Raw genomic sequence first — 72,089 nt, forward strand, 5'->3', positions numbered from 1 at the left:
CAACAAAACCACTAGTATTTAGAAATTACATTGTCTGGAATCACACACTAAAGTAGAACCAAACAACTACCTCATGCTTTAGTGTGAAATGCAAATCAAATCACTATTTGCTTTTGTGATGCATATTAGACATTTCTTTTCAAGAACATGTTGTTGCTCTAACCTAAGCAAACATTCAAGAAAAAAAGCAGAATGAAATTGTATTGAATTCTTCCTGTTCTGTGGTGGACTGGGATTTATAAAGCCAAACAGAAATGGAAACATATGTGCCTTTTGCAGTTTATTTGTAATATGCCCACAATATGAAATCTGCATGGCTTAATTTCTGAGACAAGTATATTCTACTTTCAGATTTAGCCACAGATTCTCTTTCTATTAATAGTTAGCAGTGGCTTTTGGAACTACATTTGTAGCAAAAACTGCAGGAATTATATATGTGAAATTCTGAACATTTAGGAAAATTGTTAATTATAAATCTTAAGTGCAGGAATAAATAACACAATTGAACAATATTGGAACAGATCCTCTCACATTTTGTAGCTTTCTGACACAGGCATCAGAAGTGGAGAGAAACTTGGATTTGGCCATGCCATTGGGTAGGGCAGAGTCAACACTGTTGTCCTATTGACCTTAGGGATACAGGGATACATGGAACTCTTTTAGGGTTGGCCAATCTTTGACTTTTGTTATGTTTTTAAGAGGAAATCTTTGGAATTCTGCCAGCCAGGTGCCTGAAGCAGATTTTTTTTTTTAAATGATGTATAAAAAATGAGCACCAGTATATATCAGCTTAGTTGCCACAAGATGTCACCCTACCTTTACAGAATTTGGTATTTCACCAACACACTGTTGTGCAATGGGAAACTACTGGTAGCATGTTATCTAGATTATTGAATGGATATCTCTTATTTGAAATTATCAGAATTGAGTGAGCTTGGCACAGAATAGAGCCGGGAAGGGGGAGCAGGAGGAATTCAAACCACTGAAAAATCTTGCAGATGTTTCTCCCAAGAACTATTTTGAGGCAATAGGAAAGGCAGGCTGGTGCACATATTTTTACTTGGCAGGATGAAGACGTGATCACGAAAGCAAGAGATTGTTCTTTGAAAAAATGAGGCATCTCTAATCTATTAACAGTAACAAACAACTGCTACTTGTGAGAAATAGAGATGTTGACGGAAAAATGCAAGTATCACAGCCTTTTGGATATTTACCTTGAATGTTGGAAGTAGGCTCTACTAACTGAGGGTATACCAAAGCTGTGGATTTTGCTTGAGATTGATTGTACAACTACCTATTTAGCAGAATCTATCTCCTACAATGTGGGAAAATAGTGTCTTGTTTCTTTTGTTTTCATTACTCATTTCCGCTAATGAATATCAAATACAAATTCATATACAGGATGTTCCTAATTTTCACCATTTTAATCTGTCTTTTAATTGAATGATCATTTCATCTATCATAACATCAAAGAATGCAATGCAAATTTTGTCACATATGGGCTCAGATGCTGCCTTATCCGAGAAAGGGTATACTTTTTTCTCTGAGAAATTTTCACATGAGGAGAGTCCACAAATGTCTTGGGAATGCTTTCAGCAGCTTGAAAATTAGAATCTCTTGATCTCTGCACTGTCTCACATCTTCCAAGATACTGCTTTTCAGTAGTTCTTGTGCAATTTTCAATTTCCTAACTATGATTTGCATGACCTACCTATCCTTCCTTCCTTCCTTCCTTCCTTCCTTCCTTCCTCCCTGACACCATGTCACACTAGACTGCTGTGCTAAAAAACCACATGAATGGCTGAAACTTGGACACAAGAGTATAAGCCCTGTTACAAGTTCATTGTTGAGGTTAGGAATAGTCAACAGTTCTGTAACAGTTTAAACTTTTATTTGTGCAGAGAAAGACCGAGTCAAAACTGTTTTAAAGTTAAACTTTATTTTTTAATTCTTTATAGGAATATCAATAAAAGACCTCAAATGTATCTCTATCTGTACATATACAAGAACCTGTTCAAAAATATTCACAGAACAAAAATAAATCTTCTTTAGAACAAACCCAGACAATGAAATGCAGAAGTAGATTCTGGGGACCTGAGGAATCCAACACTATGGTCAGAAAAATACAGAACTGTGGTTTGGGGGGTGGGTGGGGGGTGGAGTCATAAAATTAAGATCCAGATAGAAATAAATTATTGAAAGCTAACACTGAAAATAAATGTCTGGTAAGATAATTTTCATTAAGGCCGTGAAGAAAGTGTATTGTTGTACTTACAAAATTCATAAAAGCTCTCACCAAGGTACCCTTCTTGCCCCATCTCTATAAATATCATTTTACCAACACCAAACTAAATGAGAAGGAGGCATTACAATCACAACCCAGATTATTACAAAGCTGCCCACAAGCTTGCATTTCTGAAATGGCAACATTTTCATGACTAGGAGACAGCCAAGTGGAACTCATTTCCCTAACCCAACTCTTTCTCATTTCAATGGCATAGACCTCTTCCCTTCGACCATCAATTATTCCAGAATAATTCGACTTCTTTCATAGGACTATGAAATTCAGCCATCCTGAGATTTGGTGTTTCTTTCAGTCTATCACCACCATGCACTGAATAGACCTGCTCGGGCTTCCCTGAAAAATATAGCTGGTTTTCCACATGAAGAGCAGAATCTCCAGATGTCAGTTTGGAGGAGGATGAACCAGTTCCAGGCATGTCTGGAGAGGAGTTGATCAGTGGCTATAAGTAGCCGTCTGAGAGGAATTTGGCTGAAGCACAGCTGCAGAAGGACAGCCCTGAGGCTTCAGGTGGGGATAGCACGCAGCTACAGCCAGTCAGTGATGAGGAAGAGGAACTGCCTTCTACACCTCATCCAAGAACACGTAGGGCAGAGAAAAGGCAGGAGCAGAGGTCAGCCAGATTACTTGTGAGGAGACAACCTTGCTCTGTTTGATAGGCTGCACCAGAAGCTGTCTGTTTAACACAGCAGACAGATGGAGGCAATGCTGGGAACAATGTGTTCATTTTCTAGCTTTGTGTTTTCTGGACTTTGTGATTCCTGCCTTGCTTTGGACTGACACTGCCTTGACTTGGATTGTGCCTTGTGACCTCTGGACTTTTCTTGCCTGGTGAACCCTCTTGTATTGTGCATTTAAATTCAGCTGGAATGAAATGAAAAAGTGTGTTTGCATAGTCTTTTGGCAGTGCCAAAACATTACAGTGAGAAAGGAATTAGAACTTCCAATTTTGCCCTGCGGGAGAAGAAAAGAACCCTGACTGAAAAAGAGAGTTAATTGCGTCCCCATGTAAGAAGGATGTCTACCATACCAAATAGGTACCCAGGTTAATATGGGAATGAAGAACCAAGAGGAAAGTATGGGCTGTGAGAAGGAATGGATAGGGCTCACTCTCCACAGCAAGATTTTAACAGGTGTCAGCACAATTACAAATGCAGGAGATGAAGAAAACAATACAATATAAGAAATGTGTACAGGTAATCCCCAAGTTATGAGCATTCGTTAGGGAATGTTTGAAGTTATGCGATAACCATCCCCTAGTGTTTATGAAAAAGTCCTGAAATTATGAATGTTGCCGCACCACGGCAGTCGTTCGCCCTTACAACTAATCACAGTGGCACTGCAACATTCACTTTGGCTATTCTCTCCTTCCCCCTTCCCGGGTCTCCCTAGGCACTAGGCCTATGGATACTCACCTTGCAAAGATCCTTCGCTATCTTGGCTGTTTCTCTGCTTCCTTCATTGCATTCGCAGAGAATGGAGGCCTAAAGTAATGCAAGATCACCCGGGATGAGTGGCGCAAGATCTCATGCTACTGATCTTGCATGATCTCATGGTAGTAGTTTAGGCCTCTGTTCTTTGCAACAGAGAACAGAACAGAAACCGGGGGAGAACGGACCTCTGGAGGCATGCAAAAGCCTCCCCTGATCTCTGTTCTGGGCCTTGGAGGCGGCCTCCAAGGCCCAGAATGGACCTCTGGAAGCACATGGCCGCCACTCACAGCCTCCACTTTGGGCCTCAAAAGCCTGGAAGAGGCCTCCAAGGACCAGAATGAGCCTCCAGAGCCCTGCTGAAGCATCCCCTGTCTTCCTTTCCAGGCGGTAGTAGCCCAGAAAAGCCTCTGACGCCCAGATCAGGCCTTTGGAGCCCTGCTGAATCATCCCCCAGCGTCATTTCCAGGTGTTGGAGACCTTTTCTGGGCTGCTGCCACCCGGAAATGATATGGGAGGCCGCTTCAGCAGGGCTCCCAAAGCCAAATCTAGATGTCAGAGGCCTTTTTGGGGCTGCTGCTGCCTGGAAAGGACACCGGGGGATGCTTCAGCGGGCCTCCGAAGGCCCATTCTTGGCCTAGGAGGCTCCTCCAGGCCTCAGAGGCCCAGAGCAGAGGAAGAAACAGAAGCTGGTGAGGAGACAGATCTTCACAAGGTAAGTGACTCGGCATGGCAGGATGGGGGGGAGCAATTGTGGGCCTCCAGGGGAGGGAACATGAGTTATTTCAGTGGGTCGGGGGAGGCCTTGGGTGGTCGGAAGCACCTCGTGTTCACTTAACAAGCCACGCATTTACCCACACATTAAATTAGTGAATGCATAGGCAAAACCTGGGAATGAATCACGTTCAAGGTAGGAGATTCACTCTTACGAATCCTCAAGTTACGAATGGAATGGGCAGACTTCATTACATTCATAACTCGAGGACTACCTGTATATAGTCATTCCTGACAGCTAGGAAATGCTAGGGAGATAATGGATGAGTTGCATGTTGCAGTTGTCTTGTCCCACCGGAATGAAATGTTTACGGTAAAGACTCTTGAATAGTATTCCTGTCTCACCTGCTATCAAACGTCAGTTTCATTGCTGAAATGGAAAGTAGGGGGACGTAATGCATTTCAGATGAAACTCCTTGCTCTTGGTCTGTGTAAACAGCTGACTAAAATTAATAACATCTAAATTTAAAAACAGTCTAAATTGCCCAAAAAAAAACCTTTACAGAAGGAATTAGGAAACAAACAAAAAATAAAACCTAAATAGCAGTGAACGGGTCAACAACATGTCTATCATTCCCCCAAATAACATATTTAACAAAGTGTTCAAAACTTAAGTTTAACATATTTTTAACCTTTTAAATATTTTTGTTACATTTTACACATTTGTTTTTTAAACTTTTGATTTTCAAACAATATCTGTTTTTCAGTTTTTTAACTTTTTTGATCCCTGATTATATTAAGCAGTCTTTTCTATGTTCATCTAGTCAGGCAACTATTGATGCCCTGTTCTGCCTTATGTACCCTGAAGCACATGAATGTTGCTGCCATGATTGAGATTTAGTTTAGAGAGGCAAGTTGAAAAACTAGCAAATTGAAATGTGGAAATGTGATTACCAGCTGCAATGTTGAAAGGAAGCCCAAGCAGGTCGTTAGTGCAGGTCATTATATGGTGGTGGCAAGCAGTCCAGTTTTCCCTGATTTTTTCTGCTTTTAAGCAGATAATTTTGGAGAACACCAAGGGTCAACCAGGCTTGGAGTGGGCAAGGGAAATTAAAGATGGCAATTCGTTTGATGGGACAACTTGAAGTTAGCAGCTGCTGTTCCTAAATTCTCCACTTTCTGTGATAGAAAGTCTGGGCGGATTAGTAGGAGAGACACTGCTCCGGGCCTGCATGTCATAGTGTTCCTTCACTTGAGTTAGGGCACTCATCAATCTTGTATTGGCTGAATCCAGGGAGAGGATCCTTTTCTCCTGCAGGAGCAACAGAAAACAAAACCAAAAGAGATCACATTTGTCTATGTTCACAGCAAGCAACAGAGTTTCACTGGATTTGAAACAGTGAAGGTAATATCCAATGTCTCATTACTTCTTCTAAGAGTTTCTCCTAGCCTATCAGCCAAATGCAACAGACTTGCCTCTTTCAGCTCTCCAGAATCTGTTCTATGGGAGTTGCCAATTGTACATTTACACATGGATCACACAAATACTGAGGCAGAACCCAGAAGACAACAGAAGTTTAGGATTGGCTCTTACACAAAGGAAAACAGGAAACAATAGTGAAAGGGCAGATTATTCCAGAGTCGGTGTATATACAACTGGGATCTCCAAAGACACTGACCTGAAGTCCGCTTGAGATAACTACACTGACAAATATGGCAATCAGATTCCAACAGTGTGAGGATGCAGAAGGAATATTAGCTCATTCCTTCAGGACAAACTGCTTCAGCTCAGTAATATTTGAGAAATTTTCAATATGACCTATTCTTTATTTCAGATCCTGTCATAACCATTCCCTGGGATTTTGCAGTACCTTAACGTTTTAATATCAGTAGGATCTACATGATGCTCAGACAGCAATAGCAAAGACATAGGAAATTTCAAAAATCTGAAAGGGAGCAAATACTTTTTGACAGAATATCAAAAGTTGTACATGGGAAGAATGTGAAGAAGAAGAACAAACAACAAAAAAGTATGAAAAACATGCAGAAATAATGAACAAATCACTTCTTGAAAGGGAAGATTTTAATCTCATTAGATCTACTGATAAAATTTAATACAAGGTCTCTGGGACTTAAGAGAGACACTACTGAGGGCAGTTTTTGTTCAGTTACAAAAAACACAGAAATCATAGGAAAGGTCTAATAACATAGTAACTATATACTATATATTTTTACCATATGATAAATCATGGAGCAATTTCTCCTAAGTAGGGCTGTCATTCAAAATCTGAGAGCTAAATTTTTGAGAAATGCTGCATGCTGCGTTTTAGTTTTACCCTGAGTTGTAAGTGGAAACTAGAGAAGTTTCATGCATAAAGTTATGACCAACGAAGGCATCCCAGACAAGTTTTGGATGGCCTACCATTATTAATAATCATGTGGCAGGTTTAACATCTGGCAAAATATAAGCAACCTATTATCTATTCCATATTGGGCTCATATGTATCACTACTTAGTTTATTTACAAGTCCAATATTCACATGATACCCCGAACAACAATCCAACCCTATTTAGCTGAGCATTCATGCACACCCAGAATGGAATAATCTATAACTTAGACTAAGAATAAGCATATATGGCCATTATATCTTGGCACAGTTCGAGAATATTCAATAATCTCAGTACTGGTTTGTCATAAAACCAGTGTCCTGTGAAGGAGTAAAGTGCTTGTTACCCATTTTCCCACTGTGGATATAGTCAGAAACAATGTGAAAAGTGGTTGTCAGTACTCGGGTTTGAAAAGGCTAACATCTAACAGGTGTAAATATATGGAATGTGTTTGTGAAAAGAGGCAACTATACAGTCATGAGAGCAAAGTGATACTATAATTAAAATTGCCTACAGTCAATTCATTTTTTATGAAGTCCAGTGCTTTGTCTGATTGGATCTCACTCCCCATCTCCCTAAAGCAATCAGTTCCTTCTCAGAAATAATTTTCCTATAATGTCATAAAATTGCCTCCAGAAGCTGTGAATGCTCCAACACTGGAAGTTTTTAAGAAGAGACTGGACAACCATTTGTCTGAAATGGTATAGGGTTTCCTGCCTGAGCAGAGGGTTGGACTAGATGACCTCCAAGTTCATTTCCATTATTATTATTATTAAAGTTGCAAAACATAAATTTATTAAGTTCTTTAGAATGAAATCCTTATGGATTATGAAATTCATAAACAAATTCAGAAGCAGCAGAAACTGGAATGCATAAGGGTAAGATTGGGGAAATATTAAGTGCACTAGGGCAGGCCAGAACAGTACTCTGCTAGAGATCTGATTAGACATACTTGCCCATTTGAATTATCTCATCCCCCTTTTAAGAAGTGTAATTTAACACAGAGATGATGTCAATTGCCATTACAAACGGATATAGCTCTCACAATACAGGTCTGTTAATTAAGGGGGGGGGGGGAAGGAGGAAGCAGTAGTGATATACAGGCTACCATACCTTCAACTGGCAAAAACAGACTGACAGAAAAAAAAGGATTTGCTGATGAGTGGATGGAAAAAGGGCATTCTAAGCACAGGGCGGGAAATCAGTCTCTGCAGTTCCTGATTCCACAAAGCTTCTCTGTGGGATAAAGCAAGGGCAGCAGAATTCTCACACAGCCAGTGTTTGAAGTTTTTGTTTTTTCTTCTCTTGTTGGAATAATCTATCACAAAGCCCTGAGCCAGATTCCATGCTGCTCTGAATGAATCAAACAGCTTGAAGATAACCCAGGTGGGCTTAGTTCTCAGCAACCATATAGAATATCATTCATAAATAACTAAAGAACAGAAATTGTGTTTCTATCAATTCAGTGAGCTGGGGAAATTTGCTTTCCATTTAGCCACTATCTTTATTCAATCTCCAGAAGTCCATATTGTAAATCCTGTGGCATTATTCCATACTTAAAATCAGCTTTTCAAACAAAATCTTCAGAAAATATTTCTTCTCTTGATAAAATTGGGCTAAAGATGAAAAAACCCTGCTTCTGAATAATTCACCAGGAGAACATTTATATTCATCATAGGACCCTAAGCAAACACTTACTTATAAACATGAGTTATAACCAAAGTAATATCAGTACATTTAAATGGATCGAATGCCATGGAGTGAGACAGTTTGGTATGGTAATTAAGGCATCAGACTAGAAACTGGGAGTCTATGAGTTCTAGTCCCACTTTAGGCACAAAGCTGGGTGACTTGGGACAGTCACTCTCTCTCATCCCTAAGAAGCAGGCAATGGCAAACTACTTCTGAAATTTTGCCAAGAATACTGCAGGGAGTTGTTCAGATAATCTTCAGGAGTCAACATTGACTTGAAGGAACAGTAATAACAACAACAAAGTCATGGAAAATTTACAAAAGCAGCTTAGAGCATTTTCTAGCTCTTTCATCTTGGTATATTTAAGAAAATGTGGCTAATGCTGACCCTAACATTGATCAGTGTTAAAGTACAAGATGATTCTATAGGCAAAGGATATTTTTCATGTATAGGTCTCATAATTATAGCATAAAGAAGAGATTAAAATTATTTTGTGTTTTAAGTCCTATTTTGTCCTGTTTTATTTTACAATAAGTGCAACTAAAAGCTATAATTCAAAGCATTGTGTATTGAACAGAATTCTGCAACCATGGCTTTGAGCACATGAAGCTTTTGAGTATTTGGATGAGACACTTCGATCTATTATGTTCTGAGCTAAGAAAAAAGTCATCCCTTTTCTCTTTCCTCTTGAACAACAAAAATGCTGCCTCTGAAAACAGGACTCGGAGCCTTGATTTCAGAATAAGGAACAATGAAAAGATAAGGAATGGCAAAGGAGTAGTAATTATATAGATAAGTAAAAAGATTGGTCCTTACCTGTGCCTCAATTATTTTCTGCTTAGCATCAATGGTTGCTTGCATTTCTGCATGGTCTTTCTTTAGTTCCTCTTCCACAGCCATTAATCTAAAAGAAAGGCAAGAGTTTGGATATCTGGAGCATCACAAAAGAAAACAAGACAAAACATTGGCTTAGTGAAGATGCTAAAGATGAAAAGATTGCCATCTTCTGTTTTATTCCTTGAACAGGCATTTCAATGAATAAGCTCCAAATTGTTTTGAGTGGGTGCTACAAGGAAATCGAGATGCCTATACCAGCCCAAATATCATCTTCTCCATGAATTGGGATTTCAGTTTTCAGAATTCACAGTTTGTATGTCTAAAACCTCTTGGCCTAAATTGCATCGCAGTGAAACTGAATATAAACTATATAGCCTTTGAACTCAGGTTGCCTATTCACATAATGCAGTCTAACAACATCAAATAATAGTATGAATTTGGACTATGAGCAACCTATGCTATATGCAAGGTAAAGATTTCCATTTAGCAAGCAACGGTCACATTTCACAAAGGATGCCACTGTCGGAAGTAGAGAGAACTTTCTCCCTTCAGCTCTTCCCTCCCTAACCTGCTGATGATGCTCTTCATCTGGCTATCCTTCTCCTCCTGCTGCTTTCGCAGCCGCTCCTTGCTGTCTTCCATCATTGATCTGTGCTCTAAAATGAGTTTCTGCATTTGTTGTTCCTGCACTAGGAGACGCTGCTCATACTCCTCCAACCGGCGACTTGATGCCTTCAGACGATCCTTGAGCTTGACAATCTCTTGCTGATACTGAAGACGGGAGGAAGGGGGGGTAAAAGTTTTCATTATTTAGTAATTCCTAAGCCAGTTTCCAGAGCTCAAGGCAGCATAAGAGAAATAATAAAAAGTCATTACTAGAAGCATCAACAAAAATAAACAAGTGAAGCCAGTAACATGAGAACAAAACAACCGAAAGCCCTAAATAAATTATTTAAAAATATTTTCATTTTAGAAGCATGTAACTTTTTTCATATATGGAACTGGTATTGCAAACAGCTGCTATACTGATACAGGAGTACTACCAGCTTTCTCTAAGCATGTTGGACTCTAGTTGTGAAGGACTTCATTAGCATGTGAAAGCACTGAACTGAATCTAGAAACATACTGGCAACCATGGCCAGTATGAAGAAATGTGTTTGGACAGCCTCACTCATTTTCACTAGACTGTGCAGCCTCTCTTCTTAGCTGGAGCTTCTGAGTTGACTTCCAAGGACAATAGACCAGGAAATCTTGAAGGATGTGACAACATGGATTAGTTTTCTAGTACCTTGGGTATCCAAGAAAGGTCCAGCAGGAAAAGCAAGAGAAGCAGCCACAAAGTATTCTGCTGTTAAAAGAGCTTGAATTAAAAATAATTCTCTGAATATAAACATTTTAAAAAGGAAACTGAATCCCAAAGAATAGGAAAATCAGCTCAATGGTTTTGAAAGTAGCCATCTTAAAGATTCCTGATTTATCTGAACACAACTTCTAGTACCCAATTATCTAGCCTAGCTTCCAGGCCCTGACAAAGGAAAAACAGCAATATCTAAATGTTTGATAATCGAACAACTTTATATTGATGATCTCTGCATGTTATATTTTCCAGTGACTTCTTGCAGATGTGGCTAGAAGGTAGAAGCTAGATAACTGTTACCTTTTCTGTATGATTGGCTTCATCTGGATTTTGCTCTGCCCCTTCCTCTACTTGTTCATACTGTCCGTTGTTTAAGACCCAAGCAGCTGTCCTTTCCACAGGTGACATAGTGGAAGAATCTACAGGTGACTGTACCTGCAGGTAGAACAAAAGAGAGCCTTCTTGTTCACTATCCAGAAGACAACCTGGTGCTGAAACTTTCTTTGACCATTGCTTGGGAGCAATTTCTCCATGTTATGTCAACCCTTCTGGTAACTTGAAAGTGAAAATATATATGGGGAGCATCAATCACATTTTCTTGAATATTAGTAAGAAAAGGGGCGTTGACTTACCTGAACGCCTTTTCTCAGCAGGATGATGTAGAGTCCAATGGATGGGTTCTATGACAGCCTTCCTGCCCGGCAGACTGGGTAAAAAACTTTGGCCACACCCCTTCCTCTGGGCGTGACCCCAGTTTTGACTTAGGCGAGAAACTTTGTTGGAATCAATATTGCAGCTCTTTATTACCTACCTGCCTAGACCTAACCCCTGGGTGGGCTTGGACTCTACATCATCCTGCTGAGAAAAGGCGTTCAGGTAAGTCAACACCCCTTCTCCAGCAGGATGGCTGTAGAGTCCAATGGATGGGACATACCAAAGCCCTCATGTCCCCCTGGGAGGGAAGTCTAGGCTACTGAATTCTGAGCAGATACGACTTGCTGTAGCACTCTTCTACCAAAGGCAGCATCTGATGCGGCCAGGGAGTCTAAACGGTAATGCCGGATGAAGACAGACGGTGAAGACCACGTCGCTGCCTTACAAATTTCTTCTACCGGCGCTTGTGTTAGCCACGCCGCCGAAGTGGCTGCGCTCCGTGTTGAGTGGGCAGTCACATGTGTGGGTGCTGGTAGTTCCTGCGAGACGTAGGCCTGGGCTATGCAGGCTCTGATCCACCTACCTATGGTGGAAGAAGACACCTTTCCCATAGATGATGGTTGAAAGGAAACAAATAATGCTTCTGTCTTGCGGAATGTCAACGTGCGTTTCACGTAGAAACACAGCGCTCTACGCACGTCCAGCTTGTGCCATCTATGCTCTAGCCTGTGTTTGGGTTTTGGGCAGAAATCGGGAAGAATCAATTCCTGAGATCTGTGAAAGATGCTGTTTACCTTCGGAATGAAGGCCGGGTCTGGCCTAAGGACGACCCTGTCCTTGAAGAAGGTACACAGATCCTTCCTTACTGATAGTGCCGCTAGTTCTGAAATTCTTCTTGCTGAAGTGATTGCCACGAGGAAGGCCACCTTCAGCGATAGGTGGTGAAGAGAACATGAATCAAGGGGCTCAAATGGTGCTGATGTCAAGGCTAGAAGGACTTTAGGCAGGTCCCAAGACGGGTACCTGTGAATGACGGGGGGCTTTGTGTTGGACGCCCCCTTTAAAAAGGCGCTAATCGCTGGATGTTGCGCTAGGGATGTCAAGTTGTCGCAAGAGAGAACAGTTGAGAGGGCCGATATCTGTCTGCGAATAGTGTTGACTGACAGGCCCTTGTTAAGACCCTCCAGGAGGTAATCTAGAATATTGGGGATGGATACTGTAGCTGGATCTAGGCGCACAGAAGCGCACCACCTACAAAAGCCTTTCCATGTAGCATCGTAAATCCTGTTCGTGGACGCTCGTCGTGAAGCTTGTATGATCAATATCACCCCTGCCGAGTAAGCTTGCTTGGCTAAACTTTGCCGCTCAAATGCCAAGCGGCTAGTTGTAGCCACTGGGGGTCTGGGTGCACAAACTTGCCCTGGCTGAGAGTTACTCTGTCCGGGGGAATCCTCCACGGGGGTGATATCGAAAGGTCCACGAGGTCGGCAAACCACGGGCGCCGTGGCCAATGCGGGGCAATGCAAACTATCTCTGCGCCTTCCCGGATCAGCTTGCGTATGGTCGCCGGTATTAAGGGCAACGGTGGGAAGGCGTACAGGAGATGCGCCGGCCACCGACACCTGAGAGCATCCGTTCCCTCCGACCCCGGAGACGGGAATCTGGAGAAGAACCTGGGGAGTTGTGTGTTCTTGTGGTTGGCAAATAGGTCCAGGTGCGGTTGCCCGAATCTCCGGGAGATCTCCTCGAACAGAGCCGGATCCAGGCGCCATTCCGCCTGATCCACCTTGGCTCTGCTCAGGCAGTCTGCCTGGGTGTTTGCCTCCCCCGAGATGTGTTCTGCCTTGATAGAACTCACGTTGGTTTCTGCCCACCGAGCCAGAGCTAACGCCTCCTTCATTAGTTCCGCTGATCGCGTTCCCCCTTCCTTGTTTACATGGGCCTTGGCTGCTACATTGTCCGTTAACACGAGGACGTGCCTCCCTGTTACTAGATGTGAGAAATGGCGTAGGGCCAGGTGAATGGCCCGGAGCTCTAGCCAATTGATGCTGTGTGAGAGGTCCTTCTGGTCCCACTGGCCCTGTGCTATCTGGGTTCCCAAGTGGGCTCCCCATCCGAACCGGCTCGCATCTGTCGTGAGCGTGACCCTGTTCGGCTCTTTGAATATGCTCCCCTTGAGTATCTTGGGAGATATCCACCATTTCAGAGATCTCATCACCTGTGCTGGTACCAAGACCTTCCTGTTGGAGGTGCTGAGATTCCTCCTCTGGTAGGGTAGGAGGAACCACTGCAACTCCCTCGAGTGGAGTCTTGCCCATGGTATAATGCCCATGCAAGATATCATCTTTCCCAGGAGTTTCGAGAGCTGTATCAAGGGCACTCTCCTGATTCTCTGAATTTGTTGAATTAGCTTGGATATGCTGATTCGTCGATCCTGGGAAAGGTATACCCTGCACTGTGACGAGTCTATTACTGCGCCTAGGTGTTGCAGTCTCCTTGAGGGAGTGAGATGACTTTTGGCCAAATTGACCGAGAATCCATGCCCCTGCAGGGCTCGGATTGTGGTCTTGAGATCTACCTTGCTTGTTCCTGAGATCTGGACTGGATCAAGATGTCGTCCAGATAGAACTGTACGCGAACCGGCATCAGTCTGAGATGGGCCGCTATTACAGCTAGAATCTTGGTAAATACCCTTGGCGCTGAGGATAGTCCGAAGGGTAGGGCCCTGTATTGGTAATGTCGGCCCGCGTAGGTGAATCTGAGGAATTTCCGGTAGCTGGGATGAATGGGGATGTGTAGGTACGCCTCTGTTAGGTCTATTGAGGATAGTAGATCCTCTTCCCTGACGCTGGCTAGGATGGATTTCAAAGAGTGCATCTTGAACCTCCTGTATTTTATGTAATAATTCAGGCCCTTCAGGTCCAGTATTGCTCTCCATCCTCCTGACGGCTTCGGGATAACGAAGAGGATGGAATAAAATCCTCTTCCTTCCTCTCCCCTTGGTACCCTCTCTATGGCTTGAATTGACAGGAGGTGAGCTATGGCCAAAGTTAGCAACCTTGCCTTGTGTACCTTTCTGGAGATGGGACATCTGATGAACCGGCTTGGTGGGGGAGAACAGAAGTCTAAGGTCAGTCCATGCCTGATCGTTTCCAAGACCCAGGAGTCGGTAGTGGTCTGCTCCCAGACCTCGATGAAATTTCCTAACCGACCCCCGAGGGAGTGTCCTGTTTGGCGTCACTTGGTGCGCTTAAAGGATCTGCCTCCCGATCCCCTATATGGGCGTCTGGATTGGAACTGGCCTCTGGCTCCTGTGTTTTGGCGATCCTGGGGTCGATCCTGTCTTGGATAGAAGGATCGCGAGCCTCTGGGCCAGTCCCAGGATTGCCCTGACCGAAAGGGCTGCCTCCATTCCCAGGGGCTTCCTGGGCGGGAGTCCTGTCTCCGGAAGTCTTGACTGCTTCTCCTATCAAACTTCTTTGATGGGTGTACTAATATTTTCCTCTTGTCTCTGCCTTCACTGACATGTGGGTCCAGTATGGACCCAAATAGGAATGCCCCGCTGTATTTGGACGTTGAGAGACGCCACTTGGACCTCAGGTCTGTCTTCCAATTTTTGAGCCATAGTAGCCTACGCGAGGCTACTGTGGCCGCAATGGATCTTGCCGCGTACTTCGTTGCGTACAGCGAAGCGTCAGCCGTGAATTGAGAGGCTGCGAGGAGCTTGGCCAATGTCTGGTGTACTCTGACCTGATCTGGAGGCACCGTGCTTTGCAGCTCCCTCAGCCACATAATGCAGGCCCTCGCGAAGAATGATGATAAGGTGGCTGCTTTGGCCGCCCAGGCTGCAGCCATGTGGGAGCGACGGAGGGAGTGTTCAAATTTCTTTTCTTCCGGTTTCAAGGCTTCCGCCATGTCTCCTGGAATCGCGGAGGTAGAAAATAATGAGATCAAGGGGTTATCTACCATAGGAACCTCTAACATGTTCGAGAATGAGGGAGAAAGGTTGAACAGCTTTCTTTCCACGCTATTGGGCGCCGGTGGGCTTGCCAGTGAGGACCATTGTTCCTCTACCGTGGTCATGAAGACCTCCGGACATGGAATGTACTTATCCTGTGAGACCTTCTTGGCAAATAGAGGATTGGCCTCCTTGCTTGTAGAGGGCATCTCCTCCTGTACTGAAGTTAGGCTGACTGTGGAGACTGCCTTTATCAGGAGTGATTTTAGGAGCGCAGGGTTAAAGAGGCCAGAGCTCGTCGCCTGCTCAGGTGCGGTCTCCTCATCCTCCGAAAGGGGCATGTCTGACATATCAAGGTCTAATGAGTCACCCTCTCCTATTTGAGAGGAAGTCTCAGAAATGTTGGTATGGGGCGGCCTGGGTCGTCCCTTATGGGGTGTGTGAAAGGCCACTTGTCCCTTAGAAGCCATGAACTGGGAAAAGGCATCCTGCATGAATGCCTGGAATTGTGCCGACCATATGTTCTCCTGCGCTTTGTCGCTGGAATGACACGCTGGAGTGTGGTCGGGTGAAGAAGTTGGTGAGGAGGGAGTGGAGGAATCTAACTGTTCAGTTTCCCCAGGAGGAGACCAAGTTTTGAGAACTTCCTGGGCAGTAGGTTCTGAGATGGGTGTCACCACTGGGACAGGGGAAACCATGCTTGTCCCAGTGGAATTGGTTCTCTGTGCCCTGCTAATTTGTCTTTCTAAAGCCAAATGTCTCCTTGAAGCCTCTCGCTCAGCCGTTTTAGATTGTCCCTTCTGAGTAAGATGCTTTGTTTTAGCCTTCTTCTTCCCCCCCACCTCTGGTTCAGAGGATCTGCATTTTTGCTGCTGTTGTGGGGGGGGGACAATTGAGGGACCTGTGTGACTGAATACGAGACATTGTCTGCCATTGTGCCAGACACCCCGAGTAGGTAATGCCTGGAGTGGGGGAATAAGATACGCAGATCAGATGCAGATGCTTGGGGCTGAGCCCTCCTCTGCCTATACCAACAATGGCCGGACAGACAGGATTCTTTGGACAGGAGATCCTGCAAGGCAGTGACTAAAGGTCACTATATGAACAGTTAGAGAAAATTATTCCTCCTCACCTCCTCACCTAATCCCAGGACTCTTCAGCCCTGGTCCAACACAATGCAACTGGTGACTTTAACTCCCCCAATTTGTGACTATAAAAACAGATCACATTCGAATTGATTGCAGTTTGCCTATTTTCCCCCTCTTCCCTCTTTGTAATGCAAGTAGGCTCCTCCGGATGGCGAAAAGCCCCACCCACAATGGAATGGCGGGTTAATCCGCTCGTTCAAAATGGCGAATTGGAGGAGGCCACTCCCCCCAACCACAGCCTATGGAGACCACGAGGCTCACAATGGCGGTTCTAGCTGCCGGCTCTGAAATTTTCCTTGTCCTCCCTGCGTGCCGGCAAAGGAAAAAGGGGGGGGGGCAAGCCAGGAGGCGAACGCCGGCTAAAGCGGCCCTTTCGGGCTTTGAGTGCAAGGGGGGGGAGGGCCCCGCGCCGATCGGCTGATAAATGTGCTGGGGGTCGGTAAACGACCCGGTGAGCCCCCCGAACCCCTTGGCTGGTCTCCCTAGCCCTTGGGGATACTCTCACCGCTCCGATGATCCTCCATTGGGTGGAGATCTGGTCTGAGCCAGCTGCTAAAGGTCTTGTTATTGCTAATTTCGTCTGGAAATTTAGTCTGGGAAGAGGGAGATTTTGTCTTAAGCTATGGATTTTTGAAGAGCTGAATCTCGCACTGCTATCGGGCTTCGAGACTGAGTCAAAAACTGGGGTCACGCCCAGAGGAAGGGGTGTGGCCAAAATTTTTTACCCAGTCTGCCGGGCAGGAAGGCTGTCATAGAACCCATCCATTGGACTCTACAGCCATCCTGCTGGAGAAGTGCAAATCATGTATATGGACATAGATAAGTAAGAACACCAGTTAACTGTTAAAATTTCCTTTTTCTTTCAGGAAAATGATTGCTCATTTTGGATACAAAATTAGTATCCCAAGAAGTCTCTTTGGAGTGGAATGATTTTGCTGTGATTCAAAAGAAAGTAATGAAAATGTTCTATATGTAGGTGCTAGATACACTATTAAAAATAAACTTATTTTTATCTTCTTAAAGGCTTAATAACTTGCCACTTTTAAAAAGAATTAAATACTGGCCTCCATATTTATATTTTTTAAATTTGCAGTGTTTCCTATAAATTTAAACTGTGGGGGTAGTGACAGGTGATATGGATCCCAAATGCATTTAAATTCCATAATTGGTTTTCTAATATCTTTATATTCGTTCCAGGTTGCTTGCATCTATTTTGATAAGTCAGCACTGACACTCTAAGTTTTATTACAAGCTTAGAATTTCATGGGCTGCACCTGGCCAGGCCACAGTGGAAGGGTTTGGCAGGCTTTGTTCCATATATCCACTCTGTCTTGAACCAATTTCACTAACTTGGATGTAGCTGCCTCTAAGAATATTCTTCAGTAGTTGAAATACACATGTCTATCAATTTATAGCAACTTTAGCATCTTAGAAGAAAGTTTTAGAATATTTGAACACAAAGAGAGAGAAAGCTGTATAAATACGATTTCTTTATGTGGTCATACTTAAGATGTCCACCAGTACTGAAAGGAATAAGGAATTGTAGCTTCACTACAGTTCGAAAGTTGCTTTAAGTTTGACAGTGATAGCCAAGTTCTCTTTGGCAGACAAAGTAGATCTCTCTTTGCTTTAGGCAAGTATTGGTGCTCTGTAAAGGACCACTGTATAGAAGAAGCAAGGAAAGACAGTTATAGTTAGATGAGATGTACACAGAAGAACACAGCTCCTAGACAGCATCACCATTGATGGTATGTTATTCATTAGAACCCTACATAAAACCCTACAACCAGTGACTGTTCTTATCTCCTGCAGAAAAAAACAGAAAATATGCAGTATCAGCTTCCTTGCTATATAGGAAAGAGAACAGCTGATACTAAGTGATCTATATGGATCACTTAGGAAGGCCATTTTTAAATATTGGAACTATTTCAAGGAATATGAGATTATAGGTGGAACCATTTGCTCCACTTCTGCAAATTTGGCTATTTCTATTCATAATAAAAATAATATAGGGTATAAACAATCTTGCTCTCATGAATACTGTTATGTCTCAGCCTACGTGAGTCCTTGTTATGCTCACAAGGAGAAACCCCTCTTCCAAGAAACAGGCAGGAACTGCAAGAAAAAACCCAACCTCTTTTATTCCCATAGACCTGAGTCATTGTCCAAGGCAAACAAATACAGTCCACAGAATCCTCAACACGAATGGTTGCACCTCCCAGACCTTCTCTTTTATAATTCAGCCAAGGCGTGGCTTCCTAATGCCTTCTCCTTTGCCTTTGGAGCCACCCCATTGCATTCCTCTGTCCTACGTGCTTCTCTTTCTTGCACATTTGTGCATCCAGGATTTGTCCCAACTGTTCTTCATCACTGTCCAACTCAGACTCTCACCACAGCTGTGTCTCAGCCTGAGCCAAGTAAAGGGGCCAGGCTCCTTGTCTGACTGTAAGTCTTGGAGTTCCTCAGAGCCTTCCTCTGACTCTAATTCACTCCAGGCCCCACCTCCTCATCTGATTCCTCAGACTCAGCTGCTGGATCCACTGACGGGCGAGGAATCACAACAAATACATTGCCATATTCCATGCATGGAAAAATATATATGGATCAATACATTTTGCAGATGTCCTGCTTTTCTGCCTGTAAAGTATCAACAATATTCAGACTCAGCTATAGTCAGGTTGAAGGTTATCCTATTTTGCCCCAGAACCACAGAATTGATTTGGGATTCAGCCAAATTTGAAACGTCCTTTTTACTTTTCCAAGGTGATTTTCAAAAACAAATTCTAAGGATTCAATCTGCACTGGGAAAAAATAGACCATTGTCTATTGTTTATGTATCATCCCTTGATTAATTTACCCTTCAATCCCTAGGATAGTTTTGAATATTTATTATTATTTATTATTATGTTGTTGGATGCACAGTCAGCCAGATATTTAGACTGGAATTTGTCACTATTAATCTACCTATTGAGTTCTTCCCAAGGACCTGGGATAAGGCAGATCTTGTTTGATGATGCTAAAGGTACTGTCATAGGATAGAAGCTGTTACAAGTAAAGCTGCCTTTTGCAATTGTCTGATGATAAGTTTGTCAAAGTCAATGGCGTTTAACTGTTTTAGGACTGTTTTGGATTGCACCAAAGGTGCCTATTGATACTATCGTTGCTTTCTTTTGCCATAGTTATTCTATTTGGTAGTCTTTGTATTTTGAGATTTTCTCCAGTTCTTTTTCTGCTATTCTGCTGTCTCCAGGTACAATGTTCATCATCCAGACACTTTTGTCTTTCTTATCAACAATTGTTACATCTGTTGTGTTATGTGGCAGGAGTTGTATTATTATTTTTGATGTTAGAAATAGGAACATATGGGGTACAGATATTGAACACATGCTACTTTTATACACTACTATAAAGGCACTGTGATCTCTGACCACAGTATTTATCTTTACTCATATTTTGCTCATGAATAGACATTTTTACATGAGACAACGAAAGATACTTTAACCACATCTTTCAAAGTGAAAAATGTAAGCAAATGCAAAGGAATCAAGGACAACATTTAAGTTCGATGGAAAGTCATACATTCATATATTCATCTACAGCAGTGGTTCTCAACCTTTTTAATGCCGCGACCCCCAACCAGTCATAAGTCGAGGACTACTCAACCGGTCGTAAGTCGAGGACTACTCAACTGGTGCAGCACCGTTTGCAGAATGGGACTTTTGGCGGGCTCAGCAGGGCAGAGACAGCCTGGACAATTCCTATTGGCTTTTGAAAGCCAATAGAATTAGACTCTATTCAAGAGAGTCTATTCTATTGGCTTTCAAAAACCAATAGAATAAAAGGGAGTAGCACAGCTAAGGAAAAGGGGGAAAAAATGGCGGATTGCATTATTTGGCAACCCCCGTGAAATGATCGTTCGACCCCAAATGGGGTCCCGACCCACAGGTTTAGAACCACTGATCGACAGAAATATATTGTTTCCATTTTTCTAATTCTAATTAGAAATTTTGATTGTAATTTAAAAATGTGCCAGTATTCATGGAAATATCTCTTGTGCTTACAACATACCAAAGAGTTTTTGCAAGAATGGAATGAACAAGTAGATTCAACCCTCTGGAGTCAGGGGAGGAAAAATTGGCACCCTCAGAAGCCCGAGGCTTTGACAGAGAGAACAACTGCACTGGCTGGAGGCATAGGAGCAGCATCAAGGGATGCCAAAGGATCTAGTAACATCACAAACACCACGACAGCTGTTTGAAGCAAGACTACTCCGCTTTCAATAAGGAAATAGAAGGCAGCCCATCAATCGAGATGAGTGGTTAAATTGCAAAAGGAGAGTTCTTCTGGATTTACATGGGGTCACACACAGGCATCAATCACAGCTAGAAGCTATTTTGCTTTTTTCCACCCAGGAACCAAGAACTCTACTTTCTTTAACTAAGAGCTTGTTTATTTGCTGGCATTTCCAGGAATATACCCCGAAGGCACAAATGCTTCTCCCTGGAGGGTAATCATATGAAAATGCCTTTTTAACCAACAAGGACTATGTAAGCATAGTGGCACACATACATCTATGCACACATGTATATCATAGCTGTTTCTAGGAGATTTGTGGATTAGAAGATGAGTGCCTGGATTTTCATGATATCTTGTGCAAAATTCATCAGTGCGATTTTCATGTCCAATTTCTTGGCCAAAATCAGCCTAAGGTACCCAGTTACATAATCAGGCAGGATTCAGGCCTGATAAGGGACAGAAACAGCATTGGTTGCATCTCTGGAGGGAATGGGATGGGGGTTGTGCAACCATCCTTGCTCTGCTTGATCTCTGAGTAGCCTTCACCATAATAACCTTCTGAGCTGCTCTGGGGATTGGGGTCGGCAGCTTTGTATTGTGCTGGTTCGTCTCCTTCTCCAGGATCAATACCAGTCAGTAGGGACTGGGGAGAAGAGATCCGGCCCTTGGCTCCTACTATATGGGATGCCGCAGTGTTTGGTGCTTTCTCCTTACCGATTCAATCTCTATATGAAGCTGCTGGGTGAGCTCATCTATTGCCATGGGCTGGAAGTGTCATCAATATGCTGATTATACCCATTATACATTTCTGCCTCTGGTGAATTAAGTGATGCTTGTCAAGGTAATTATGATTTAGTAGCTGACCGGCAGAAGTGATATATAGAGAACGCATGAGGGTAGTATCCCTTTAAGAGACTGTGTCTGAGAAGAATAGCAGTTGGAACCTGCTTGCTCACTTCAACCGTTTGAATATAACTGACTATCTTGTATTCTGTATGCTCCCTGATTATTGTTGTTTCATATTGTATATTAAACCACAGTTCTTTTAACAAACCACTGTCAGATGCTTATGCTTCTGCGTTATCACAAGAAGAAAATAAGAAAAAGGCTGCGATAATTTATAGTTTTAAACAACAATGCTTTGATGTCTTATTGTGGCGCCTGGAGGCTGTGAGGGTCAGGATGGGGAACAACAGGCTTCAACTGAATGTCTGTCAATTTTTCACAAATCACTCCAGACTTGGCTATGTCATCAGGCTTGGGGGCCTCAAGGGAACTGTAGGTTGTTGAGGTGGCTCCATTATTGTTAATATCTGTTGTTCTCTCCTAGCCTTTTTAAAATTGTACAGGTAAGAATTGTACAGGAAGAATTTGTGCTGTTCCTATCAGATAAAATTGCTCGGATTCGGACAGACCTAGACTCCGATTGGGCAGGGCCTTCTGAGATGACTGGGGCAGGTCTTAGCCCAATTTTATGGGATGAATTTGAGTCTGTGACCGCTGAGGATGTTGACAGCGGTGGGAGCGATGAGCGCCTCCACTTGTTTATTGGACCCGTGTCCTTCCTGGTTGGTCTCGGCCGCCAAGGAGGTGACACGAGGCTGGCTCCAGGTGTTGATCAACGCTTCGTTGAGGGAGGGGTCTTTCCCACTATCCTTGAAGGAAGCGGTTGTGAGGCCCCTTCTCAAGAAGCCTACCCTGGACCCGGCTGACTTAAATAATTTCCGTCCAGTCTCCAATCTCCCCTTTTTGGGGAAGGTTGTAGAGAGAGTGGTGGTGCTCCAGCTCCGACGGTCTCTGGATGAAGCGGATTACCTAGAGCCTTTTCAATCTGGCTTCAGGCCCGGCTTCAGCACAGAAACTGCTTTGGTCGTGCTGATGGATGATCACTGGCGGGCCCGAGACGGGTTATTCCTCTGTCTTGGTGCTACTTGACCTCTCAGCGGCTTTTGATACCATCGATCATGGTATCCTTTTGCGACGACTCGAAGGGGTGGGAGTGGGAGGCACCGTTTTACGGTGGTTCTCCTACCTCTCTGGCCGGTCGCAATCGGTACTGGTGGGGGGGCAGAGGTCAACCCCGAGGCCCCTTGAATGCGGTGTGCCACAGGGGTCGGTCCTCTCCCCCCTCCTATTTAACATTTACATGAAGCCGCTGGGTGAGATCATCAGACAGCACGGGGTGAGGTTTCATCAGTATGCTGATGATACCCAGCTATATATCTCCTCCCCGAGCTCTCTCAGTGAAGCGGCTGATGTGATGGGCCGTTGCCTTGAAGCCGTGAGGGTCTGGATGGGGGTTAACAGACTCAGGCTCAATCCTGACAAGACCGAGTGGCTTTGGATGTTGCCTCCCAAAGATCATATTAACTGTCCAGTATTGACTCTAGCAGGGGAAAATATACCCCCTTCGGAGCGGGTTCGCAACCTGGGTGTCCTCCTTGATCCACAGCTGAAATTGGAACATCATTTAACGGCTGTGGCTGGGAGGACCTTTGCACAAGTTCGTCTGTTGCACCAGTTGCGACCCTACCTGGACCGGGAGGCTCTCCTTACAGTCACTCATGCCCTTGTCACCTCACGTCTGGACTACTGCAACACACTCTACATGGGGCTACCCTTGAAAAATATTCGGAGACTACAGTTGGTCCAGAATGCAGCCGCACGAGTGATAGTGGGTGCTCCTCGGTACACCCACGTTACACCTACTCTCCGTGAGCTGCACTGGTTGCCTATTGGTCTCCGGGTCCAATTCAAGGTGTTGGTTATTACCTTTAAAGCTCTATATGGCTCAGGGCCAGGTTATTTGCGAGACCGCCTACTACCTCATAGTTCCCTTTGTCCGGTTAGATCCCACAGGCTGGGCCTCCTTCAGGTCCCGTCGGCCAAGCAATGCCATTTGGTGGGGCTGTGGGGGAGGGCTTTCTCTGTGATGGCGCCCACGTCTTGGAACCAGCTCCCCCCAGAGATTAGGACCGCTCCCACCCTGTTGGTTTTCCGCAAGCTTCTTAAGACCTGGCTTTTCCGGCAGGCCTGGGGTTTATAAAATTTGACCCCTGGATGACTGTTATTGTATTGTTCGTTTTGTCATGTTATATGGTGTTTTTATTGTTAGCCACCCTGAGTCCTGCAGGAGTGGGGCGGTTTATAAATTTTAAAAATAAAATAAATAAATAAGTAATCCTTGATTTATGAATAGTCCTTGAAGTTACAATTACTGCAGCCTCCCCGCAGTCAAGTGATCACATTTCAAGTACTTGGCAATTGTCTTATATTTAAACTGATTGCAACATTCCATGGTCACATTATCACATTTTGTGACTTTTTGTTGTTTCGTGGACAGTGGATAAGCTGGATTCGGACTTAAAACCACGTTTCACTTAATGACCACATGATTCATTTAACAACACTAGTGACTCATTTACTAACAGTTGTAAAACAGATGTAAAATCAGGTCCAGTCACATGATTTATGACCCAACAAGTTACAATTAAAATTCGGGGCTGAAATGTGGTTATAAGTCGAGGACTACTTGTAATAATTTTTTTAAACTATTGATTGGTTTTTACATTATTAACCTTTTGTAGTTAATTCCACCCAGAGTCACACTTTAATATAAAGATGATGAATGAATAAATGAATGAATATAAATAAAATACAAACCAACATTATTTTCCATCCATTCAAGATTATTTTTTCTTAACATTAAAAGTGACTGCCTAGAAAGGCTGAGAGGATTAAAAGAAACCATTTTAATTGTTAAAAATGACTATCTGATCATTCAAAGAACATTATATATGTCATAATCAGTAATTATGGTGGTAAACTAGTAAACAGATGATATCATTTCCTCCTTTCTCTATTTCTGAAGCCTGTGTTTATCATATCAAAAACATTTCTTTATTCTCTTATATTCTTTTATATACTGTATTTCCAGCATATTTTTTCCTCTTATATAAGCACATATATGCATACATACAATATTTGGTGTACCTGTTTTATTTACACTTGTATGTATGCATATATGTGCTTATATAAGAGGAAAAAATACGCCTTCAATCTTTTTTGAAAACGTGCCAAATATCAAGCCCAGGAATGAGATAGTATGATTATTTTGCTTGTTGCTGGAGACACAACTCCATTCATGTGCCACTGAACAGCTGCTGTCCAAGGAACAGAGAGTATGGAGGCTGAAGAGGCATACCAAACTACAAATGGTCTTTGTCACTCTCTGGGCACCATCCCAATGTTAGTGCCACAAATACCAAGGCTATGAAAAAAGTACTTTATGATTACAAAAGGTTGCCTGCCATTCATGCAAGGAATAAAATACGGAAATGGGAAAGATTCTACTGTGGGTAGCAAAACCATGGCTAATGGTACCATGTATGAAGAAGTCTGTCTGTCTACATCACAAACTCTCTTGTTCATGATCCCAAAGGAGCCAGTTGCAGTTTCCTATTTCTCCTATCCAACATGCCACAAAAATACTGCAGATCATATGTCTCACAAAATATGTATCCTAAAGAAAGAAACAGTAGTCTCCTATTTAGATTTTTTTTCCTAGAATTAGAATTAGAATAACTGAGTTGGAAGGGTTCTTATAGGTCATCCAGTCCAACCCCACACCCAAGCAGAAGTCCCTATGCCCTATACCATCTCTGATAGATGGCAGTCCAGTCTAAAAGCAGATTATCTTACCTGTTGTGTTTGCTGCCGCTGAATGGCTCGCACTTTGGGAACTGGGCTCTCTCGGGAGGAGGAAGACTGCTGCCGGGATTGATTTCCCTCCTGAAGAGGTTCCATTGCCATCGTGGCAGATGCTACAGACATGCTGCCTGTGCTTCGAAGAGAGGCACTGTGGGGAAGAGAGTGGGGTGACCTGATCATTGCACTGGGTCCTGCTTGGTCTGCTTTGTGGATTTGGACCTGCACAGTGTAACTCTGACGAGCTGGCAAAGCTTGTTTGTCCAGCATGGTGGCCTGCCCAGAAAAATCTTCATTCTGAGTGCTGCGTTTGGCATAATCCTCCATGCTGCTATTGCTGGGTACACTAAGTTTAAGGTCTTCACTATTCTGGCTTCGGGAACTGGTGACACTCAGGTTATCCAGGCTTGATTCCATAGACACTTTAGGCATTGGCTGAGGAGAATTATTGAGATGATAAACTGGATTCTGGAAAAAAAGAGCCTGAAGAATGCCTGGCTGGTTTAATGCTGAGTGAAGAGGTCTTCTGATTTGAGGGGCGGTCTGTGGTGTTCTGTGGAGCTGCTTGATACTTGCCACCTGGACGACTGAAATCTGACTGCCAGATAAACGTACTGGGGCCTCGTGCATCATGGATCCAGATTCACACTGTGTGACATTGGGATCCTGGAGATTCATCAGCGATATGCTTCGGACATTGGGCAGATTGGTCTCGTCCCCTTGATCAGAATAAGTCACACTCCGGGATGACGTCTGCTGCATCAAGAGCAATTTGCCTTTGAAATACTCTTCATTTGCTGGAGGGGCAGACTTCGACTTGAGCTCACTGAGAAAGAGTCCAAACAATCATGGTCATAACATTATATCTGCTTTTTTGCATGCACATACACATATTTCTGCTTAAACAATTTCTTGGGTTCCACATAAATCTCCATATTATGAGTCACCCAAGTGGAATAGCCTAGGTGAGCAGTGGTGTCATTTATATATGGGAATGGAACCAAAAGTCATCTTGGTTCCCATTCAGAAGCAATGATTGTTGAAAGTGGTAAGTTGGTGGTTGCTTAAGTGAGCAACATTGTTCTGAAAATGAACATTTAATGCAATGCCTAATCTATGCATTTGTTTAGTATTCTAATCTTAATAATTTTAGCCTGCATCAGTCTTTCTGGTTGCTGCAGATGAATCATAAAAACTATATTCTACTGCTCTTATTTTTGTTTTGTATTTCCATTAACGGCTTGTATTTCCATTATCTTTTTTGTACAGATAAAAAGTATAAAGCACATAAAAGATAAAACCGTAATTATACAAAAGAAGTTCTGTCTGCCCAACATGCCTGCATTACTTAATCGTAGGCCAGTGGGGGGAAGAGAGAGGATGGTTCCACACAAGCAGCGGGTAAGCATCTGTGCACGCAGCTCCATTTGTGTGAGCAGAGGGCACGCACACTCACTATTTGTGCAAATGGCGCACACACAAACACATTTGGTCACTGTTCATATAAGTGGGGATGTGCGTGTGCCTGCTTCCGAATGACTCAAGGCCCATAGGTGGCCCAGGGGTTGAGGACTCCTGGCATAAAGTAAGATAAAACCCCAAATTGGTCATAATGTGTCTTTTTTATGGTGAACAGGGAGGCCTTATTTGTCATAACAATAAATATTCATAACCTGCATTAACAAAAATCTAGAGAAAATGAGGCAGCATCTTTGATGTGAAATAAGAACTCCAATACAGTAAGCACAATAGTATGAAGTCTGATCCATGAAAGAAAATATAATCAGCCTACTTTTGTTGTTAAGGATTATTGTGATGAAGTAGCAAGAATATTCTTATCTATTATACCACGTTAAATACTTTTAATACAAGAAAATAAATTCTTTACTTGTCAGCAGAGCACCATCTCTGCATACAAGCTAACTGCTTCCTAGTGCTCCTCTTATTACATTATCAGTACAATATTTGATTAAACAGTGTCTGTTTAATTAATTAAACTGTGACTAAAACTTATTGGCAGTTTGCAGGAATTCTTAAATTGTGGCAGTGGAATTTTGGACTGTTCCTCTTCAGACTGTAGGTCATAGGTAGCATATTTTGAATGTTATTCCTCCTTACACACACACACAGGCACACTCTCTCTTATACGGTTTCTGAGTTTAAAAGATAGGCTGTAGTTCACATTGATATGAGTACATGTTTGTACATACAGTAGAAAAACTCATCCTATTATTGCCAAAGGATCTCAGGTAGCAAATCTGGATAAAGCTTGTGACTTGGAGAAGCACATGTAAGATTAAAAATACTGGGCTGAATAAAGCAATTATCCAGTTAGGAGAATAAAGCACTATCATAACTAAACTACTGCTTTCAGCAAAGCCCCACTCTTGTAATTAGGGCATTACTCTAAATTTTACTTCTTATTTTTCCTATCAAGCTGAACAAAATTATGCATCTCTCTTTCTTCCACATAATGTGTTCATAATGTGAACAATAGCCAGACAAGGCATACCTGTCAGATGGGTCTTCAAATATTTTTTGCAGCCCAGAAGAGAGACTGACATTGGGGCTTGAATTATGATCTGGATAACGTCTTAGCTGTTGCTGGATGGGCAGAGAGTGTGTTGTATCCCTTGCGATGTCAGCGAGAATGTCTGGCAAAGGACCCAATTTTTCCACTGTGGCCTGTAGGAAGGAATTTTCATCCTGATTCATCAATAAGCAATGTAGCATTCATTTCAGGGGTGTTTTTTTTAATTAAACAATGTTGAATGTGGATGGATGAGTGGAAGTTGTAAGAAAACAAGATGGGCATTTATATGTAGGAGTGAAAAAAACAATGCATTGTTATGGAGCAGCAGGACCACGATGACCCAATGGATGGTGGTGATGAAAGAGGGTGCAGCAGACATTGAGGAAAGAAAAGGAAATAGAAATTAAAAATTGAGCCTCCAAAATAAAAAGTTAATGCTCATAAACCTAATGCATTTCTATCCTGCAAAGCAAACTGCAATCAAAGCCCAGAGTAGAGGGCACAGGGTGAGATGGAGTAATACTAAAATCACTACTAAATTAAAGTGTAATCCAGAAAACTAAAAAGGGATTTTTGTTGGAAGCAAATGTTCGTCTGTGGGGGAAAGATTGTGGTCAATTAAATGCATGCTGCTATAGTCTTGAGACCAGCAATTTGGCAAGAGTACTGAAAAAAACCACAAGAAAGTGCAAAGACATATACAAAGATATTTAAATCATATTTTGACTTATAACTACTAACAAGAATGAACATTAATCATATAATTTGTTTATAATCACAACTACTGGACAAAAAGTACTCCATAACTTCCTGGATTGGATCTCAAGTGATCCCTCCATAGATGATAGTAACTCGTTGCCTGGTCACCACTGATGATTCTCAAGAAAGAAAGCAGCACCATATAGGAATATCTGTTATGTATGTATTTATACGGTTGACTCTTGGTGACTGCCTTGACTGCATTCTGCAATTTTCTTAGTAAGATTTCAGAAGTGATTTGCCACTGCCTCCTTCCTAGGAATGAGAGAATGTGTTTGGCCCAAGGTCATCCAGTTGGCTTTGTGTCTAAGGCAGGACTAGACTAGACTAGATTAGGACTAGAACTCACTAGGACTAGAACTCACTATCTCCCAGTTTCTAGTCTGGCTAGAAACTACATCAAACTGGCTCTCTCCAAATTATTAGAGTATGGCTTTTATTTTAGGAGAAGATAATCAAACATAATTTTCTTCAAAACAAAATTGTTCTAAAGCAATATAAATGATGTATATGATGGGGAAAGTGCTTTCATTTGCTTTAGAATTTAGGATTTTTTAAAAATGCAGCTTAACCCAAGCCCAAAGTGATGAAAGTTCAGCGCCAATTAAATTTCACTATTGTCTTTCTACTGATTCCCAATGCTAGGTCTACACTCTTTTAAAGAAATAGATGATGTTATAACCCCTTACTTTAAAAAAAAAGTTAAAGTTAACTTTAATCATTACCCAGGAACAGTTTGTGGAAAAGTTGTGCCTAGCCAGCCCTTCCCAGCCTTCAAACTAATTTACCTTGTCCAGTTCCCAGACAACTTCCCACAGCAATGAATGCAAGACAGCAAACTCCTTTCCCAGATCTATGTATCCTCCAAATCCTGGCTTATTAGAAATGGTGTCCTCATTAGAAATTTCTGCCAAGAAGGATTTCATATTTGCCCATTCATGCTCTAGAAAGGCATTCATAAAGGTAATATATTCTTCTTTGTTCCCAAATCTGAGTTGGGGAGAGAGGAAAACAGAGGGAGGGGAGAAAGAAGGTCAGCAGTTGGGCAGAAAGTTTCCAAAGGAAATGGTAATCCTACAATGTTGCTTCAAATATTCCCAGACACAAAACAATATTTCTGTCACCGAGTGGCGATTTCTACATGTAATACCTAGTTAAATAATGTTGCAGATAGTCATTACAGAGAGACAAAGTTAGTGTGAGAGAGCAGTCGTTACACCTGTCATGTATTCCCCTTCTTTGCCCCCCCCCTCAAATATCCTTAGAGGTTTCTTGGCTTCACAAAGTTCATTTGTTGAGAATTAGAACTGAAAATGAAAAGCCGCACATGAGTCCATCTGTTAATAATACCATTATCTTAATTATCTTCTTTGGCCCCAATCAGGAATAGTAGCAAGTGAAATCCAAATTATACATAACGTCAAATCACAGTCTTGAAATTAGAAACTGCATCAGCTGGAGTCAGTAAAGGTAGTAGACAACAGTAAGGACAAAGGAATGAATTTAGTATGTCATCTTTTACTGCTGGCTTGAGGAAAATATTTGTTTATAAATCTTTGGAGTAAAAAGATCTTTCCTCAGTACCCATGGAGGCTGTATTAGTCGCATCTAGATGGAGGGTCATACTGCAGTTACTTCTGCAATATCACTAACACACATTAGCAAATAAATATATATGCGGTTTGCTTCTAGTTGGAGAAAGTGTTGTAGGATTATGTAGGATTATGAATGCCACAAGTGAAAGCTAACCAGTATCTGGGGCTAATAAGGACAAGTTGCTTCCTCTTCCCTAAACACTGGCCTGGGATGCAACACATCTAGCATTCTTCCAGAGAAAATAGTTGGGCTGATGGGATCCAAGCCTTCTATGCTCCACTATCCTACATTCTATTATTTAAGTGGGAACTTCTGTTTATAATGTTTTTATCACTTTTTGATCTGAAACAGAGAAATGTAACTTTCAGATGTACATTTCTGAACATGGAATTTCAGTACATATACAAGTCTCCATATACTACGAACAGAGATAAGGCAAAAAAAGCTGTATGTTACAGCTGTTGCCAAATCATTCCTATGAAATAACACACGTCACAATGATAGAATAACAGCAAATCCCTTAATGATCATTGCAAATAATGAAAAATCACTTGCCTTGTAAAATTTGCTAAGTTTTGGATAACCTTTGCAATTAGTGTGAGTGCACGAGAGGTACTATCATCAGGGTATTCCTGCATGAGGTTGAAGAGACTTGGAGACATTATGGCTGGGCAAAGGAATCGGAGGAAAAGTGAGGCACTGATCAGGCGTTCGCTGATCTCCTGCCTTCCCCGTTTCAGGCACTGCTGCTTCCATGATGCAAATACCTCCTTCAGCTCCCGAGGAAAGACACTGAAAAAATAACAATATTTGGCAAATTCTCATTGGGATAAACAAGTGAAATTGCTTCTCTTTGCTATGAAATTCCATATTATACTTATCAACACACTGATAAGGGTATTTCTTGTCTACACTTGAAATAAAACCTAGGGTAGAATTATCAATAAATACTAATAACCACTTTCACAAGCTTGGGAACTAATGCTTCCTCTGACACGAATTTCATTCCTAATAAGCTGATACACTGTGGATGGGACTGGGCTATTGGGCTAGGATCTAGGTCCAACTCCAGTTCATCAGTGTTGTCACTGTCTAATGGCAAATGTTTCATAATTGTAGCCTAGTTTTTGCTACTCAGACCCTTATAATTTCTACAGAAATTCTACAGAATGAGAAGCATTAAGTATTCTAGATGCATCTTCCGATTTGCCTTAGATTCTGTATTTTGTTCTACAAGGAGTCAGAACAGGAAAAATATGAATAGATGCATGTTGCATAGGTGGCACTCAGAGCCCTCTCTGTGGGCACTCACGCTGTCTATTGCATAGTCTCATTTCCTCTTGAGTATACAGCATTGTGTAAAAAATGACGTAAGAAACACATACCACTCCTTGTCTAATTCCTATTAAGTGGCTTTGAAGAAGCACAGCTGCTGACTGAGTTTGCCTATGGAATCCTTCACTTTTCCCAATTAAAATATTACATTCCTAGTGAAAGGGAAGATGGAAGGTAGCATCATGACTTTTAATTGCCTTCAGATAGGCAATGCGGTGTCTGGGGATACCTCCCTTGAGGCCTTTGAGACTCATTGAACCACCAGCCTTTCATTTTGCTAAATATCTCTTCACACTTAAATTTTTTTTTCCAAAACTGAATTGGTTTTTCTAGCATTGTTTCAGCAAGTATTTCCTGTAAATGACAAGAAATAATCCTTCATCCACTCACCAGTAGGTATTGACAATTTTGCAGAAGGCTAGCTCACAACACATTTTGAGATTTTCCTGGTGATCAGCTAATTCACTAGGTGGACTTTTGCTGGGATCCACTTCACAGTTCTCATCCGACTCATATAATGCCTTGATAAATTCACCTAACAATTGGGTAATAAGAAGGCACAAGAAAAAATTATTTGAAAGGTTTCTAGATAATTTTGATAGAACAAACAATTATATGGCCTATTCTGTCAACAACAATTTATGTCAGGACATTAATATTCCATAAATTTCCATAAACAATTTTTCCCCTCTTTGATTCGAAGTGAAGTCAAATAACTCTGTTTGAATGTAGGATAGAACACATAATAATAATAATAATAATAATAATAATAATAATAATAATAATAATAACCCCCAGTGAGGCACTACCTTGACGTGGTTGTGGGGCTTGTGTACTCTGAGGAAGATGAGAGCTATGCCAGAGGTTCAACCATACTGGACAGGTCTCATCAGAGGAGTCAGACAAAGAGTGTCTCTCCCATAAAAAATATGGTGAGACGTAAATTTCAGAATGCCATACCGGCTCGGACGTCGCCCGGGTTAACAAGGTCCGCACTAGATATTGGAGTTCCTGGATATCTGGTGAAAAATGGGTTACAGGACTCAGGACTGTTGGCTGAGCAACCAGGGCCAGCAGCTGCAGAACTACTGGAAGAAAAGGTGTTTACCCGTCGCAGATACACAGTGATGGAAAACAAAGAAATAATGATCTGTTACTACAGATCAAGTCCAACAAGAAGAGGATATCTAAAACGAATGCACCAGTTCTGGAAAGAACAACATCCAGAATCAGAAATAACAGAACAGAGACTAGCAGATCAACGCCGATTTATAACACGAAATAAAGTATTCACAGAAACAGAATTGGACGAACTGCAAAGGTTTACCCAGGGCAAAGAAATCAAAGCCTTACCAGAAGTAATTCAGAATGTAGAGGCAAACCAGGGGGAGTTGGCAGTGAAGGAATCCAGCAGAGATATACAACTGTTCTCATTTGGAAACCAGGCACCTCTTCCTCAGGAAGAACAAAACCCTCTAACTAAAGAAATAAAAGAATTGAAACAAAGAATAACTGAGCATCTAGAACAGCACAAAAACAACAGAATAAGGCTGCCTGCATTGAAGCTTGTTCCAAAGAAACAGCTAGCACAAGCATTAAAAGATGCAAATACTGCAATATCAAGTATAAGCACCAATTCACTGCAAGAAACAAACCAACTAATGTACAGCACAGCTGCAGTTATAACAGAATACCTGGGATGCAAAATCAACAAAAAGAAAAACAAACAAACAGTGCACCACAAAAATGGAAGGTTAGACTAGAAAATAAGATCAGCAAGTTAAGATCACATGCAAGCAAGCTAGAACAGATGAAAGAAAAGAAGCTGAAGAACAAGAAGACCAAAGAATACCTAATCAAGAAATACCACTTAGAAACAAGGAAGATCAAGGAAGCACTGGAAATAATAAAGCAACAAATAACAGCTATAGCCAGGAAAATCAGTAGATATGAAGCTCGAATTGCAAACTATAGGCAGAACCTCCAATTTCAATCCAATCAGAAACGTTTCTACCAATCCATCAATGGAGAAACTGCAAGGAATCAGTCAGTACCTGACAAGGAAGAAACAGTGCAGTTCTGGAAGCAGATATGGGATAACCCAAAGAAATACAACAAGGATGCGGCTTGGTTAAAAGAGGTGGATGCAAATAAAACAGAAGTTGAAATGAAAGAACTAGTAATAACAACAAAAATGGTAGAAAAAAGAGCAAAGAAAATCAAAAATTGGTCAGCACCAGGTGAAGATGAACTGCATGGGTTTTGGTTGAAACATCTAACTGTTATACACCCACTCATTGCCAAGCAATTCAACAATATACTACAAGGAGGAGAAATTGAAAAGTGGCTAACAACTGGGAAAACCTACCTAATAATGAAAAATCCAGCAAAAGGGGCAACACCAGGTAACTACAGGCCAATTACCTGCTTACCAACAACATTCAAATTACTAACTGGTGTGGTAGCTGATGCAGTACAACAGCATCTAGTTGAAAACAATCTCTTTCCACCTGAGCAGAAAGGAAACCGCCCCAATAGCAGAGGAACAAAAGATCAACTCCTAATAGACAAAATGATCTTGGAAAACTGCAAGAGAAGGAAGACCAACCTGAATGTGGCATGGATTGACTACAAAAAGGCATTTGACTCTCTGCCACATGATTGGATAATAAAGTGCCTAGAAATAACAGGAGTCAGTAGAAACATCAGAAAATTTGTGCAAAGATCGATGGCACAATGGAAGACACAGTTGCAGATCAATGGTGAGAGGCTGGGAGAGGTTAATATCAAGAGAGGAATATTTCAAGGAGATTCATTATCACCATTACTATTGTTATTGCACTGTTTCCTCTGTCAACAATACTGAATAACTCAGGACATGGTATCAAACATCAAAAACATCTGCTAGACTATCCCACCTCCTTTACATGGATGATCTGAAGCTGTATGGAAAAACATCATCTGAAATAGAATCGCTGCTCAACACTGTCCGTATATATAGCCAAGATATTGTAATGGAGTTTGGCTTGGACAAATGTGCCACACTTACTATCAAACAAGGAAAAATAGTGAAAACTGAAGGAATCAAGATGCCCCACGAAAATAACATTAAGAGTCTGGACGAGGAAGAATACTACAAATACTTGGGTATCCTTCAAGCTGACAACACCAAGCACACTGAAGTCAAGAAAAAGATTAGAGGTGAATACATCAAGAGAGTGAAGAAGATCTTAAAATCCAAACTCAATGGAGGAAATACCATAAAGGCAATCAACACCTGGGCAATCCCAGTCATTAGGTACACAGCTGGAATAGTGGACTGGACTCAAGCAGAACTAAAAGCAATGGATAGGCAGACCAGAAAAATAATGACAATGAATCACGCTGTAAGGACCCACCCCACTTTGCATCTTAAGAAGACAGAACTCTTGGAATAGTTCTTCCAACAGGAATCCTTTATTAAGAGAAAATGGTTGCAGGCATGCTAGACAGGACTTGGGGTTCAATCTCTCCCATTCAAGGTTTTAAGGGGTTCCCCAGTAGTCCCACCCAATCAACCCCCCTTCCAGTGATAGTTTCAAGTATCACAATTCCATCCCCTTTCTTCTTCCGTCTGGATGGAGACTTCAGATAACTACATGAAAGGCAATTACTCTTCTTTGATATGTTAAAGCTTAGAGGCCACAATAAACACACATTCAGTCCTTTGAAGTGTGCTGAAGGAAGTGAGGGCCATAAAGCCCCTTTGCTCTCCCCCTTTTCTCCCTCTTATGGCAGAATCCAGAGAAGGCAGAATTGGGAGTTTCTATGTTTGATAATTAAAGATGAAATATAATTGGATTCTGACATCCGGCCCCTCTTAACAATAAGAGAGATCCACCTGAAAGAAAACACAAGTAAAAAATTTAGTTAGGCTTGTTAGGATACTCTGTGTGAAACTTCTTCAATAGCTTCGGGGCTCTGACGTGACGTTTATGGACCCACTCATTTTGTGAGGCAGGGAGGTGTTTCCAGGCAACTAGGTACTGAGTTGTTCCACGATATCTCCTAGAGTCAAGGATCTCTTTTATTTCGAAGTGTTGTTCCCCCTCCACCATGATTGGAGGTGGTGGGGGGGGGATTTTTGGCCGTAGAGGTGACTGATGCTCTCTTTTCAGCAAGCTGCAATGAAAAATTGGGTGTATTTGCCTGAGGTTTTTGGGTAATTCTAATTCTACTGTTACTGGATTTATGATCCTTTTAATTGGAAAAGGTCCTATATATTTTGGTCCAAGTTTTTTACAGGGCTGTAGGGACTTTAGGTATTTTGTAGATAAGTACACCATTTCTCCTATAATGAATGGTGTAGGCTCAACCCTTTTTTTATCGGCTTGTGCTTTGTATGCCCGCCTAGCTTCATCTAGTGATTTTCTGACTATTGGCCAGGTGTTTTGTAGGCTTTCCATCCATTCTTTCAGTGAAGGGATCGTTGGTTCTTTTGGGGTCAACTCTGGCATAGGGTTGAAACTTTGGCCGTTGGCTATTTGAAAAGGAGTGTAGCCTGTGCTGGAGTGGACTGCATTATTGTAGGCAACTTCTGCAAAAGGAAGTAAGTCCGTCCAATCACTCTGTTGGAAATTTAAAAAACATCTCAAATATTGCTCAAGTACCGACTGGCAGCGTTCCGCTTGTCCATCTGTCTGAGGGTGATGGCTAGATGTCAGTCCCTGAGTGGTCCCTAAGAGGGATAAAAATTCCTTCCAAAATGTAGACGTAAATTGCACTCCCCTATCAGAGATGATGCGTTGGGGTGCCCCGTGCAATCTGTAAATGTGCTGGATAAAAAGTTTTGCTAAGGCCTTTGCAGTGGGAATTTTTTGGCAAGGGATAAAGTGCACCTGTTTGGAAAATAGGTCCGTGACTGTCCAGATAACAGTATTCCCATTGCTTTCAGGCAATTCCACTATAAAATCCATGGCTATTTCCCTCCAGGGGGCTGAGGGACTTGCCACTGGTTGTAACAGCCCTGGCGATTTCCCTTGCAACCTCTTTGCTGATGCACAGGTTGGGCAGCTGGCAACATAACTTTCTATGTCCTTTTTTATTGATGGCCACCAAAATTGCCGTTTAATTAAGTGTAAAGTTTTTACAAATCCAAAATGCCCTGCTGATTTTGTGTCATGGCAAAGTTGCATGAAAGTTAGTCTTTGAGTTGTTGGTATATATAACTTTTCCCCTACCCAAGGCAATCCGTCTCTCATTGTGCACACATGTTTGTTTTTCTGGAACCAATCATCTGTTTCCAAACTTTTTCTGAATTCAATCCCAGTTTGGCTGTCCAGTTGTGGTTTTATTTTGGCTTGGGTTCTTGTGGTTACTGGCGCTGCCAGTTGTGATTCTGCCATTATTGGTCTAGAGTCTGTGGTTCGTGCGCTGTTATATTGGGGCATGCGAGATAGTGCATCTGCCAGGAAGTTCTTTCTTCCTGGTAAATGTTTGAGCTTAAATTGGAATTGGTGAAAATGCTGGGACCAGCGGGCTTGTTTGGGATTGAGTTTCCTGGAAGTTTTCAGGGCTTCTAAATTTTTGTGATCAGTCCATACCTGGAAGGGGATTTTGTTGCCTTCCAGGAACTGTCGCCACGTGAGTAATGCCCAACGTATCCCATAAGCCTCCTTCTCCCATACGGGCCAGCGCTGTTCTGTTTCCGTGAGTTTCTTAGATGTATATGCACAGGGTTGCAATACTGCATCATCATTTTCTTGTAATAGCACAGCCCCCACTGCCACATCACTTGCATCTGCCTGTATTATGAAGGGTTTGTCCATGTCTGGGTGCCTTAGTACTGGTTCGGCAGAAAAAAGTCTCTTTAGTCTCTCAAACGCTGCTTGGCACTCCATTGTCCATGTTAGTGGCTGGCTAGGTTTTACTGAGGATGTTCCCTTCGTTTTTAGTAAGTTGGTGAGGGGCAAGGCTATCTGTGCAAATGAGGGGATGAATTGGCGGTAAAAATTTGCAAAGCCCAGGAAACTTTGTAGTTGCTTTCTTGTGCGGGGTGGTGCCCATTCTAATACTGCTCTGACCTTCTCTGGGTCCATTTCAATGCCCTGTGGGGATATGCGATAGCCTAGGTAGTCTATCCTTTCCTGGTGGAATTCGCATTTTGAGAGTTTGGCCTATAGGTGAGCGGCTCGCAGCTTCTTTAAAACCGCTCTGACAAGTTTGACGTGTTCTTCTTTTGTTTCGGTAAAGATAAAGATAAGAATGTCGTCCAAGTAAACAAGGACCCCCTTAAACAGGTGCTCCCTTAGAACGTCATTGATTAATTGCATAAAGACTGCAGGGCCCCCTTGTAATCCAAATGGCAAGACTTTGAATTGATAGCACCCCATGGGGCAGTTAAATGCAGTCTTCCATTCGTCCCCTTCCTTGATTCTCACGCGATAGTAAGCTTCCCTTAAGTCTAGTTTAGAAAAAATTTCCCTTTCGATAGGTGTGACAGCATGTCTTTCATGAGGGGCAGCGGGTATAGGTTGCTTTCACTGATTGTGTTCAGGGCCCTATATTCCACGCATAAACGTAAAGAGCCATCCTTCTTCTCTCTAAAAAGGACCGGGGCAGCCACTTTAGGCTTAGCTGGTTCAATGAAACCTCTCTCCAGGTTTTTTTTTATAAATCTTTCCATTCCCTCCTTCTCCTTTGGGCTCATGGAGTATAATCTGGGTTTCGGGAGTTTTGCCCCAGGCTTGAATTCAATGGTACAGTCTGTGGGTCGGTGGGGGGGAAGCTCATTCGCCCTCTCCTCACTGAAGACTTCAGCCAGGTCCCTATATTCCTCTGGTATTTCTGTTAATCTTTTTTCCTCCCTATGGATGCTTTTTCTATTCTTGATTCTGGTAGCCTCTCTTGGGGTTTTAAGTCCATAGGGTCCCCCTTCGGGAATTTGATTTCTGTCGTCCTCCAATTTACCCAGGGGTTCCATTTTTTCAACCATTCCATCCCTAGAATCATTGGGCATTCCATACCTGGGGTCACCACAAACGTTAAGTCCTCTTCATGGTTGCCCAGGGAGAGGTGTATTGGCAGAGTGGCTAGGGTAGCTGGCACCCCCCCTGCTATGGATCCATCTAGCTGGCCAAATGAGATTGGTTGTTCCAGTCTCCTGGATGGGATGCCCAGATTCCCCACTAGTGTTGGGCTAATGAGGCAGCGGGTGAAGCCAGAGTCTATTAAGGCTTTCACCTTCACAGCTTCGGGCATGGGGGGGATTAATATAGTCACTGTTTTGAAGATGGGTGTGATGCGTCCACTTACCAGGGGTTCGACTTCCGAGCTGTCATCTGAGGCATCCACCGTCCCTGTGGTGTAGGCTGGAGTTCTTTCCCCTTGGTGAGCAGAGGTGGGGTTTTCTGCAATTTCCATCATTTTCATGGCTGTTTCTTTTGGCTTAGCTGAATACCCTCTGGGTTTGTTGATTGGGGATCTGTCTGGGTTGTGCTGGGGGGGCCTTTGAGCGGCATTCTACAGCTCGATGCCCTTCTCTTCCGCACTTGAAACACCCCATCTGCTTCTTGGCTGTATCCGATGATTTCACCGGTTGGTGTGTCAGCTCAGGCGGGGGGCGGCTCCATTGTTTTCCTCGGCGATGCCTCTTCAATATGTCGATCTCTGCGTCCTCTGCCAAGACGTACCATTCCTCAAGTCGATGTGGGTCTCCTCGGGGCAGGCAAGCATCATATAGATCATAGTTGAGTCCGTCTTTGAAACGGCCAAGGAGGATGTCTTCTGGCCAATTCAGTTTGCTGGCAATGGCTCGGAATTCTTGTGTATACTCAGCCACTGGGCGTTTGCCCTGCCTCAGCGTTGTTATTCTTTCACGGGCTTTGCGATCAGCCAGGGGGTCTTCAAACCGTCTTCTCAACGAGGACATGAAACGGATGAAGTTACTGAGTTCTGGGGCATTGGAGTCATGCAGGTTCACCACCCAATCTGCAGCTGGTCCATCCAGGGCAGATTGCACGATCCGGATGCGGGCTTTGTCGCTGGGGATGTCCTGCCAATATTCCTCCATGTAGCTGAGGACTTGGGTTAGGAAAAACCCCAAGCGTGTTGGCTCCCCTTTGAATTTCACCTCCAACGGTGGACGTCTTGGAATGGATCGGTGCCTCCATTGTGGGTGGTAGTGTCTTCCGTCCAGATTTCCATCTGTGGTCCGGTAGGGGGTGGGCGCTCCTGGATCAGTAAATGTCCCTGGGGTTGCAGGTTCCACGTCCCCCTCGGTGTCTCTCCCTTTGTGGCTCCAGGAACTGGGGCGGGCGTAGGGCTCAGGAATCTCCTCTCCTAGGGAGCTGAGAGTTCTCTTAATCAGGTCAATAGCTCTCTCTAGGATCCAGTCTGAGTACGGCATACAGCTTCCTCCCTCTTCACTTGCGTGCAGGGATTTCTCCATCTCCTGCTTCCATTCTGTTTGCTTGGTCCCCCGTCTCAGGGTCACTTTTCTTGATTCCTTTCCCCACTCGCTTTTCTTTCCAACGCCCATCGACCAGCGAGGCTTGTGGTCCTGTGTCTCCACCACTTCTTCTTCTGAGAAATCTGGCCTCTCGGATCCCAACATCTGGCAAGGTTCCAACTGGGTCAGCGGCTCTCTTTCCAGGGAGTTTTCTCCCTTTCTTGCTTCGTTGTCTGACATGGTAAATTTTTGCAAAATCCCCCGGCAAGGGTCTACCTTACAGGTGGATTAATTTTGCAAGTCCTGTCTAATGTAAGGACCCACCCCACTTTGCATCTTAAGAAGACAGAACTCTTGGAATAGTCTTCCAACAGGAATCCTTTATTAAGAGAAAATGGTTGCAGGCATGCTAGACAGGACTTGGGGTCCAAGCTCTCCCATTCAAGGTTTTAAGGGGTTCCCCAGTAGTCCCACCCAATCAACCCCCCTTCCAGTGATAGTTTCAAGTATCACAATTCCATCCCTTCTTCTTTCTTCCGTCGGATGGAGACTTCAGAAAACTACATGAAAGGCAATGACTCTTCTTTGATATGTAAAGCTTAGAGGCCACAATAAACACACATTCAGTCCTTTGAAGTGTGCTGAAGGAAGTGAGGGCCATAAAGCCCCTTTGCTCTCCCCCTTTTCTCCCTCTTATGGCAGAATCCAGAGAAGGCAGAATTGGGAGTTTCTATGTTTGATAATTAAAGATGAAATATAATTGGATTCTGACACAATCCTTCTTCCAATATTGCCCTACTAATAACCTTGCAGCTGTTACTAGCACAATGATTTTTGAAGGTAATGTAAACTTTATCATACCATGGATAACCATACCACCCAAATCTGAAGCTGTGCTCTTCTTGTTCTAACATTTTCTTATTTTTTAGCAACAGCCCTTCTTTCATCCAAAGCAAACAGCATGCCGCAAAGTACAGTTTAAAGTCTGGGAGTCCTAATCCTCCTCTTTTCTTTTATCCTGAAGAATTTTATATTTTATATTTCATTCTTAGTTTCTTGCCCTGCCATATAAATCTAGATGTATGTTTTTGCTATTGTTTTAAAGGTATAATGACATGTTATTTCTAAACAACTATGTTATGGTATGGAGTGAGATTAAGAAGGATTTATTAAGATTGGAAAAATTAAAATAACTGGAAGAATTTATGTGGTAATGAACATGTTACATAGGATGATGTTTTTATTTTAAACAATACCTATTGGTTACAATCAATTCAAGAAATCAAACAAGGACCAAATTCCATTGTACTCCAGATGTCAAAAGGGTCTTAAATACTCAGCAACATCTGCATTGGGTCTGGAAGTTTATTAATTTGCCATAAATTTCTACAGTTCCTTCATTTTTGGGGGTAGGCACAATATATTCACTAAGATACTGTTATCTCACGCACTGTAGATAGGAGGATTCTCCTCTTGAAGGTTCATATCATCAACATTTGTTAGACATCACAATATACACACACACTTTTCCTTTGAGGGTACAATGTTCACAGTGTTCTGTGAAATTCTAACTCGCCTTGAGGATCTTTTCTTGTCACAGTCACTTCTCCAGTGACTAGAAGTTATTTATTTATTTGCCTGCTAAAAATAGATTGGAATCAGAAAGGCAGTGACTCATTGTGAGCCATTTGCTTTGTTCTTCGCAAAGAAATTGGATCATGTACAACTTGACCTGGATTCTGGAAAGGACCTGTCAGAGGGATGTGATCATAGTAAGTGCTTTTCTTGGTACTCCAAGTTCTCAGATTCTCTTGTGGATCTGTGGGCAAGACCTGAGGGGAAGGCTATAACTACCAATTCATTACAACTCTAGTTAGCTTACAAAATACAACAATAAAAACACAAAAATACCACCCAAAGAAAGTCTGGAGAAAATGAGCAACCAGCTTAAAACCCCAATACTTGACCCTCCTCACTGACCCAGGAGGCCAAGATGGGGCTAGCAACCTGGTTAAGATATTCAGGGCCTTCTTACCAGAGGTCTTCTCTTCTAAAGGAGGAAGGTAATAAATTTCATAGCTGTCATGATTCGGACAGATGAAACTCTTTAAAAGAACTTTGAGGCATTGTTTATCTTAAAGAATCTTTTATTCGACAAACAAAGCATCGGCACTACATAGTTAAAGCCAAAAACTGAATTCCCCGCCCCAAGGCACAAAGTAGTAAAGCACAATTCCCTTCTCCAATTAACTGTCATAAATCACATTCCCACTTAGCTTGAAGCATGGGCTTTCTCCCCAGCTCTCTAGCCCCCAAATCCTTATCAGTTCTGGGCGCTATAACCTTGATTCCCACAGCTGAGTTAATATGGTTATGATTAACTCAGTGTTTCTCAACCTTGACAATGCTGTTTGTGGAATTCTGGGAGTTGAAGTCCACATGCCTTAAAATTGTCAAGGTTGAGAAACACTGGTAACTGGACTCTCATCCACATCCCCTCTCTCAGCATCATCTAACTCTAAAAGCGAAAGAGAAAAGATGGCTACTTTTCCATCTGTTGTCAAAGCAAGAACATCCAATGTTAGCAGCGTTGACATCAACTGGGAAATCAGTCAAAGTACTGGCGAGCCATTTCTGAGAAAGGCATTCAAGAAAATGGTAGCCTCACAGTTCCAAATCCATTAAATTAGAATTGCATCTGTTGGAATGATGTGCAATATCCATATTATTACATTTCAATCACTTTGTTATTAATTTATGTTTATATGCCCCCAACTTGCTTATCTCGTGATGAATGAAGCATGCTACAACATCAGTCTCACTGCTTGCATGTAGCTAGAAGCATCTAGGATAGTGCAGATAGTTCTAATGTGTAATGTGAGAATTGGGCAACGATCATGACATTTATACAGTTTCACAGTTACCACTCTCCCCATTTTACAGTAGTGTAGCCCTTAGTATCTCACCAATCAAGAGATTGTCATGGAGAAACTTCAAGGACCGCATATGGTACAAAAATTGGTAGCTTAGACCTCATGGTTCTGAATGGCACATTACATTACAGACTATCCAGCATGGCATGTACGTGGGCTGGTACAATGTCCTCTACAGTAGAGCATGTTCCAGCATCAGAGGCTTTAGTCAGACATCTGCTAAAATTTATAATTGGTGTACATCTTGATTGTCATCACTTCCCAGCTGTTTTTCATTTAAACACCCGAGAACACAAAATGCTTGGATGTTAGCGCTATTCTGAAAATGGATTATGCAGCCCAGCATGGATTAAATGCTCATTTAAACAAGACCACTTGGCAAAAGCCATATTGGACTCAGAGTAGGCTGCATGGATCTTTTCTCCTATTAGGAAGGGAGCCCTGGATGGATCTGTTCCAACAAATAGCAGTAAATTATTACCAGAAGGAATGTTAAGCAAGGTGAAAGTCCATATATTTAAGAACATGGCAGGCCATTCTAAATCCTGGTTTGATGGTGATGGCCACCTGGCAAAAAGGGCCGTTATCAGATATTTTACTTTCTCTTAACAAAGCACAGTTGAATTAATACTCAAGAACTCTGACAGCAGAAAAGCAATAATAAGAGGTGATTGCCATTGAACAAGAGGGACACCTGAGTGGCTGTTAATGACTTTATCCCTGTGGAACTCCTACATGATAATCTGGATTGTGGGACCCCATTTTAGCTTCCCCTTTTGCTTAGACTTACAATGATGCAAAGTTCCCATGGGAATGGACTCCAGCCATCATAGAATCTGTTTATAAAAAAGCAAAAGGAAGAATGTTCCTTCCAACCATTAATCAATGAGTTTACTTACTATCCTCAATATACAACGTATGTTCTTCATTTATGAGAGAAGCTACTGGGAGATACAAAAGGTGTCTTGGCATGTGAGTGGGCTGGATTTAAGGAAAGATGCTCCCATGAGACCAAGCCCTAAATTTTGGTTTGAAAAATGCACAAATGATCCAAGGTCAACTTTATATAAACTTTAGATCTCAATTTCCAGAAGTAGCTTATGGAAAAATTGAAGGAATGTGTCAACTCTACAATGTACCTGGCTGCAGCCATTTTGCTCATTCTAGGTTGCCACAAGAATAGGAGGGGATGTGGAGGATTTCTACTAGTCTAAACATTTTACTGTCCTGTGGGAACCAAGGCCATTCCTGTCAGTTAGAAGGGGGTGTGAGCATTTAGTTAGAAAGCCTGCCAAAGTCTTCTGTTGGGGAACATAGCTGATTGCATAGCATTGGAATGGGAAGTTTAACTTGGTAATATTGTTTCTCTTTGAAGAGAACTTCAAACTTGGTTTCACTTTTGACTGTGCCAATACTATGTAACCAATAAACATGTTCTTTGAGGAAATCTCAAGCCTCAGAATTCTGATTTATTTGGTCTTGTCTATCGGAACCTTGACAGAATGCTCTAATGATAGACATTTATTTTAATTTTTGCGACTTCAAGAATCAAATTTGGGTGCTCCATCCAGGACTATTTTATTAGGGAAAACCTGTTGAAGATTTAAGGAGGGTTGTATCCTGGCTCCTATATTGTTCAATTATTATATTGATCATTTGAGCTCAGACTTCTATCAGCTGGCACATCACCCACCAAAATCAGCACATCAGCATGTTCTGTGCAAATGGTGCCTAATGGGGTCAGCGTTAATGCAAGTTAGTCGGAGAAGGGTCTTACAATCCCTTGTGGAGTTCTACTCAGAGGAAGCCCAATTACAGTATAACAAGACCAATGTTGTGGTTTTTGCAAAATACTATGCAAAGCCCATAGAAGGAAACAAAATTGACATGTACTGCAGTAGTTCAAATATTTAAAATTTGTATGTAATATTTTGCCCTATTGGGGAGATGGGCATCATATAAATTTAATAAAATAAATATTTTCAGCCATGTGAGCCCACAATTGGCATCTAGAACACATTCTACAGAATCCCATAAGTTCTTTATAGATCCAGGGGGCATTATATATTGCACCTGCAATTAAATGATTGCTAAAACTTAGTAGTATTTATGTATGGTGTACAAATAGGATTGCCTAATTGACTGAATTCCTCTAAGCTAAATTTTTGAAAAATATATTCCAGGTACCAGGATGCATACCCTGAGGTATTCTCCGGCTGAAGCTGGTGAACTCAAATCTATATGATATGTCTAATCAAAACTAAATGTCTAATCACACTTGGCCAAATAAAATCTTCTCTTCTCTTCTCTTCTATTCAGTGTGGTCCAATAGTGGAACTATTGGTTAAAAACAATCTCCTACCCCAGTGGTCCCCCCACCCGATTTCCTCCTCTTTCCCTTAAAGGCATCAGCAAATGAAAAAAACTGTATCTTATATAGGTCACCTCATTGAGGTAGAAGCCTTGCTTGCTCTAAGTTATGATCAAGCCAAAGCCAAGAAAAGACAGAGAATAGCAGATACAGGAAGCCAGGAAGCTCCATCTGGTGTGCCAGAAGCTGCTGCACACACCAGTGTCAGTAGTCCAGGCGGGAATGTCCAAATGCAGATGGCTGGGCCATCAATGTGATTGTGTGATTTGCCATTTGGCCTACAGCTCCAGCTGGCTTGGCAGGGAGATCTAAGAGCACTGCATGCAATAAACAACTTTGTCCATGTTGGAACTGGTCGCACCAAAACCACTGCTCATTTTTTTCTATATCATTCCTTTTCTCAGGTTATTTGTGCATGAGATTTGACACCATTAATCCTAAATTATCCAAGCCATCCAGATTTAGTTAATCTCTGATTTTTATTGTCACACAAAAGAGACACCAGTCTCTCAGAAACTTGCTAAATTCTTTATATTGCCTGCAGATGTTGAAAGAGAATCATGGTATAATTATTTACGAGATCCACCTGCAGCAAAATATTTATATTCTATTTTATGGGTTTGTTGTTGTTGTTGTTATACTATGCTATACATTAGTTTTAACATTTTCGAATAATAGATTTCTTGAGGTCTAATTGTTTAGATTTGGATTGTAGATTATGTAATGCTTATAATTCTAATGGATAATTTGTAGTTGCATAATTATGCCTTGTTGTATCCTACTATATTTTATTTTACTCTTTGGTGGTTCTTGACCTCAGTAAAGCTTCTCTCTTCATTGGAACAATCTTTTGCAACTAAAAACAGAGCTGACTTTGGGGAAGGAGAAGGAATGAGAAGCAATTAAGGAAACACCTTGAGAAAGACAAGACTCAATCCCACCATCAAGAAACTCTGCCTTGATTTTGTTTTGTCTAAGAAACCCTTTCAAAGTTCCGTTCTTCTTCCCCAGAGTAATCACGGAGCATTCTTTGAATCCCCATCATGTCTGTTTCTTGATCTGGCCTCTCTCAGCTGTTGGCCAACCTGAGCCCTTGGGGTCCTTCCCCTTGCTGGCTTGGCTGGATAGCTCCCACAGATCCACAGGGCGTTGTGGAAGGGACTGCAGACCCCAATGACTGCAGACCCCACACCCTCTGCAGACAGCAACCCTGCCGCTCCCAGATGGCAGATGCTTCCACCTCATATCTGGACAGCTGAAGGAAAGGCATAATTGAGACTCTCCCTTTCAAAAGCCAACCAACAATGAAGGAGCCTGAATCTTCACAAGTCTCCTCAACTTTGAAATTGCACGCACTGCTCTCTCCTCCCTCCCCCCAATGATCTTGGCTACCGACTGCTAAGTTGGGGTCTGCCTGCCCTGAGCACCATTACGGCTGCCCCTCACTGTGTCTTTCTCCAGCCCTGAGCAGCTGCAATTGCCACATCAGACAGGGGCCCCTTCCTGTCCCTGAAGTGAAAAAGCCCGGGGGTCACTGGATCCCCTCTCTGAGAGTGAGGCATTGAGGGAGGCAAAGGAAGCCAGCAACAGATTGCCCTGTTGTTCTTCTACACAGCTCACCTTTTGTTTCCTATGGTGTCCCAACCCCACCCCCACCCCGTCTACCTGCTGGAAATGCCAGGTGGGATTTATTTCAGATTCAGTGGTATGAAATTTAAGAACTAGTCTGGCAAAACATTGGAAATTCCTGGGCATCAAATTTCTTATCCAGCCATAACTTCAGTTGCTATTAAGAGTATGATTAGATCACAATGCTCTGAAAGGTGTTACCAAGACCTGGAGTGCTGATGCACCTGAGGACAGGTATAGATGTGGCTTCAATATGTTGGAGAGAATAGGTGACCAGCAGGCAGAGGATATTTCCTGTTCATGCAGCTTTGAAAACCGATTCCACATTTGTTTTTCTCTCTGCCTCACATGCCCAGCTGATTCAGTAACCAGATTGAAAACTGTGCACCATTGAAGATAGTTCTCTCCAGTGCAGCAAAACTAACAACTGATGGAAACTCTAAACAGGCCCCATTAAAGGACCACCCCCCCCCCAGCCTGAAAAGAAATTTTGGGTACTCCAGAAGAACAAAGATGAAGAAAAAGCAATGTGAGAAATTAGTAAAGAAAAACAGTTGGGAATAAGCAAAGTCTGAAGTCAATTTAAGGAGAAGGATTTATTTGAAACACCTAGAAGAGGAGAAGGAGACAGAAGGTGGTCCGTTGTTACAATTGGCTGCTTGAGCCTTGTGAAGTCCTCCTTCTTCCCTACTCCTTTGTAAGTGTGAGTGAGCAAAGAAAGTTTTGCATGAAATAAGTAGATTTCACTTACAAATGCTGTAACAAACTACTTTTGTTGAGGAGCGTCAAAGGACTCTGTTCTGGATTTGAAATGTCAAATCTCACATGACTGAATGAAGTTTGTTACCATCAATCACTCAAACCATAAAAATGGTAAAAACAGCATATGTTCGATTAGTTATGGAAAATAAGTGCATATCCTAGAAAATAAATGCATATCCCATTAAGAAATAATGACAAATGATTAAATAAACATATATCAAAAGGTTGCATTGATACAAAGATAGATAAATAGATAGATAGATAGACAGACAGACAGATAGATAGATAGATAGATAGATAGATAGATACAGTGGTGGGATTCAAATAATTTAACAAGTGGTTCTGTTCGTCATCACCAGCGTGACGCACCTTGCATATTTGTCATCACATTGTCATCACCAGCGTAATGCGCATTGCATTGATGTCATCACCAGTGCCAAATGCCTCATGGCATCATCATCAGCCTGACAGATTTATCATAACCAGTTTGCCAAACTCAAAAAAAAGTTAGGTATCAGTTCTGCAAAACCGATGTAAATCGGCTGAATCCCACTACTGGATGGATGGATGGATGGATGGATGGATGGATGGATAGATAGATAGATAGATAGATAGATAGATAGATAGATAGATAGATAGATAGATAGAATAGAGATAATGATTGAGATAGAGATATATAGATATATAAATATAGATATTTAGATAGATACAGATAGACAGATATATTTACAGAACGAAGTAACTAGTTGATGGCTGATCAGGATTGTATTGAGGGCACAGTCATCCATCTTGGGGCAGCAACACTCAGGGGATGCACCATCCACTCAAGGGGAGCTCCAGATGATCCAAAGGTGGCCCATGAAGCAATCTCCAGGGAGAACATTGACGTGAAGCTGGCAACTTCTATCATTGACTGAATACCCAGACTTCAGATACAAAGTTTCATGAAAACCCCTTTAATATCAGTTGTCCTTCAAATGGTGCAAAGCAAAATTGGATAATGGTACTACTTCATCTTAACTTCCACACTTATTTCATAACTCAGGCATTAAATTATACCATTAATTGCAGCCACCTCAGTTCCCTACATGCCGATGCATTCACAGAATCTGGGACCTGTTCTAGTCCAGCCTTTGCCGAATGTATTGCAGCTCTAAAAGATGGTCATCTAGCTCTGTTTAAAGCCCTTCCAGCAAAAAAGTGCTCACCACCTTCCAAAGAAGTCTGGTCCAACATGGAACTCATCCTCCTCCCTTCTCTCTGCAAAAAAATCAGGCCATGTTTTTCTCATACCCAGCTGAAATTTACTTCTTTGTAATTTAACTTCAATGATTCTTGCCCTGGAATAATTCTGGCCTATCTCCTACTTACCAGCTCTTCAGATACCTGAAGAGAGCTTTCCTATCTGCTCAAAGCCTCCTCTAATTTCCAACCACCCAATCTGGTAAGTTTTTCTGTCAGACCCTTCTCTTCTTCCTTGCTTGCACTGGACAGGCTCCAGCTTGTCAAGATCCTTCCTAAAATGCAGTGCTCAAGACTGGACATAATATTCTAGCTCTAGTCTGTCCGACACAGGACAGAGAAGAATCGTGACATGTATCCACTTGTATTATAAAGCTGAGAATTCTATTTGCTTTTTTCGAGTTGTATCACACTTTTGGCTCATGCTCAGTTGTGGTCCACCAAGACAACTCAGATCTTTTTTTTTTTACTGCTATTAAACCAACTTGCATTTATCCTAAACTTACACATTTAACTTTTCCTATTTAACTATATATAATTTTATATTTCTCCTGTAATTTCATCCTAATTATCTCAGCCCATTGCTTAAAATGCTGTACATTTTTGTAAATCATCTCCAAAGATCTCAGCTTTGTGTCATCTGCAGATTTGATGTGTCCCTTCAGTGCCCTCATCCAGGTCACTGATAAAAAGGCTGAACATTCAAGACCCACAACAGATCCTTCTGAAACTGAGTATTAAGTCGATGGCTTGTTGGTGTTTAGAAGAGAATAACATGCTTGGCATTATACCATACTATACACTATATGCTATACGCTATATTATATACTGGAGGTCCCCATCCTGTGGGCTCTGGCCCAGTACTGGGCCAGGACCTATTCGCAACCAGGCCACATGAGTGGTGGGCTGGTATGCATATGTGCGCACTTGTACCCCATCCTCATGAGTGGCAGGCACCGGTGCTCACAGACCCACTCATGCAAGCAGTGGGCGTGCATGCCCGCCACTTGCACAAATGAAGCCGGGTGCACATGCACATGCATAACCCCGATCCCTCACACAAAACCATCCCCTCTTCCCCCACCTCCTCCCTGTGCCAGGCTGCCAACCCGTAAAGGTTGGGGAACACTGTTATGTACCATATATCATATATAATGTATATTGCTAGGAAAACCCATCCTACTCATGCCCACAGACAGGACCTACTTCAGATCCCATCGGTCAAAGAACTCCAATTATCAGAATCCAGAAGTAGAGCCTTCCCTGCTGCAGCACCCCTGGAACATCCTTCCCTCTAGGATAAGATCCACCCCCAACTTCCTATCCTTCCCCAAGACCCTGAAGACCTGGCTCTACTGGTTGGCCTGGGGTCCAAATGGGGAGATCCATGCTGGAGATGGCTGATAGATTGGTGGAAGACTCCACCCCCCTTGCTCTCTGCTCTCCACATGTCCATCTTCATGATTATCATACTGAAGTATTTTCATTTTTATTGTTTATTTTATTGTTCTCTTGTTTTACTTCTGTTGTTTACACTCTTTTCATTTCTACCTTTTTATTGTTGTAGGCTGCCTACAGTTGCCCCACAGTGAGATAGGTGGCAAATAAATTTAACAATAAATAAAATAAAAATATCATATACCATATACCCTATCCAATCCTACTGTACCCTCTGTCCTGTCCTGTCCTGCCTTGCTCTGCCCTGAACTATTAATGCTTGCTTCCTTATTCCTTGTTGAGGTCCATTTCCCACTAACTGTTGCACCTTCAGCATCTTCCTTCAGCATTCCACAGTTCTCTGAGAAGGTAGCTGTCACCAATGTTCTGATATGCTGGTCAAGTCACACTGTGAATTTAAATTGCTTGGGTGTCCTTAAAAAAGGTGTCCCAACTGACAAAATGCCTGAGGTTTGGCTTACTTGAAACAGTAGAAATCTCTTCTTGAGGTTTTAAAAATCATGCTGAGCCAATTAATTGGATTTAGGGAAGGAGGAAGGGAAAAAATCAGAGAGAAAAAGAATAGCGATAGTCAAAATATCATATGGACAAAATATATGGGATTGGAGAAGATCACAGGGATGATTTAGTGCAATTCTTTGTAATGTGCAGGAAAATCTGTTCAACTGTTTATGAGACATGGCTCTCCAGCCTATTCTTAAAAATGTTTCCAGATATGGAGAAGCCACTACTATCTCCACAGGTGGTCTTTTCCTTTACATCACTTTATTTTTTCCTTATATGGAAAAGATATCTAGGTAGCTGCAGTTTATGCCCGTTATACCTGGTTGCAGGTCCCCAGGGCCCTACATCACCTTTGTTGCCTTCATCTCAACCTCCCTAATCAATCAATATCCTGTGGGAAAGACGATGCCAGAATCATGCACAGAACTCCACGTATAGTTTCACCAGTAGAGAGGATGATGTCTTTGACGGGATGCTTCTTCTGAGGTAGCCCAGAACTGCATTAGTCCTTCAAGCAGCTGCTCATTCTTCTGATTAACCTTCAGTTTGTGGTCAGTGATCACACCCAAGTTCTTCTCCAAGGTAGTGTTTCCAATACATTAATCCCCCATCTTGTTTGAGTGCCCTATATTTTTCTTTCTTAATATAATCCCTTGCATCACTTCCTATTGAGGGATACTTGTTCCTCTCAGCTCCATCTTCCAACCTGTCCGGATTAGACCGCAATCTCAATCTGTCATCCTAACTATTGGCCACACCTCTCTGTTTGTCTCACCTGCAGATCTGATAAGCAGCCGATCAGTCCCATTCTCCTGGTCATGAATCAGAATTGGAACACTGGTTCCAAGATAAATCTCTAGGGGAGGGCACTGGTCACAGCTCCCCAGCTGGACATAGTGGCATTAATGCTGACTCTCGGAGTGCAGTCAACCAACCTTTCGTGCTCCCACCTTCCTGTAATACTACCCAAACCATCCTTTAGCAGCTTCTCAGTGAAAATGTCATATTTGAACCATGTCATAACTGGTTCTTGTTAGAAGCTTTGCTGAAATAAAGATCAGTTATATTTCCAGCATTCTCCTTGTTCACTCTCTCCCCAAAGGAGGGGATGAGATTTGTGTCATATAACCTTTTTTTTTTTTTACTGTTAGCACAATTATGGCACTCTCTCTGAAACACTTAAACATGGCCTGTTCTGTGACTAACTCTAATATCTAACTAGCCTTTCAGATATTGGTGCCAGGCCCCCCAGTTAATAATTAAGCAGGATCGCTCAACTCCCTTTGACTCAGCCCTCTGTACCTTTAGAACTGGCCATGAGCTTTTGTTCACTTGTGGCCCCTGTTTCCTTTGGCAGACTTTTCTTTTTTCTTTTAGTTTTCAAGATAGCACGTAGCAACCAGCTTATATGAGATTCCTGAGAGAAAAGGATAAAAGTGCTAACTCAAAAGACAGACTCTTTGGGTTATATTCCAACTTAATTAATCCTTTACATAAGCAAGCCAGTAGATTTAAAAGAAACATTTTCCCTGCAGCTTTGAGATGGTGAAGACAATATATGCCTTCCAAGCACTACTACCTGGAAGACGTTTCATTCAAAGGACGTGGAAACATAATCATCTCGAGCATGTTTTGGTGATTTCACGGGAACTGGGGTCTTGGCTGCATCTAAGGAGCCTGAGGGGCTGTTATTCTTGATGGTTCCATACTTTGGATAATGAGAGGGCTGGCATGTAAATTTGGTAAATAAAAAACTAAAATAAAATGGAGCTAATGTTTTAAAGTAAATAGACCTCATTTTTATACTAAAAGTTAAAGAATGTTTTTTTTTAAGCTGACACGAAGAACATTTGTGCCTTATGGCCTGAAGAACTGCAACATCTGATAAAGGAAGATCAGTCAATGTTACAAATAATATTAAATTTGATTCAATGGATGTCAGTTTCAAATTGATCCAGAAACGTATTTTATGGCATCTGAAAGCACATATTTTAAAGGATGGATTTTAGATTTTCTTTGTTGTCAATGTAAAAAATTGAAGGATCATTGGCTTGATTTCGAATAATATTTTAATGTACGCAAACACATTAATCCAAAGCAATGTTATGTACTTATTTAAAAATGACTCAGTATGTTCTTCTTTAGTGTAGATTCTATGACATTTGTAATAATAGAGAGCAGCTTTTTAAATGTAGAACTAGAAACCTGTTTTATGTTTGATGAATATACGATCTACAGAAAGAGTTTTCCTCTTTTAATGTTTTTCTGTTTTAGCTACTTTGGTTGCTTGTACTTATTTTTCAGATACTTCTTGTTTTTGTACTAAAACTAGTTAAGATAAACAAATCATTTTTTTTAAATCCACCGAACACATGTAAACAATAGATTGACAGATTTTTAAAAAGTGCTTTAAAATATCTATTAAAGTTTACAAAATTAATGTTTAAGAGTCTCTCATAAAAACAAAGGTAAAAATCAAAATATAAAAATCTTATTTAAAAATGTGAATTTGAAATAACTACAAAACATTAATGCCAGTTAATATAGTTTTTAAAAAAGGAATTCATTTCAACTGTAATTAAATGTAGGATAAAATTTCATTACTAGCTTCTATAACAAGGCATTTTTGGTTTTACTAAGTTTTTTTAATATCAGAAAACTTTTTACCAACTTCTAAAGCAGTGTATTCCCCAAATATTTGCAGTTTTGTCATGGAGGAAAAGGTGATCTGTTGCTCCATCAAGCAGAATATGAACCAAATGTGGGCCCAGATAAAAAGGAAGGGACTTTAACTCAACACCCAGAAGAGTCCCTTGTCAATCAGATCTTGCCAGAGGCTGCTGCTGTTTGGCAAAGGCTGGGATTGGACCAGGTGGCATGGGAGTCTTTGGAAAGAGAGAAGAGCAAATAAGATGATCAAAGGCTCGGAGACTAAAACACATGAAGAATAGTTGCAAGATTTGGGTTTGGCCAGTCTAGAGAAAAGAAGGACTAGGGGTGACAGTATTTCAGGATTTGAGGGGTTAGGGTTAGGGATCAAATTATTCTACCAAGCACCAGAAGGCAAGACAAGAAACGATGGATGGAAATTAAACAATGAGAAAAGCAATCTGGAATTAAAGAGAAATTCCTAACAGTGAGAACAATTAACCAGTGGAATGGCTTGCCTTCAGAAGTTGCGGGTGTTCCATCAATGGAGGCTTTTAAGAAGAGACTTAACAGCCATTTGTCTGAAATGTTACAGGGTCTCTTGCTTGAGCAGGGGGTTGGAGTAGAAGACCTCCAAGATCCCTTCCAGCTCTATGTCTGATTGATTAATTGGTTGAGTCTCTTTCAGATATACAATCCTATTTTCTGCCAATTAGTCTGTGCATATCATTAATTACAGCTGTCAATAACAACTATTGGGGGGGCATGTTGGTGCAAGGCACCCACAGAACAACAGCAGGAACAAAAGCAAGAAAGATGATCTTGATCCACAGAAAAGGTCCCTGCCTGGGGTTGTAAGGCTCCAATGGATAATGGAGCAAAGCAGCTTCTTCCCCAGAGACCCCAGGATCTTAATCAAAAGGCTGAGAGCTCTCCTCCGCATCTGGAAGCTGCGCCTGGCACAGCCCTCCTGCACCACCTCCAAAACCATCCATTCTCATTAAGAGCAGCTATTAGATAAGGGGGAGGGTGGCAGTTAAAACCCCAAAGCAGATAATGAGAAAAATAGGCCAAGTCAAAAGTCGGAGGGCTGCCTGGGCTTTCTTCTCCTTTAGAAGTGGCCATTTGTCATACTTAAGCAGAAGAATCGGGCAATGCAGAAGGGCACTTGGCATTTCTTTGCTCGGATTCAAAGGGTCGCTCTGAATGGCAGCACTGGATCACCCTGGAAGGCGTAACCTACTCTGAGGCAGCTGTCTGCATCTTGCAAGGGAGGAGAACCTGACTGTTACCATGGCAATTAACCTTCAAAAGAACATTCCGCTTGCCTGGTCTTCTTGAACCACTTTGGACGCTTATCTCCTGCCCTAATTTTGTGGCATGTCACTTTCTTCTACATCTTATATTCCTAATTCAGCATTGTTTCACACTGACCTAGACACACAAAAGAAGCTTTGACCCACAAAGAAATATAGAAATGCATAGGGGAGCCTTGCAAGGAAAAGTAACAACTGCATTCAAGGAAAATGGGTGATTTCAGCAGGCAGTAAAAGCAATCCATCCAACTGCAGATTTCCAGGTGAGAGAAACCCTGGAGAAGCTGCTCACATTGGAAATTGTCACTTATGGACTCAGTCTGCATTGGGCCCTTCAGATTAGATTAGATAACTTTTATTGTTATTTTTTTACTGTGGGCACATTGGCACACATTAAAAATGAAATTTAATTGCTTGCTCTCAAAGTGAACACATACATAACACACACTTAAAAATGCTATATACAACATATGTATAGACCTACACCCTTACATATAAATAACATAAATATTAATTATTGACCATCTTGAATACATAATGGAAAGAGGAAGCTTTAGAGTTCATAAGGTTAAATTCAGTTGGAGCCTTTAGGAATTTGCCAGGTTAGATGGGGAAAACCTGAACAAGATTTTGTTAGGGTTATAAGCGTATTTCACAAAAGATAAAAGCCCAAACATGTATTCTATCATATCAAAATATCTTTATACTCTAGAAGAGTAAAAAAAAAAGACAGTGAAGTTAGCAGCACTTTGAAGTTTGAGTGTTCCCAAATGACTTTATTAACTAAAAAGCGCAACAGTGTGCATGGCAAAACACAGAGTTGCCAAATTGCATGCACACAATAACATAGTAGTAGCAAACCTTTTGTATTCGATATGGCAAAATTTTGGGAAATGCCTGATTTGACTCTGCCACTGTGTCATAACCTTCCAGCCAGGACAAAAGAGAAACCATTCTTTACATATTCATTTTTAAAAAGGCAGTCCAATCGTATATGCTGTCCCCAGGACCTGCTGTGCTCTGCTTCCCTTCCAGCAGCATTTTCTTTCTGTTGACAGCCCCCTGTGAGCTAGCAAGGCTTTCAGGCTTGAAGCAGCTTCAATGAATGCTCCTCTGCAGCCTCCCAAGTCACATGAAAACATGCCCTGTTCTCACAGGAGGCTGCCCGAAAATACAGCCTCTTGTGTGACCTTCAGAGGGTCCGGAGACCGAGAGAGAGAGAGAGAGAGAGAGAGAGAGAGAGAGAGAGAGAGAGAGAGAGAGAGAGAGAGAGAGAGAGAGAGAGAGAGAGAGAGAGAGAGAGGGAGGGAGGGAGAGAGAGAGCAGCCCATTCTTGTGCAGCCTCTGAAAACTGCACAGGAATGAACCCTGCTTTGAGAATAGTTGTTGTCGGGTGTTGGCGGATGCTGACTGGCGTCGTGGCATATCACCTTTGACACATGCGGCATAGGTTCGCCATCATTGCAATAATATAATCATGCAAATGCCACCAAATTTTACCTGAACTGAGTGAACATTTGTAGCTAACAATTTCAAGGGAAGCCTAATTGTTCTTTCAGGACTCAGAGACAAGCCTTGCATTGACTTTGTGGGGAATCCAAGAGTTGGGGTTTGCTGATGGAAGTTGTATGCACATATGTGGACTCTGAAGGGGAAACTGGTCCCTGTGCAGATCAAGGATTGCAGATTTGGAGTCCATTTTATCTTCAGCCTGAAGAGGGGCTGACTTCAAATCACCTTCTGAGCTCTCCGGGACTTTTCCTCAGCCTTCACCTCTTCTTCTGCCAGCCCACAAGCTCTGGCCTGGAAGGGCAGCATCCTGCCTCATCCTGACTTTTCTTGCAAGCAGCTGCTAAGCCCACTCCTTCTGCCCCGGACCAGGGACTGGAAGCTGCATTCTTCATCTTGCCGGTGGTGGGAAAAGATTGGTGTACCCATGTGAGCATCGCCAAGAACAAGAATCTGACCCAAGTACTGATTAGTGTGACAGATTTTATAACTGCGATGAGAAGGAGGTTAATTAAAGAAACGGATGTGTGAAAGTAGCGGGCCAACCATTTACCTCCTTCCAAGAGATGAATCGGAAGCAAGGGCTGCATGATGTGTTCATGGGAAGAAAGAACCCAAGATCTGCAACCTCTTAGACAAAGGCAGAATGAAACAGAGGGAGCAGAGAGGAAGTACTTAACTCTCCACTGGCAGCCTTTTTCCACTTTTGGTCAGCAGATCAAGAGGGGCAATGAAGTCACACCAACATTCCTTCTCACTAGCTATCAATCCACAACTCCCATCATTTCTCAAAGGTTGTGTAGTCTGTGGTCAAAGGTTTAATGAAGGCTTTTGCCAGCATCTCTTTTGATGTATCCCATTTCAGTGAATCATTCTTCTTGAGCATCCAATATATTGTAGAAGTTAGTGCTTTGTTCTGCATCTAGTTTTCTTCATTTGGGAGAGCTGAATTCATCCTCAAACAGGGATATCTTGGGCTCCTAATGTCATGCTTCCATTAGATGAAACCACTTAAAAGAACATCAAGGCAAAGATTTATTCTTCAAAGAACATTTTATTCAGGCAACAAAGTATCTGGCACTTACATAGTTGAACCCAAGACTAAAGTTCCCTCCCCCCTGATACAAAGTAATAAGTTGCAATTCCCACCCCAGAAGGGCTGTCATAAATCACATTCACCAATTATTCTAAAACCCGGGCTCTCCTCCCAACTTCTCAACCTGCCAAAACTTTATCTAACATTGACCTTGATTCTCACCCAGCTGCAAATGTTATGGCTAACAGAAAACACTCAAACATTCCCCCCTTCTACATCTGAGATCCCCAAATAACAGAAAAAAGCACAAGGAAAGCAAAAGGTAAAAATGGCTAGAGTTTCTCAACTGTCACAGCACTGACACCTTTATTTCCAAGTACATTACCAGTTTATGTAGCCACACAACCTTTTGTACTACTTCTGCTGCAAATACATAGTGTATCCAGCTGCTTGTGGACTTACAATCTGCCTTGTTTTCTGCCTGGTCTGCATCCATGTAACCTTTCAAGATTCCAAGAAGCAACCTAGAACTAAGGAGAAACTTCCAGTTAGAACAATTAACCAGTGGAACAACCTGCCTCCAGAAACGGTGAATGCTCCAACATTGGAAGTTTTTAAGAAGAGACTGGACAGCTATTTGTCCGAAATGATATAGGGTTTCCTGCCTGAGCAGGGGGTTGGACTAGATGACCTCCAAGGTCCCTTCCAACTTTTTATTACTTTTATTATTATTATTATTAATATTATTATTATTATTATTAGTAAAGTGCCCTTTAGCTCTTTGCCTACCCCCTTGACTCCAATTCAAGCACCTTTGGTTAGTACGTCCATCTCCCCCCCCCCGAATTCCAGCAGCTGTAATGACCACAATGGCTAAGGATGGGCGCTTTCCAACCACCATCCTATATTAAAGTCAGCTTTCCATAAGTTATTGGCCCTGTTGGCTTCAGTTACCCTGAAGGATTCCAGAAGATATTTTATTTGTTATATTTGAGGGGACAACTTTCCTCCTTCCCCTTTTCCATCAGGATGCCAACTAATAAGAAATGTTTCCCAGCACATTCACCTCTATTTCTTTCTTGTGTACTTGATCTTCACGAGTTTCTGAGTCTCATTGTTGTGGAATGTTTCAATCTCCTCATCTGCAGCTTTTTCCCATTTGTTTCCTTCAGTCTCTGGTATCTTTTTAATGCTTTCCATGTGTGGTTTCTCAGCTTCCTGCAAAAGCTAGACTGGTGCTCCAGTTTCCTCTTCTGGCTCTTCAGTCAGTTTGTGGGTATCTGTGATGAAGACCTAACAGAATAATAGAGTTGGAAGGGACCTTGGAGGTCTTCTAGTCCAACCCCCTGCTCATTATAATAATAATTATTATTATTATTATTATCGATCATCGCACAGTCAGCCAGATGTTCAGACTGGATTTGGCATTTTGTCTACCTATTGAGTCCTTACCCGGGACCTGGGATAGGCAGATGTGGATGTTTGATGGTATTACAGATATCGTCGCAGGATGGAAGCAGTTCCTAGTAAGGCCGCCTTTTGCAATTGACTAATAGCGCATTTGTCAATGCCAATGGTGTTCAAGTGGTGCTCCAGTTGTTTTGGGATTGCACCCAAGGAGCCTATGACTATTGGTACTACCCTTGCTTGCTTTTGCCACAGTCTTTCTATTTCTATTTGTAGGTCTTTGTATTTTGTTATCTTCTCCAGTTCTTTCTCTTCTATTCTGCTGTCTCCAGGCACTGCCACATCCACTATCCAGACTTTTTTGTCTTTCTTATCGACAATTGTTAAGTCTGTGGTGTTATGTTGCAGGTGCTTGTCTGTTTGAATTCTGAAGTCCCAGAGCAGTTTAATTTTATCATTTTCTATGACTTTCTCTATTTTATGATCCCACCAGTTTTTGCTTACAGGCAAATGATATTTTTTGCAGATCTTCCAATGCACCATTGTTGCTACTTTGTCATGCCGCTGCTTGTAATCAGTCTGTGCAATCTTCTTGCAACAGCTTACCAAGTGGTCCACTGTTTCTTCAGCTTCTTTGCATAGGCGGCACTTACTGTCTGTTGCTGTCTTCTCAATTTTGACTTTGTATGCATTTGTCCTTAAGGCTTGGTCTTGTGCAGCCAGAATTAGTCCCTCGGTCTCTTTCTTCAATTTTCCTGCTCTTAGCCATTGCCAGGTTTTATTGTTATCTGCTTTCCCAGCTATTTTTTTCATGTAGCTGGGAAAGCAGATAACAATAAAACCTGGCAATGGCTAAGGTTTTATTGCCAGGTTTTATTGTTATCTGCTTATTATTGTTATTATTATTATTATTATACCAGTGGTGGCAAACCTATGGCATGGGTGCCAAAGGCAGCACTCGGAGCCCTCTCTGTGGGCACATGTGCCATTGCCCCAGCCTTGCCTCCACCCGCAACCCCCTCCTCTCCAGGAGCCCCCCTGAAGGAGAGTCGCCCCCTGAAGGAGAGTGACCCACGTGGAGCAGCACAGCAAAGGACATGGCAGCCAGGCAGTGTAGACAAGAATCTGGCCTCATGCCCCATCATGCACAGCTGATGCTGTGGGGCATGGGCAGAGGGCCTGGCCCCCGTGGCGCTGCTGTACTGCCTGGGTGATCTGCAGCAGGCCCTGGAGGCAGTGAGTGGCCCTGCAGGCAAGCAGGGTAGGGCAGAGTGGGGGCGGGGCAGGGGGTGGAGTGGGAGCGGGGCCAGTTTTGGGGCACTTGGTCTCTAAAAGGTTCATCATCACTGCCCTATACCATTTCAGACAAATGGTTGTCCAATTTCTTCTTAAAAACCTCCATTGATGAAGCACCTACAACTTCTGGAACTTATAACGTCTGAAAATTTACAACCTCTTTGGAACTTGCAGTAGTCTCTGCTCATCTTGTGCAAGGTTGTGGAAAGAAGGTGAGGAATGAACTGCTTGGCTTATTGGAGAATAGGCAACAGAGTCCAGATGTGAAGGACCCAGAAATAAAGCATTTCACCATAATTAACTATAGCTGAGGTTGGGAATTTGTCCTTACAGTTTCCAAGATTTTGTACTTACCCCAAACTGACATTAAAGACACCTTACTGAAATCTGTAAAGTTTTTGCTTCCTAGGTTTGCCAGCTCTATGGGACATGGCACGTCGTTTACCTGGACCTAGAGAACAAAATGTGATACCTCATGGTTGTTCTCTTTTTTGTTATTTTATGAATAGCAATGCTGTCTATTTTAATGGTTTGTGTGGTAGATCCCTTGCAGTATTATGAGTATTTTTCTCTCTAGAAGCATCTGAGATTCAATTTTTTTTTCAATTTGCCAGGAAAATGTGCATTCAGATTCATTGCCCAATTCAATCAATCTTTTCTATGATAATTTTGGAGGATTGAAAGAGATGCCTTTGAACTTTTGAACCGAAACCATTGTTGGGTCATACCGGTCCTACATGAATCATTATGTGTGAAATTCAGTCTGCCAGGTTTCACTTTCTAGGCCAACCACGTCGCAACTAATTTACCCAAACCTTTGTCAATGAAGTAATCCCTCTCTTTGCTTTATTTTATTTAGTGACTTATTTAAATTTCTTGGCTGCCTAACTCCAGTGGACGCTGGGCAAGGAAGAAAACTAGGAAAAACATAAAAACAGCTAAAAATATTGGATCCCACAGACAGCCCAGAGTACAAAAATGGGATGGGCAGCAAATTGGCTGCCTTGCTGTGCTGTTTGTCTGCTGCTCATTGAAGGTGGACAAGTTCTTCCATCAGCTCCATCATCAGGCTGCAGACTTTGGTTGTCAAGTCTTCTTCTGTGTGCCGATTTGATCCTACAGCCTGGAGAGTTCTCTATTCAGATCCTTCCAACTAGAGAACTGTGGCTGATCCCTCCAGTCAAAAATTTCCAAGGCTATTTTCTTGCCTTTGTCATCATCTCTGTGCCCGACCACTCCACCCTCATTCTTGCAAAAGATCAGGCTTTTTGCCTCTAAAGACTGGGGGGGGGTTTCTCCTCTTCTCTCTGAAAGCTCCATCTTTTGTTTGCCTCCACAATAAAACCACACTTGGAATACTGCATTCAGTTTTGGTCACTTCAATGCAAAAAAAAAATGTTGAGACTCTGGAAATGCTGCTGAGAAGAGAAACAAAAATTATTTGGGGGCTGGAGGCTAAAATATACAAAGAACAGTTGCAGAAATTGGGTATATCTCATCCAGGGGTAGGCAACTTTGGCTCTTTTATGACTCGTGGACTTCAACTCCCAGAATTCCTGAGCTAGCATGGAGTCCATGAGTCATAAAAGAGCAAAGGTTGCCTATCCCTGGTCTAGTCTAAAGAAAAAAAGGACTAGAGGAGCCATGATATCACTGTTTCAATATTTGAGGGGCTCCTACAAAGACAAGGGGGTCAAACTATTTTCTAAAATAGCAAAAAGCAAGACAAGAAACAATGGATGGAAACTAACCAAGGAGAGAAGCTAGAATTAAGGAGAAATTTCCTAAAAGTGAGGACAATTAACCAACAGAACAACTTGTCTCCAGAGGTTGTGGGTGCTCCATCACTGGAGGCTTTAAGAAGAGACTGGACAACCATTTGTCCTGAATGGTCTAGGGTCTCCTGCTCAAGCAGAATGTTGGACTAGAAGACCTCCAAGGTCCCTTCCAACTCTATTATTCTATGTTCTATGTTCCTTGACTGTTCCACCTCTGTTTAGAAATAAGCAAAACAAGGTAAACACAAAAAGAAGATAACACAAAGCCAGGCCATATTGCTATCAGGAAGCCAACATGGACATGTCAACAGCAGTCAACAGGACTTACTTGCAGGCAGACCTTATCTTTGATTTTTAGATTAGAGCAAGCCCACTGCATTTATCCAGCTTTGCACTTAATAATGTGCAAAAATATAATCCATCAACAACATTATTTTGATGGAATATATTTTTGCACATTTCCCCCCATTAAGGATATAGAGATAATGTTCCAGATGGGATAGATAGATATATTAAAATGTACAGTATTACTCTGAGCCAATTCCACGAAGCTCTAGGAAGAAATTTATCTTTCTCAAAATTCTAGCATTTCTTAAAGTAGAAACAGAAGTGAACTTGTAAAGTTTGGAAAGGAAAAAATGCCACTTCCCTTACTCCACTCACTCCCCAGATCAGAACTGATGATTACCCCCTGAGTCTCCATTAAAAAATAAAAATGGCCACAATGGCTAAATTATAGAACAATAAATGTTGCAAATACCACAACAGAAAGGAGGAACATTTTGCCATATGTGGTGATTACACAAAATGACTCCAAAGTACTGCATAGGAGGACACCAAAACATTTAGAACATTCTAAAAACAAAATTGGAAACATAAATATTTTTATTAGCTACGATCCCAGAGAATATAAATGGCTGCTGAAGTGGCGACAATCCATCTGGCACAGCACTGGCAAAGAGAAATCTTGCCATCAACACAGAAGTGGGAGACTAAAAGAAAGAATGTTTGAACGACACGGGAAATATGAGCCAGCAGTGTGCTGCAGCAGACAAAAAAGCCAATGCAGTCCTAGGCTGCATTAATAGAGGGGTAGAATCAAGATTACATGAAAGTATAACTGCCACTTTACAAAGCCTTGGTAAGGCCACACTTGGAATACTGCATCCAGTTTTGATCACCACAATATAAAAAAGATGCCGAGATTCTGGAAAGAGTGCAGAGAAGAGCAACAAAGATGATTAGGGGGACTGAAGGCTAAAACATATGAAGAACTTTTGCAGGAATTGGGTATGTCTATTCTAGTGAAACAATAGCAGTGTTCCAATATTTGAGGGGCTGCCACAAAGAAGAGGAGGTCAACTTATTTTCCAAAGCACCAGAAGGCAAGATAAGAAGCAGTCGATGGAAACTGAATAGAGAGGCAATCTAGAACTAAGAAGAAACTTCCTAACAATGGGAACAATTAAACAGTGGAATGCTTTACCTTCAGAAGTTGTGGATGCTTCATCACTGGAGATTTTTAAGAAGAGATTGGACAGTCACTTGTCTGGAATGGTATAGGCCAGTGATGGTGAACCTTTTAGAGACCGAGTGACCAAACTGCGACACAAAACCCACTTATGAATCGTCAGGTGCCAGGTGGGCGTGGCCCATTAGGTGGGCGTAGTCCATTGGGTGGGCATGGCCCATTGGGTGGGCGTGGCTGCGGTGGCAACAGCAGACTGGGTGGGACTAAAAAGTTCAATCAATCAATTCCAACTTTGCAAGATCTTTTTTTTTCCCACGAGAAGTTGAAATTGATTGATTGATTGAACCTCTTTTTTTTACACATGGCGGCAGAGGCCTAAAGCAAAAAGGCTTTATAAAACCCAGCTGAAGGCCTAGGACTGGGGCGACAGTGTGCATGCCCACAGAGAGAGCTCTGCATGCCACCTGTGGTACGCATGCCATAGGTTCGCCACCATGGGTATAGGCTCTTCTGAGCAAGGGGTTGGACTAGAAGACCTCCAAGGTCCCTTCCAACTCTGTTATTCTATGCAAGATTTCTATGAAAGAAAAAGTCTCACACAGCAAGGCAAGCTAAGACACTTATATATATATAATTCTCTTTTTTTGCTTTTTTGGCATGTTTTATTCAATTTTAAAATGTTGTTAAAATATCAAAAACTTCAGTAGCTGTTAGAATACATCTTTTTAATATATAAAATAATGTTCCAGATTGATTGGACTTAGTTGTATTTATACAGAAAAGTGATGGGTAAATGAGTGTTTTATAGGCGATGCAGTGAAATCTATGCTTCATTTAAATATATGTTTCTATAGTGCACAAAAATTGGTCCATTTGGGAAAGAAGTTATTGCATGCATTAAGATTCAATATTTTCAGATGTTCATGTTCTTCTGAAGTTTATCCCTTATCATATGGAAGCTGGCATCTGGACAAAGAAAATGGATTTTCTGCACTTTGCTTGGAGCTAGAAGACTTATTTTTCAGCCTGGGAAAGATAAACATATGGTCCCAACTATTCAGTGGTTGCCAGAATTGATGTTACAACAATTTACAAACCAATAACTTATCAATATACATTAGCCACAGATGATTAAAAGGAATTATGTCTTCCATTACTTGATACATTTATTGTACAACTTTATTGTGTATATTCTTTCTTTTTTCTTTTTTCTTTCTATCTTTCTTTCCTTCTTTCTTTGCTTCCTTCCTCCCTCTCTCCCTTTCTCTCTCCCTCCCTCCTCTTTCTTTCTTTCTTTCTTTCTTTCCTGTTCTGTCCTATATCTTTTTCTTCTTTATATGCAGTTATTTGAAGCAAACCAATGAAAACATAATAATTGCCAGATCAGAAACACCCCCCCACCACCGAAACCCTCCATTGGGCAGCTCATTTGCTCATGGAAAGTGCAGGCGCTTTCTGGTGTGGATGAAATGGTGACTGAAGAAGGGCCTAGAGAAGGTGCAGAAGAGCATTATAGCCTTCCAATGAAGTAACTGAATTGCAGAAAGCCAGCAAACTGGTGAACTTGGGACAGGAGTCAAACCACCCTGGTCCACGTCTGCTGGTCCAGATACTCTAGCGGGACTCCTTCTGTGAGACCCTTGCCTCCACCTCCAACGCCCAGGCCAAAGGGTGGCTCAGGTAATGGAACCAGATGCAAAAGAGGCTCGGAGCAGCACTCTTTCCATGAACATCCCACAAACTGTATGTCAGCAGCTGCCTTATGCTTGCTTGTGCTTCGCTGCTGTGGGGACAGTTTGCCATCAACTGTGGGGATCGGGAATGAAGGGAGGGGAATGCTTGGGGAACTGAAAGTAAATACTGTATCTCCTTGAGATGCTGCTTCAAAGTAACCCAACTGGAAGAAGGAAGGAGCTGCATACCAAAGTACATTTGGAGTGACAATTATGAAAACATCTTGCCTGAACCTGATTGGTTACACAGGGTGGGAGACGAGAGAGACAGCTAAGGGCGGGGGGGAGTTGAACTTAGGGATTTTGGAACTTGATTCTCAGTTCTGGCTTTGCATTACTACAATGTACTTGATTTCTAATAAAACTATACCTTTCTCAACTGATGGAGCTCATTTCTACTTAGAGATTTAAATTGTGGCAGGCCTGACACTGTATTTCTGGATTTGCCTTACTGAACAAGGAATTCTAGTACAACCACCGGCACATTCCATATATTACAGCTGGAGGATGAAATTCAGAGCAGGAGAGAGATGATTTACACAAATCAGCTACCTAATTCTCTGGGCCAATTGACACATATCTGGGTGGCAGCATTGTGGTGCCAAAACAGAAGGCTAAGTGTTCAAGGGATAGCTGCAGTAATCACCTTGTGGTGAGGTAGGAAGCAAACAAATTTAATAAATAAAAATAAAATAAAATGAATAAAATCCATTGCAGCAAAACAAAAAAGGAAATTTGCTGCACTTTGAAGATGAACCAGTTTATTATCACATGTGTCTTTTGGGATCAGAGGCAATTTCATCAGATGCATGGGATAATATCTTGAGAAAGGATCTGTGTGTGTATGTGCGCACACGCACACACATTCTACATAAATTACTTGCTTTTTAATAATGGAAAAACAATGTTGTTTTAAAGTTACACAAGTAACTTCTTTATGTGAGTAGTTCATTGATAAAGTGCTAACATTGGCAACAAATTAAAAATAAAAAACTGCCTCCAGCATCTAGTGAATTATCAATTCTTAAGAAAATGACATGGGAAATTCTAACAAACATATAAAAAGTGCCAGAAAATATGTTCGAGTGCTACAGAACTAAGAGTTGTTAACAATATCTCATCCGGAGAGTGTGGTGGGAAATGCCAGAAAAGAGATTCTAATGGCACTGATTCTTTGATACTAGCACAACTCTTGTCCCACAATGAGTTGGCTGCGGCAAATTGTCATAGAGCCCTCAGAAACTCACACACAGCACATCATTCCTTTGCTCTGCCAAAAGAGACCACTTTTCCTGTGGCCACTTTTTACTATGAATTATTCATGCAACCTTCTGCCCGGTGGGCATTGTGTGTGGGGGGGGGCTGGCAAAATCAGAGGCTCTGATGCAAGATGGGGAGCATTGGAAACATGAATATCCAAGCAGGGCCCATCACACACTGCTGGCTTGAGGGTGCCACTGGCATCCTTGCTTTCTTCGGGGTAGGCAAGATGCTCAGATCCTTAGAGAGACCAGCAAGAAGCCTCTCTGTTGGACTTTGGGCTCCAGGCTCCACTGCGGCCACGGAAGCGCAGGTGCAAAGGGCTCGCCTCGGTGGGCTGGGACAGAAGGAGGCGGCAGTAAAGTACTACAAATCCCAGGAGGCACTGCAGCAAAGGTAGGAAAGACTCGAGAAAGGGAAAATGGAGGCTTATAAGGATGTCATGTCTGAAACTGTTATACCAGAAAGAGTTTTAAAATACGACTGGGCACTGTTTACAAATGAATTAAAATTAAAATGAATTAAAATTCTCGTCTATTCTGCACAAGGGTGGCCAGGATGGCTGATGGACAATGGAACGGGAGCTGAGAAATGCTCAAAGCCACCCGAGGGCGGAGGGAGGATCAGACGTAACTCTTTTGGCGCAGGGACTGGCAAAGCCACCTGGCACCTCTTCCAAGGCAGTTCCCAGGGGTTGAACCCATCTGCGACTTAGCCCAGAGTGACCTGCTGCATGAGCCAGTGATGGACTTGGAGCTGAGTATTTGCATTGCCCTCCATCCCTGGCTCCATCTGACTCCTGGGCCAGCTGCAGCCCAAAGCCTAGAGAATGGCCCTCTGGTCCAGCTCTTCATCCTCCATTAGTGGCGGGTTAGGGGAGCCCAGCAAGGAAGGTTTAGTTTAAGGCAGAGGAGTTGGTCCACCAAACCAGCATCCAGATGGGAGTGAAGGGGTGCACCATAACGCCCCCTCTGCAGAGCATCTCCTTTTATGGAAGAGATGTGTGAGAAACTCTGGAGAAAATGGCTGGGAAAGGAGGGGAGGGGGCAGGGTACACAAGCAACCTAGAGATAGAGGCCTGTTTGTAGCTTATCTGATGAAGGCTAACTGAGCCCAGGTGACAATAAAGCTGGGAAGAATCCTTTCAGACAATGCAGAGGGACTTAATGGACTCTTACAGTTTCCAAGAATCTGTTCTTATCCACTTATTAGCATTAGCAACACCTTCCTCAAGGCTCTGCATGTTCTTCCTTCCCAGAGTTTGCCGGCTCAGTGGGGATTAGCATCAGTGATCAAACACGCACACGATGTCATCGTGCAAATACCGCAGCCTACATCTTGGCCTCAGACATCAGGAAGTGAGCCCCTCAGAGCAGCGTTTGCAAGATGATGTCACTCTACATGTGTTGTTCTTTTGGCACCCCTTGGCTTCCTCTGGATGCAGATGACTCGAAACTATAAATAATGGTGACAGAATGTTAGCCTTAATCTGCTGTTGAAGTTCATTATTTTTCTCCATGCGCCATGGATTTTATTTTATTTTAAAATGTCTTAGCAACTGTTAATAGAGCTTTGAAGAACATCGTATCCAATTCCCAAAAGTTTCTTCGAAGAACCCAGGGATGTGAGCCTGCCCCCTCTGTGACTCTTGAAAGCAGCATTTTTTCCTGGCGGGGGGGCTGTTCAGGGGGTAGCTGGGGGTCCTAGGGGAAGAGAAAACCAAGAGACATAGTGGCTCAAGGAGAGCCTCCAAACAAGCCACACTGGCAAAAGAGGGCTGGCTCAGCTGTGGCCAGCTGCCCATCTGGCTGCCCTACTCGGAAGCAGCTGAGATTCCCAGACGGTTTGCATGCGGCAGTTTCATGGAGGACATCGAGCAGGAGGACGGCCAGAGGGGAAGAAGGGCAGCAGCCTGGATCCAGGTATCCAGATTCCCTCGAGCAAGGCTGGGTCACTTAGCATCCTGAGGAGCCAGGAGGAGGTGAGTTTCTCTCGGCTTTTGTCAAAGTCCAGGCCTTCCTTCAGCCATGGCCCTAAGCCAGGCGGCATTGTATACTGTTGACATTGTTGTCAGACAAAAAAAATACTTTATGCTGTACAAAGTGTAGGCTTAGTCCCTGGTTATGACTTTTTCTTAATGAGATGTCTGCATCCAATTGTTAGGATCTGGCTGTCACTTGCTTCCTTTAGGATCAGAAGGATCCCTGTGCCCCATTCCCCCCTCCCTCCATAGACCCACCCACCCACCATTTAAATCTTTCCCCAGACCAGCAGTTGCAGTAATCCTTCTATCATTTCAACATGACTGCTGCTGGGAGAGGAATCAGGTGCTTCTTGCTGGATTTAGAAAGGGCCCCTGCTGATTCGTCAGATTCTGAAGCCCCTTTTGTAAATGGAGGCAACAGCAACAGCAGCCCATGCCACAAACTCTTTCCTCCAAGGCAAGGTGGACATTACTAAGAGTGGCCACAGAAGAAGGGGTCTCTACGTGACCCTGGAGAGCCAGTCACTGGGGAGAATGTCTGGTGAGGCAGTTCCCCACAAGAAGGGGCACGGCTGGACTGTAATGTCAATCCAGATGCCCTACAGAGAGTTGGCTGCATTCAGAACAGACAGAATCGCCCCTTAAAATCTGGGGGGGGGGGAGGAGAGAGAGACTTCATCCTTCCACCCCAAAGAACCAACCTCCTTGCAGGGGGGAAATGAATGAGAGTTGGGGATGAGGAAATAGCCTGGCTTGGGAGTTGCCCTGTGGGTGCAACAGAGGGTGGGAAGGGGGAGCCAGACCAGGCCCCTTCCCACTGGGTGTCAGGGCGGCCTTCCTGCAGCTGAGGATTGCAGGAGGGGGAGCAGGACCAGCCCATCCTTTGGCCTCTCCTGGGCTGCATCCCAGAACCAGGCAGCACCGTTTAGGCAGGAGCCCCCACCGCAGAGAAATCAATGGGGGAGGCAAAATGTTTCAGGTTGGCACAGGTCTCCACTACCCCAGGACGGGGAAGGGTCCCTGAGATCTTTCAGGGTCAATCACAAAGGCCTCTCTCTGCTGTTCTGGGTGATTCTGAAAAGGGGGGGGGCTGGGGAAAAACCCAGCTTTTCTGTGTGCCAGAGGCCCCAAACCAGCTACTGATAAGAAAAGGTCTTCAGGGAGAATTGTAGGAATGCAGCAGCCTCAGATTTCCTTATTACCACAAACACACACACACACACACACACATACACAGTGTTTTAATGAGAGTGGAAAACGGGCTTTTTACAGCCAGATTCCAGTCTGTCCAGGCCATTGTTTAGTGATAAATGGCCGACTTGAGCTTTGCCTGAATTGACTTCTTCCAGATCTGGCCTGGCTCTGCAGCCTTCAGTTCTGGCAGAGCTTCTCTTCTCGTGAAGGGGCTCGCCTTCGCTCCTCAGCTTCTCATTCTCAGGTTGGAGAAGCAAAGGCCTCTGAGCAGCTGGGGCAAATCCAAAACTACTAGCAATAGCTGCACTTTTGTGACCTCAATCGAATTCATGTCCTGGTGGTGGTGCCCATTTCTGAACCTACCGACTTCCCTCCCCCAAGAGAAGAATGATCAAATTATCTAAGGCTTCAGTCTGAAATGGCCAGAAAAGTCTTTCATTGGTCTAGCCACAAACCCCCTGGAAAGTTCGCCAACTCTTCAATTATCTTCTGCCACTCGGCAGTCTATTTCCTTCTCTGAAAGTCTGAAAAAAACCACTGGTAAAGTTTACAGATGAGCTGCCGAGCCCATTTCACTTCTTTTGTGGTAGTTCACCCTCTCTCCAAGCACCGTGTCTTTCAGAAGGCTTTAAGCAGGTTCCTGCTGAAGGTCCCAACGAAGGAAGCACACTGGAGACCTTCCAGTCTCTCATGCAGAACTTTATTGGGCACATCGTAGCAGCACTCGGAGTTGAAAACCAGCTCTGGCAATATAGGAAGAAAAAGATAATGAAAAGAGTAAAACTTTCCCTCCTCTCTCTGATAGTTCAGGTCACATTGTCCAATGAATCTTCAGGCAGTTGTAAGGAGAAGAATTTCTCTCTCCGGTGACCTTGGGTCCCATCCAACAGAATCCACCTGGGCATTCCAAACCTTCCCCTCCCCCCTCGCAACTGTAGGCAAGCTAGAAGCAGCAGGGTAGTCTTAACGCAAGCAACCTTCATAGCTTGACACTCAGCTGGGAGACCTGCTTGTTTCAGTTTCAATGCACTAATGAGGCTTTTCTACTCTGTTCCTCCATTGAGGCCTTTGCCCGCTGGAGAACTACTCCAATACATTTATTGTTTTCTTAGGGACCCCCAATAATTGTGGGGGCTCCCCTTCCTTTTCAGTCTGCGCCTAGTGCTGAAGTTGCACTGCACAGGGAGTTTGCCTCTGTGGATATAATTAGCTGCTGCAAAATCCTTGTTGTAGTTACAACATGGGCACATAAATTTGCAGAGTAACTGACAGCCATCGATCAATAACCCTAACCCTACCGCATTTAACAGGAAAAAAGAGCACCAGACAGCTGAAAGAAGCAGACGCGATTGATCGGCCTACGAATCTCCCTGGCAGGCAAAATCCTTTTGCTGTGCAAAGCAAGAAGTATTTTGGATGGCAGCCCTGGGATGCAGGCAACCTGATGAACTCCTGGCTGGGTTACTATGAGCCCTTTGGGAATGAAGCCAAGCTTGTCTTTATCTCTACAACCCTGGAAAAGTAAATATTTGCACTCTTGCCGTCCCTGTGTAAAATTTATGGTTATTTACCATGGCTCAAGTTGGGGATCCAGCTTCTTTCTATCTGAGTTGGATCTCGGTGAATCTCAGCCTCTGTGTAAATGGCCAGGTCACTCCCCGTCTCTTTATTTGGCATCAAGAAACAACCAAACCTGCTCCCTGGTACCTCTTGGCTTGTTGGAAGGATTAGTAGCTTCTCTTGGTAGAAGTGTGACTGTTCCTCTCCATTTAAGATTTCAGTTGATTCTGATTCCTGAGTCACAAAACATCCTAACGCTGCTCAGAAGAGGGTTTGGGGGGCTGGGGAAGCCATGGAGGAAATTGCCATGGACCACTCATTTAAAGTACACCTTCAGTTGATCCAATGGATTAGCCTCCATTACTCCATTACCTCTGAGTTCACACCCAGAACTGGCCAGCCAGCAGGGGCATTGCTGAAAATGATGGGAATTACCTATTTTCCATTCAAGGTAATAAACAAATATTAAAGTTCAATCCAAGAAGTCATTGTAGCAAATGGGGCCTCCATTTATGATGTGATTACTTGCAGTCAAGAATATCAGCCCTCTGTTCAATCTGTAAATCTAACTGATTTGAGAGCCATCAAGCAATTTAGAACATAGAATAATAAGAGTTGGAAGGGACCTTGGAGGTCTTCTACTAGTCCAACCCCCTACACAAGCAGGAGACCCTATAGTACCATTCCAGACAAGTGGCTCTCCAGTCTCTTCTTGAAAGCCTCCATTAATGGAGCACCCACAACTTCTGGAGGCAAGTCATTCCACTGGTTAATTGTTCTCACTGTCAGGAAATTTCTCCTTAGTTCCAGGTTGCTTCTCTCCTTGATCAGTTTCCATCCATTGTTTCTTGTCTGGCCTTTT

At 42.6% G+C, this 72,089-nt stretch overlaps 1 protein-coding gene across 1 annotated transcript; it reads right to left on the reverse strand.

Moving 5' to 3' along the window:
* Window positions 1-1,920: 1,920 nt before the first annotated feature.
* On the reverse strand, window positions 1,921-56,903 carry RASAL2 (RAS protein activator like 2). The gene is made up of 10 exons (XM_039337019.1): window positions 56,834-56,903; window positions 32,098-32,242; window positions 30,928-31,164; window positions 29,565-29,766; window positions 27,997-28,169; window positions 25,479-26,310; window positions 11,022-11,156; window positions 9,933-10,135; window positions 9,344-9,431; window positions 1,921-5,758 (listed from the first exon to the last, which is right to left on the reverse strand). The coding sequence occupies exons 1-10, from the start codon at window positions 56,901-56,903 to the stop codon at window positions 5,594-5,596; spliced, it is 2,250 nt and encodes a 749-aa protein (XP_039192953.1). The 3' UTR covers window positions 1,921-5,593.
* Between the last annotated feature and the right edge of the window lie 15,186 nt (window positions 56,904-72,089).

Source organism: Crotalus tigris, unplaced genomic scaffold (genome assembly GCF_016545835.1).
Source record: "Crotalus tigris isolate CLP2741 ecotype Arizona unplaced genomic scaffold, ASM1654583v1 scf7180000017668.6805642782:7212621, whole genome shotgun sequence".
NCBI classification, from domain to species: Eukaryota; Metazoa; Chordata; class Lepidosauria; order Squamata; family Viperidae; genus Crotalus; species Crotalus tigris.

Excerpts from the sequence above, each read along its gene's own strand:
- RASAL2 (XM_039337019.1), bottom strand. The coding sequence starts at position 56,903 with ATGAAGAATGCAGCTTCCAGTCCCTGGTCCGGGGCAGAAGGAGTGGGC. Across the intron at positions 31,165-32,097 it reads AAAATTGTCAATACCTACTG|TGTCTTTCCTCGGGAGCTGA; the intron begins GTGAGTGGATGA and ends TTATTTTTTCAG. Across the intron at positions 11,157-25,478 it reads AGCGGCAGCAAACACAACAG|GTACAGTCACCTGTAGATTC; the intron begins GTAAGATAATCT and ends TTCTACCTGCAG.